The sequence below is a fragment of the Arachis hypogaea genome, chromosome 4 (genome assembly GCF_003086295.3).
Source record: "Arachis hypogaea cultivar Tifrunner chromosome 4, arahy.Tifrunner.gnm2.J5K5, whole genome shotgun sequence".
NCBI classification, from domain to species: Eukaryota; Viridiplantae; Streptophyta; class Magnoliopsida; order Fabales; family Fabaceae; genus Arachis; species Arachis hypogaea.
In genome coordinates, this window is record NC_092039.1 from 670775 (window position 1) to 742863 (window position 72089).

General features: G+C 34.1%; 3 protein-coding genes and 1 pseudogene across 7 annotated transcripts; all 4 read left to right on the top strand.

Moving 5' to 3' along the window:
- Positions 1 to 8519: 8519 nt before the first annotated feature.
- On the top strand, positions 8520 to 17876 carry LOC112795564 (uncharacterized). 4 transcript variants are annotated; one of them, XR_011880832.1, is made up of 11 exons: positions 8520 to 8774; positions 8850 to 8923; positions 8994 to 9232; positions 9319 to 9455; positions 9746 to 10097; positions 10209 to 10418; positions 10513 to 10743; positions 10850 to 11058; positions 11144 to 11269; positions 11543 to 11645; positions 17442 to 17876. XR_011880832.1 is itself a non-coding variant. In XM_025837559.2 (11 exons), the coding sequence occupies exons 1-11, from the start codon at positions 8762 to 8764 to the stop codon at positions 17551 to 17553; spliced, it is 1815 nt and encodes a 604-aa protein (XP_025693344.1). In that variant the 5' UTR covers positions 8520 to 8761; the 3' UTR covers positions 17554 to 17876. The 4 variants fall into 4 exon arrangements, 1 of the variants encoding a protein (XP_025693344.1); XR_003818034.2 differs by having other exon boundaries at positions 10850 to 11050; XR_003198919.2 differs by having other exon boundaries at positions 10850 to 11050; positions 11570 to 11645; positions 17442 to 17495.
- An 8540-nt stretch (positions 17877 to 26416) lies between these two features.
- LOC112795565 (L-ascorbate oxidase) lies at positions 26417 to 34941 on the top strand. The gene is made up of 5 exons (XM_025837560.3): positions 26417 to 26978; positions 27890 to 27982; positions 28051 to 28263; positions 30328 to 30522; positions 33863 to 34941. The coding sequence occupies exons 1-5, from the start codon at positions 26721 to 26723 to the stop codon at positions 34826 to 34828; spliced, it is 1725 nt and encodes a 574-aa protein (XP_025693345.1). The 5' UTR covers positions 26417 to 26720; the 3' UTR covers positions 34829 to 34941.
- Positions 34942 to 37654: 2713 nt separating this feature from the next.
- Positions 37655 to 38339, top strand: LOC112798312 (putative protein TIC 214 N-terminal part; annotated as a pseudogene).
- A 3033-nt stretch (positions 38340 to 41372) lies between these two features.
- On the top strand, positions 41373 to 59028 carry LOC112795566 (SH2 domain-containing protein A). Of its 2 annotated transcripts, none has more exons than XM_025837562.3 (14): positions 41373 to 41745; positions 43330 to 43402; positions 43850 to 44052; positions 44907 to 45098; positions 45514 to 45717; positions 45860 to 45949; positions 52485 to 52562; positions 52665 to 52829; positions 53559 to 53921; positions 55410 to 55690; positions 56529 to 56691; positions 57501 to 57850; positions 58366 to 58443; positions 58707 to 59028. In XM_025837562.3, the coding sequence occupies exons 3-14, from the start codon at positions 43906 to 43908 to the stop codon at positions 58723 to 58725; spliced, it is 2130 nt and encodes a 709-aa protein (XP_025693347.1). In that variant the 5' UTR covers positions 41373 to 41745; positions 43330 to 43402; positions 43850 to 43905; the 3' UTR covers positions 58726 to 59028. The 2 variants fall into 2 exon arrangements, with proteins under 2 accessions (XP_025693347.1, XP_025693346.1); XM_025837561.3 differs by having other exon boundaries at positions 41451 to 41745; positions 52662 to 52829.
- Positions 59029 to 72089: the final 13061 nt, after the last annotated feature.

Sequence of the window (72089 nt, forward strand, 5' to 3'; positions counted from 1 at the left end):
AAGAAGCAAAAGAGAGTGAAAATCACATTGCCAATGCCATTAGAAACCTCTCTTCCTAAATCACCATCCATTTCTTCATTTAAATGGATAAAACTCTTATCCTTAAGCTTTATTATCCCGCTTGAATATAGTTTGATTGAGACGGATAGTCAGTTTAGAGCTCTTTGTGGATTCAAGAGTAAAAAAGATACGGTTAGTGGTTGAAAATATCATTCTAGGTTCGTTAAGGTTAAATCTTTGAAGCTGGATTTTTGTGGTTGGTGTAATGCTCAGTTGAGTGGATTTCGAGGGATGTTTGAGTGCTTAAGTGAGAGCTCTGAGTGTTTGCCACCCGGATGGAATCATACGAGTCAACAAGAAGACTGGTGTAGAAACAAGGTTTGAGATCCTGGTATACATCATGCGATCAATTTTGGGGGCTCCGAATTTGTGTGAAACTTTATCAAAACTTGGTGCACTTAATTGAAAATTTTGAAGATCATTGGAAGTCCAACCATTGGTTGAGGTTCAAGGATAATGAGTTCAAGCACAAGCCTTCTTGACAAAGAATTCACAAAAATGCTAATTTAAGGACAATAACTAAAAGTGCTAAGTGGGAGACAGATTGTCTGACCGATCGACGAGAATCTTTTTAGGTGAAATGTTTTATTCCAAACACTTTTAGCTTTATCTTGTTATTTTGAGTATTTTTTTTAGTCTATGGCACTTTTATTAGTTTGATTTGTACATAACTAGTATCTTTATTGTTTGATGCACTTTTATTTTGGCTTGTAGATATGCTTTTAGTCTTTAATTGTTCATTATGATTAGACAAGGTGATAATTGCACCTAGTTCAATTTCCTATACACATGATGATTTAGTTTGATTGAAATTAGGAAATGAACTTAAGATTTTTAATTTTTCATCCAATAACATTATATATAGAGAGAGAATAAGTTTAGTAAAATTAATGAAATTTCCAAGAAAACCTCTTTTTATATAGCGCATTGACATTCTAATTGATTTGAATTGATATTTTTTATTGAATCTTGCTTTGAATTATGCATTGTAGAACATGATTTTTGAGCTAGAACACACAACCTTGTGAGTTTTAAGCCTTAATATGTGGTTACATCATATTAACCACTATCTTTTTTTGTGTTATTCTCTTTCTATAATTGTAATCTTTGATTTGTTTGATTCTTTATATCCATTATTCTGTGTATATATGTATTTATATGATTGAGGCTATTATTTCAATTAGCTCACTTACCCAAATAGTCTTACTGTTTCATCTATCTTTGTTAGCCAACTTTTAACCTATTGAATTTCCTTTAATTCTTAATTTCAGTACATTACTTGCCTTAAGTGATGGTTAATAAATGTCCCTGATTTGGAGATTTATTACCTTAGACTAGTGAGAGTGTACAATTTCTAAGTATATAAAAATTTGGAAACATTGGTTGATAAAGATGTGTTTTGTATTTTTATTGAAAATCTTAGAAATTAGGTACTTATTCATGTATTAACTGTGTAAACTATATGAATTAACACTTGTGTATATATTTCACTTTGAATAAGAAAAAGAAAAAAAAAGAGAGAAAAAGAAAAGAAAAAAAGCAATAAAAAGATGACAAAGACCCAATGAAAAGTAATAATAACAATATATATGGGACGTGAATTGGAAAGAATGCATGAGTGTGTGAAAAGTGAAATAATGGGTAGTGAGATTTTTATATTAGAATTGTATAGGTTGTTATATGTGTTTGGTGAGAGCTTAAGTTAATCAAAGATTCAAATTCTAGCTCACTTAGCCATATATATCATTACCTTTACCTTAACCCCATTACAACCTTGGAAAAGCCCTCGTGATAATTGTATGCATACATTGAATAATTGTTGAATGTTAGATGAATAACAAATCTTAGAAAGCATGATTAGAGGAGAATTGAGTGAATCAACCCTATACACTTGAGCTACTAGAGTGTATACATATTCGGTGAGAGGTTCGATTGCTCAATTTTATGTTTCTACCTGATATTATCTCTTATCTTGCAAGTTAAATTCTTTTCTATAACTCAATCAATTGTAGAATTGAATTGGTTATTATTACTTTTGGCCCTCTATGCATATATGTTCTCTTGGAAATGGAATTATATTGACAAAGTAAATAGGAGCAAATAAAGTATATAGATAATTAGATAGTATTAGGTAGAGTAGTTGCATACATTTAGATAGATTGCATTTAGATAGGTTGTATTAAATAAATGTTAATACCCATTTTTCTGTCTTTCTTGATATTTAGCATGAGGACATGCTATTATTTAAGTGTAAGGAGTTTAATAAACCACAACTTTATAGTTTATCTTATATTGAAATGAGTGGATTTTATCAACTTATCCTGATTTTATTCACTGAAATGGCATAGTTTTGTGAATTCCTCCTAATTGTGCTTAATGAGTAAAAACATGTTTTTTAGGCCCTTAAATTGCTAAATTCAATTCACTTTAATTCCATTTTCGATGATTTAATGTATTTGTTGAGTAATTTCAGGCTTATAAGGCAAGGATGGATTGAATAAATGAGGAAAAACATGCAAAAGTAGAGAATTTATGAAGAAATGAAGTTTGGAGCACCTCATGATACGCCTGCCTTATGCATACACATGAATTTCATATTGCACATACGCATGTCTTATGCGTATGCATGACTGCCAGCACGTGATTTCACTTAAGTGAACACATGGGTCGCGATTTCAGGCTTTTTCAAGCCCAATTCAGCTCATTTCTAAAGTATTTCATGCCAAACTCAAGGAGGATCAAGAAAGAAGCAATTAGGATAGTTTTAGGCCATATTTTAGGTTAGATTTTTAGAGAGAGAAACTCTTTCTTCTCTATAAAATTTAGGGTTTTAGGTTTAGTTATCTCCATAGATTTAGGTTTTGATCTTGTTTTAATTTAGTTTTCTTTATCTTTAATGATTCTTACATCTTAATTCTTTTAGTTTACTTGTTAATCTCCTCTATTTTATTGCTTTTATATTCATGAATTCTTGTTGATTTTTATTTTTTTAAATGCAATTTATATTTTCATGCTTATTGTTGCTCATTTTAATTATTGTTGCTGATTTATTGCATTTGATAGTTTAGATTTTATTATTCTTACTATTTTACCATGTTTTACTTTTATGCTTTTGAAGTGTTTGTGAAAATGTCTTTCTTAGTTTTAGCATAGATTTTTACACTTTTGGCTTGAAATTGAGTGATTGAGGTGACATTGAGTCACTAATATCCTAGTTGATTGACAATTTGGAGATTTTAATTAATCTCGTTTTCATTAACGAGTAAGACCTGTGGACATAAATTGATTAAACCCGGTTGGCTTGTTTCACCATTAGAGGTTGACTAATTGGGTTTGTTCTTGTAACTGTCATATCGTGGTTAGTGACACGAGAGTTGTTGATGTCCAATATTGATTGATGATTTATGGTTGTTAGTTGTTCTTGTTTCCATTGACGAGTAAAACCTATGGATTAAGACTAACTATGCCTATTTGACTTTCTCCCGATGTTGGTGATGACTAAATGAGATTAACTCTAAGTAATCGCCATGTTTGTGGTCAATGACTTGAACATAAATCTTTCATTCTCAATCCTTGCTAGGAGTGTCTTTTAGCCTTTACATTCTCTTTAGTTGTTAGTTTTACTTTCTTGTAATTTAATTTTTTGTTTGTTTACCTCCAACCCCCTTAATCTCCTAACCGAGAATACACATACGTCGCTGCAATTTAATATTATTGACGAAGCAATTCTTTTTGAAAAACTATAAACCGACGTTTGGCCCTTCATTAATGCACTAGTAGTTAACTATTATGAATAGTGTAAACATTATAAATATGGTTGGTTTTTTAATTTTTTGGTAGCTTTTATTTTATTTTTTCTTAAACACAAACTACTCTTATGATTTTGGAATTATATGGTTGTTGGGATGTTGTAGGAAATAGAAATTTCAATTATGATTCATACCATAGGAGATACAATCAAATGAGAGAGGTACGTGTTCATATGAACGATCTTCCTGGCATCAACCTCCTTCACCCTTTCATGAATACAATCACCTTATGATGCACGCCAATTCAACGGAAATAGTGATATTTATTGCTTGCTATGGTTATGAACCTTTTTTTAAATACCATATCTGTATGAATCTACCTTTAACATTCATACCAACCACAATACGCTCAACCACGTCCCAGCTCCAAACAACTCTATAGAAACTAAATCTGAGTATACCTTTCCAATACTATCACCCCCACCTCCATCTTATGACTGGCCCAATGGAAGACTAATAAATTTATATTATATTATAATTTTTGGGTTAAAAATAGTGAAATTTATTAACTTAACTTACACTTAATTCTTGGGAATATATGTCTTTGTAAATTTTTTCTAATTGAACTTAATTGATTAAACATATTTTTTATGCCTTTAAAATGGTCAAATTAATTCAACTTTTATTTTATTCGATGTCTTGATATGTTTGTTTATGTTATTTAAAGTTTATGAGACAATAATTACTTGGAGAGATGGAAGAAAATCATGTAAAAGTAGAGATTTCATACTTTATATCCTTCGTATCCCTTTTCTTCAAACGAGTTCCTAGGAGAAAAACTCATTCATAACAACGAAATAACAAAATTATATATCTAACAATATTTGTTACTTCTGTTAGAAACAAGAGACTAACTGGAGAAAGGATTTGTGTTATTGAGTGTATTCAAGTTGTCTATTCAAATTGTCTAGAATGATACAATATAAAAAGATATTTATAGGTACTAAGAGAATCGTAATAATAAAGATGTAATCTCCTATAATAAATATTCAGATATACTAAATAATATTAATTGATCCTAATTATTCAGACGGAACTACCACAAGAAAACACAAATAAAACGCAGACAGAACTGCCATGAGAAAACGCAGATGAAACTGTCACGAGAGAACACAAACGGAACTATCACGAGAGAACACGGACGGAACTGTCACGAGAGAATACAGACGGAACTGCCGAGAGAGACCGAAAACTATATGATTTATTCATGAGAATAGGTAAGCAGCGGATGATAATAGTGTTTGATCATTTGACTCGAAAAAACACAAAACAGAGAAAATAGGCTAGCCGGTGAGATGAAAAAGCATCAAAGGAGTGACAAAAGGAAAAGAATAATGGCATAAAAAAAGTGCAAAAGCTACGGTGAAAGGATTTGTATATTATTGAGTGTATTCAAGTTGTCTTTTCAAATTGTCTAGAATGATACAATATAAAAGGGTATTTATAGGTACTAAGAGAATCATAATAATAAAGACGTAATCTCCTATAATAAATATTCAGATATACTAAATAATATTAATTGATCCTAATTATATTCTAACAAATTCTATCATCAAGCATTCCTTGCTTATGCCCTTGCTTTTCTCTTGTTGTTAACGTTCTCCTTTGTTTCATGTCACTCTTATTAAACCCTGGGCCCAACATTACCCTTAGCAACAAAGAGTGAAGCACAATGATGATGCAATTTGGCAGTGACGTGATGGAGAGAACAAATTGAGCGAAGACAAGATAACCAAATTCGGTGAAAAATGTTGATTAACAAAGAGAAGTGACATCAAGATATAATCAACGAGGGATATAGCAATGGTGGCAACAAGGTCTTAGCGACGAAGAGCAAAGTAGTGGCAGAAACGAGAGCTAAATATATAGTAAGGATCACGACAATGGCGGTAGCAAGGAGAACAATGGTAATGGAAGTGATATTGATGACGAGCTCGGAGAGACACAAAAAGGGAAAAAAGGACGATCGTGTGACAAGATTAAGAAGAGCAACCAAACTTTTCTATTGGTTGAGATCTGAAGGAGAAGTATTGAAGTATGGATTGTTGTGTGTTTGTAAGTGTGTATGATTGTCTACTAATTTATTAATCCCGACTATTACTTACTTTCTCAATTCGGCCGAGTGATAAATTCATATTGTATTGTAATTTTGGATTGAAGAGAGTGAAATTTATATATTTAACTTGCACTTAATCCTTATAAATGCATGCTTTTGTGATTTTTTTTCTAATTGAGCTTGATTGAGTAAACATGCTTTTTAGGTTTTTAAAATTTTCAAATTAATTTCAATTCTCATCCCATTTTAATGCCTTGATGTGTTTGTTTGAACTATTTAAGGTTTAGGAAACAATAATGGGTAGAAAAGATGGAAGGAAAGCATGCGAAAGTAGAGATTTTGCGAAAAAAGCAAAGCTGGATGCTGCATACGTACACCCCTGTGCAAATACACATATATGAAATTTTCGTTAATGTGCGCACACACCCCTGTGCATACGCACAACTCTGATTTCGTGCCTCATTAAAAAAAGACACGTGACTTGTGATTTAGGGGTCATTTTTGGCCCATCTCAACCTATTCTTGAGGAGATATGAAGCAAACATGAAAAGGGAATGCACATACACAACATACATTTATTTTTTACAATGTATTAGAATTTTTAGCTTGAATTTTGAAGATTTTTCATCAATTTATCTTTATATTTAATTTCTAATCTTGTCCCAGTTTTGTTTATTTTGTATTTACTATTCTACAACTTTACTTTTATTAGAATTTTTTTTGTTAGTTTCTTTATTTTGACATTTTAGATTATGACTCCTTATTGATTCTTTGTTTACTTTTACTGGATTTGATATTTTATGTTTTATTTTTGCTTATCCGAGATGTTATTGTCACTTTCTTGAATTGAATAATTGTAGATTTTATCAATATTCTGAAAACTGGACTAGACCGATCGGTGGAACCGGTTCAACAAAAAACCAGTGTAAAAAACGGTATGGTCAACTACCAACTCGGTCCCTATCTATTTCGCAGAATGATAAAGCAACCCCTGACGAATATTGTAATCCGCTTCGGTCACTGTCCCGTACTTCCGTGACACAAGGCAGTTTCTGTGGGTGAATTTTTGGTAACTACAATCAGAAAATGCTGAGCTATCACGGTGAGCGTGTGTTAGCTTGCTGATGTGGATGAATGCTGCAGATGTGGACACCTCAAATGGTCAGGGGGTTAATTGTCTCCATCCACGTCAAATGGTGAGGGGGTTAATTATCCCCATCCACATCAAATGGTCAGGGGGTTAATTGTCAAAACGACCTTCCTCTTCCATCTTCGCTCAACTGCTACGCCGGAATGGAGGAACCTCCACCACCGTCCACCTCCGCCATCCCCAACCAAACTCCGCCATCCTCAGCTATAGTTGCCGCCATGTTGAAGCCTGTATAAGACCAATACACAACCGCAGCTGCATTGAACACTCCCTTCATCCCCATAGAGAAGAATGACGAGAATGGCATCAGGTTTGAGACTTTACTATGAACAAATCCAACTACGATGATGAACACAATAACAAGCGTAGTGGCAATGGAAGGAGCCAATTCAGGATTGAGGTATTCCTCGTGCTTCTCATTGTAACACCGTTGGCAATAAAAAACGACAACAACAATTGGATCCAGTATGTTGAACCCTTCTTGGAAGGAATTCTCCCGGATCTGGAAGAAATCCGGATCGTTCTTGAACATACTGGCAAAATAAGAGGACCACGAACAGCCGAGGTCGGCAGTGCCTACAACAGCCTAGAAGAGGATGTTTCCGGCGGCAAGGAAGGCAATGAAGTCACCAAGCTCGATGCAGAGGAAATAGAAAGAGCCGCCGTTGACGGGGACCTCGACTGCGAACTCAGTGTAGCAGAGAGCGGAGAAGCCAGAGATGGCGCAGGCGAGAACGATGACGGGACCGGCGTCGATGCGGGCCTCCTAGCCGGTGATTACGAAGATTCTGGAGCTAATGATGGAGCCGAAAGTGAACCAAGTGAGCCCAGGCGGTGAAGCAGCGGTGCATGGGATTCTCGCTAGCGTGAGGGAGGATGTTGAGCTCGTTGTTGTCAAAGAAGCGGCTAAGGAGGCGATCCCTTAGACGAGGGCTCTGAAAAGAAGTCTTGCTTACTCCACCGCCAGTTGCTCTGGGTGCGGGCGTTGGGGATGGCGGAGGTGGGTGGTGGTGGCCGTTCCTCTATTCCGGCGTAGCAGTTGAGCGAAGATGGAAGATGGAGGTCGTTTTGGTTGACGTGGATGTGGACAATTAACCCGCTGACCATTTGAGGTGTCCACGTCTACAGCATTCATCCACATCAGCAAGCTAACACACACTCATCGTGACAACTCAGCGTTTTCCGACTGTAGTTATTGGAAATTCACCAACAAAGATCGCCTTGTGTCACAGAAGTATAGGACAGGGACTGAAGCGGATTACAATATTCGTCAGGGTTTGCTTTGTCATTCTGCAAAATGGACAGAGACTGAGTTAGTAGTTCACTCTAATTTTTTTTGAAGACTAAAATATCTGCTTTTTAAATTCTTAGGAACTGATATAGATAATTACCCGAAATAAAAATTTTGGAAATTGATATGCGTATTAATTTTTGTTTGGCAATTACTCTTGAAAATTTGAAATAAAATCCGCTAAGGCGGGTGCGGGAGATATTTTGCATTTTCATACCGCTACTCCTCCTCTGTGAATGCGGCGTTCAATTTTCTCAATCACCTCAAACCCTCGCTTCACAAAAAATTCCATAGGCCCACAGTCGCAGTTGATCACCTTCGTCATCACCGTCAGCCTTTCCTGGCTCGAAGTCATTCTAAACACCCTCTTAGGGTTTTAGAAACGCGGAAAAGACATGGCTTTCTGGGGTAAGTATAAGTTAATTCACTCTTGATTGTTCTTTTCTGCGATTGCGACGCTGTTCAACTCTTTGGTGGATGTAGGAGTGGAGGTCAAATCTGGAAGGCCTTTTATCCATAACTATGATGATTCCAAAGGACGCCTCCATATTTCAATGGTAACTTAACACATCTTCCTTTATATTTTCAGTTGCTCCAATTCAAGCAACCTCATTCTCATTTTTTCAGGCTACATTAGGGTTCGGTAATGCGACCACAAGAAGCACGCTGCAGTGTAACGTAGGCAATAGTAGCCCCGTGTATCTCTGCTCTCTCTATCCTGGAACCACTGAGTCATTGCAGTTGAATTTGGAGCTTGAGGAAGTCGATCAAGTTGTCTTCACCGTCATCGGAGCTCGCAGCATTCATCTATGCGGTTACTATCTTGGCAGAACTTCTCGTACAGCCATCTTCCATGGAGACTCTTCGTATCCTTCACTCCCCAACTGCATTTGCCTTTCTTTTTTCCTTTTCTTTTAAAAATGCTTTTTGTTTCCAAAGCTACTATCGATAGAGAGTCATACGGGGAGGATATTGCTGATACAGAGAATGAGAGGTCGGATTTCAGCGATGAAGATGATTTGGACGATAGTTTTATTGATGATGATCCTAATCCGGAGGTTTTCCCGCCATCTCCTATTTCCAATGGAGGCACGTTCAATGTTCATCCTTCTTAATTTTTTGCTTGTGTTTGTTACTTTTTCATTCCACTTTTCTCCACTTGATATTAATTCTTGTAATAGAGTACCTTTTAATCTTTCATTATTTTTTCGATTATTCCAATGTCTTTTGATATTCACCAATGATTAAGTTTCATAACCACATGTGACATCACTTTTATTATTGTACATGTTAGAGATGATTCGCTGATTGATAGGTAGGTAGATTTTTAAAACTCGATTGGTTTGATATCTGTATGGCTGTTTCTGTTGTGACTGCAGAGGAAGCTTCTGATGATAACAAACCAGAAGGTAAGAAAAGCAAATTTGGACGGCTTAGGAAGAAGTATTATTCAGTAGAGTCAGATGACGATGGTGATGGGGGTTTTGAGGAAAAAATAATTGTAAATGATACTATGGATGACCAGATGAAAGAAAGTGATAACGAAGATAGCCTGCTGATTTCATCTCTTTACAAGGTTAAAGCTCGCCAAAGGATCTCAGATGACGAAATTAATGCCGGTGATAGTGGAGCATTTGATGCAAGGAACAAGAACTACGAAGATGATGGTGATGGTAATATTCAAACGGATTTGGAAACTGACAATGTCCTTCAAGATAGTCAGAGGGATAGGTGAGTGTCACCAATTATAAATTATAGTTTGTGTGCATGCTTGCTTTCCTTGGCTATAATCTTTTGCAATTTTTTTTTTTACCTTATTCATGAATTTGTCTCTTCAAACAGGGAAGCAGCTGTGTTGGACAAAGAGAAAGATGTTGGGGATGTTAAAAAATCAAAAAAGAAAAAGAAGGAAAAGCAAAAAGAAACCAAGAGTTCCCCTAATGGACAATCCATAAGACTAGATAAGAGTGAGAGAGATAAGCCAAAAATTGACAAGATGACCCAGGATATTCTTGCAGGACAAGAACAAAACAAGGACGGCGCTGATGATGAGTGAGTTGTTATGTCTTCCATGTACTTAACTATTCAATGTCACCTGCAATGGTTTCTGATTTGGTTGTTGCTCTTTTCTGTCTCAAATATCAAGCAAGCAAACTGAAACTGTGGATAAGATGCTGTCCCTTTCTGAAGATAGCCCGCTGATTTCACCTATTCACAAGATTAAATCACGTCGAAAGATCTTCGACGAAGAAAACCACATAACTGGTGATAATGAAGCATTTAATGCAAGTAACAAGAATGTTAAAGATGGTGGCGATAGTATTGTTCAAACAACTTTTGAAACTAACAATTTTATTCAAGATAGCCAGATGCAGAGGTGATATAAATAATTCTATATTATAATTTGTGTCCATGCTTGTTTTCTCTGCTTTAAGTTTTTGTTAGTTTTTATTTCCTTCATGAGTTTTGTTTCCATGAAACAGGGAAGCAGCTCTGTCAGACAAAAAGAAAGATGTTGGGGATGTTAAAAAATCAAAAAAGAAAAAGAAGGAAAAGGAAACCACGAGTTCCCCTAATGGACATTCTATAAATCTAGATAAAAGTGAGCAAGATAAGCCAAAAATTGAGGTGACCTTGGATATTCTTGCAGGACAAGAACAAATCAAGGATGGTGCTAATGATGAGTGAGTTTGTATGTCTTCCATGTACTTAAATTTGTTGTGTTAGCGGCAAAGGATTCTGATTTGGTTATTGATCTTTTTCTGTCACATTTCCAGCAAGCAAACTGAAACTGTGGATAAAAATCTGCCCTCCTCTGAGGCTGGTCATGTACAAGATGAAAAACCCAAGAAGAAAAGGAAAGAGCGGCAAAAGGAACACATGAAACAACCTACAGTTAATGAGTGAGTTTTCCTTTATCCATTGTTTTATAATTAATGCTAGTTAGTACCTTTTTTGTTAGTATAAACCCACAACGTATTGAATGCATTCATTCAGAAGTTGATAATAACCTTCATGCTTTGTACATTTGCAACATCAACTCACTTATCCTTCCGGTTATGCAAAAGAGAGACCTCAAATAGTGCTTATTTGATATTATTAGTAGTGCAAAATTATTTTTAAATAAAATTTGTCATCTAATGGACTGCAAATTAATAGAGATGTTGAGACTGTAGCTGCTGTTGCACTGCCTGCATTTGTAGAGGATGCTGGAAAAGCTAAAACAAAGAGGAGAAAGAAAGAACAAATAAACAAAGGTTTACATCTTGAAGGTGAAAGGTAAGTCCACTCGTTTTCCTTAGATTTTGATATAGCAGACGGCCAATACACTTTAACGAGCTTTAAAGCTAAATTGAACTTGTGGGAAAAATAAATTTGCAAAGTAATAATATGATTTTTGGTAACTTTTAACGGTGAACAAGACAAAGTTGGACAAATTCTATGAGTAATATGACCTGAATTATTCTATATTTTTGTGCTTTGGTAAAGTTGTCCAAGTTATTCTTATCACTTTAAGGCTTGGTTTGGTAAAGCTTTTCGAAGAGGTGCTTGTGCCTTTTAAAAACTCTCCTCATTTTATGTTTGCTAAATCAACAAGACCATGTGCTTGTGCTTGAAGCTTTTAAAAGATCGGGTACTTTTGAAAGCACCTAAGATAAAGCTTTTTAAAGTTGGCTTGTGCTTTTCAAAATTTAAAAGTCTAATATAACCTCATATGTTAACTAATTTAATGCTTACATTTATGTATATTATAGTATTTTTAAATTTTAAAAGCTATTTTACAAAATGCAATTGATGTTGCTTGTGTTTATTAAAAGCTATTTTTGATTTGATTTACCAAACATAAATTCTATTATTTTTAAAAAGCCATCTTTTAAAAGTTAACTTTTATAAGCTATTTTTGAAAAGTTAATTTTTATAAGCTACTTTTGAAAAGTAAAAGTTTTACCAAACTAAGCTCAAGTGGGAAGCAACAACTTCTCTTGTATTCTATATCTTGATGTAATGTGAATGGCCTTGATATGTGATAACTTCTAACCTTTTTCCGTGCAATCATCTTCGTAAAAATTCTAGCTATAAATACATATTATAGGTGTTTATAATCAAATTAAATAATAATCACTAACAACACCTAATTTACTAACCTTTCGCTATTTCAACTATATTTAACTAATCCTAACTTAATCCACTAATATTATACTTTAATATCTCTAATATCTCTCTTCAAACTCAAATGGAAGATAAAGAGACTATGTTGAGTTTGTACACTAAATTCCGAAAACGGGTAGGATGATGAACCTTGGTAAAGATATCAGCTGTCTGAACCATAGCCTCAACAACAATTAAACGAATAGCAACAATGAAAAGTCGTTGTACAAAATGACAGTCATTTTCAATGTGTTTAGTGCGCTCATGAAAGACATTATTATGGACAATTTGAATAGCACTTCTGTTATCACAATAGAGATCAGTGGGAGAAGACTTGAATAGCCTTTAAATCTTTAAGAAGCCAACAAATTGCAACGATTTCAGTAGAAGTGTCATCCAGAGCACAATATTTTTCTTTTGTGCTTAATCGAGCGTTAAAAGTTTGTTTCTTGGCACGCCACGAGATTAGTGTCATCAAGGAACAAACAATATCTAGTAGTAGAACGACGATCGGTGAGGTCACCAACCCAATCAGCATCTAAATATGCATGAAGGGTTAAAGAAGATTGAGCGGAAAAATGAAGATGTTGAAATATAGTACATTTGATATAGTGAAGAATCCGAAGAACGACGACATAATGAGTAGTGTGTGGTGCTGGTAAGAACTGGCTAACATGAACAACATAGGCAATATCTGGTCGAGTAATAGTTAGGTAGACAAGACCATGAACTGTCTGTAAAGGGTGGGATTATCCCATGCAGTTCCATCCATAGGAGTAAAGCAAACATTCGATTCAAAAGGAGTAGATTTTTTGCGACTATCACTTATTCTTTCCCTAGCAAAAAAATTAGATGCATATTTTGCTTGAGAAAGACAAATGCCATCATTGGAAGTGATAACTTCAAGATCAAGAAAATAACTAAGAGATCTAAATCTAAGGTCTTTCATCTCAAAGTGGTGGTGAAGGCTTGTTTTGAGATTAGGGATGCCATCATCATCATTTCAAATAATAATCATGTCATCAACATATAACACTAGGAGAACAACACCTTTGTCACTTGCGAATGAAAAGAGCATTCTCATGAGAACTACAAGTGTGAAACCCAGGTTGCAAACGGTATTGCTAAATTTTTCAAAGCATTTTCGAGGAGTTTGTTTAAGCCCATCGAGTGCCTTGTGAAGAGACAAATTTTGTTAGGAGAACAAGAGTATCTTGGAGTAGGTTTCAAGTAGATTTTCCTTTTCAAGTCCCCATTGAGAAAAACATTTTTTTATATCCAGCTGACTTAGATATCACTTGCTGGCAACAATAATTGCAAGAAGAGTTTGAACAGATGTGAGTCTAACACCAAGAGCAAAGTTTTTTCATAATTGATACCATATTATTGAGTGCATCCTTGAGCAACCAAATGAGCCTTATACTTATCAATAGAGTCATCAAAGCGATCTTGATTTTGTATATCCATTTTGTTGCCCACAATTTTCTGATAAAAAAAAGGATCAACTAAATCTTAAATGTGTGCTTTATCTAAGGCCTAAATTTCTTCCTCTTTTGCTTTTTGCCAATTTGGATCTTTGGAGGCTTTTTTGTATGACCTAGGTTCATGGATGTGAAGGATAGTAGCAAAATAGAGATAATCACGAAGATGGGGAAGTTGATTTCTTATCCTAGTACTATGATTGATGTAGGAGGAAGGACCATAGGAGTAAGATCATTGTTCAAGCTTGGACCATTAGGAACAGTAAAAGGTACATGAACAGGAGGCTCAAGAGGTGATCTGGTCACATTGCCTGTATTATCTTTACTCAGGAAAAGATTAACAAAAGGATTTGTAAAGAAACGTGAATGGGTATAAGGAATTGACTAAAGAAGAGAAACTAGAAAACATGTGATGATTCTAGAATACATGACGAGATATGTGAACTTGTTGAGATAGGATCCCAACAACGATAATCTTTATGATTAGGGTCACAACCAAGGAAACATCCTAGGCGAGTATGAGGTTCAAGTTTATTATATTCATGGAGTTGAAGGAGAACAAAATTGACACAACCGAAGTATCTTAGTCTGGTGAAGTATTATAGAGATGCTCAAAAGGAGTGATATTACCTAGAATAGAGGAAGGAATATGATTGATTACATGGACAGCAGTGAGAACAGCTTCTCCCTAAACACATTTAGGACAAGAAGAGAAAAGAAACATTGCATGAACAGAATAAAAAATGTGACAATGTTTGCATTCAGTTCTACCATTTTGTTGAGACGTTCTAGGACAAGAGAACTCAAACAAGGAGCCTTATTCAATAAAAATGTTCAGAACTTTGTAGTCACGGTATTCTATTGCATTGCCACATCAAAAAACTTTAATGCCTTTGGAAAATTGTATTTTAACCATAGTAGCAAAGTTGATGTAAATCTGAGGCAATTCATGTCTATTATTGACAAGAAATGTAATAAAAAAAGCTCATTATTGACCGATCCTAATACTCCCTTAGACACGAGAGGATGCAATTTTCCTAATGAATTGTAAGCAAGACAACGATGCCAAAGTGAAGTGTGGATGAGGAGAAACATCACAGAAGTTTGCGGTAGAGGGAACATGAAGATTTCTAAGTTCAAACAATCTTCTAACCTTACATCTAGTCCTGATGATTTGTCCCGTCCGAGGATCATGCACACGACAATCAGAAATAGAAAGGTTGACGTTGAAACCAAGTTCAGCTAATTAACCCACAGAAATAAGATTGAACTTCAATTTAGGAATGAAATAAGTATCGAGTAGGTGAAGATTAGATTGTGAGATAGATCCTTTATAATTTAAATGCATAAAGGATTCGTCAGCAATGTGAATAGACGGTGCGGTTATAGTGCTAGACAAAGAGGAGAAAACATAATGCATAGGTGACATGTGATTAAAACAACCAGAATTAAAATACTATTTAGAATTACTTGGAGGAGTGGATATAGGGGAAATGGATCCTCTCCAACTTTTTGGTTACTGAAGAGAATAAAGTATAATCTCCCACCTTTAATTCTACAAGTGGGACCAGAAATATATGAGAGAGAATGCAATGAAGGATGAGATCTCCACTGGATACCATCCAGTTTTTTTTTCCACTGGAGAGGATCCACTCCCGGATATATGAGCAAAAATATTACCAGAGAATGAGAGTTGTTTAAGAAAAAAACTTAATATCGGATGGAGAAATAGAAGATGGACTATCAGAAGTCAATGAGGTTGATACATTAGCAGTAGCAGCTGCAATAACAGGCACGGGCGCAGGAGCATTGGAGCGAGGTCATACCTGTTCTAAGCTGGACGAGGTGGACGAGTAGAACAAGTAGTTATTAAGTGGCCTAATTGTTTGTAGAAGTGACAATACAAGATGGAACAATTGGAGGCAATATGACATTTCTGCTTGCATTTACGACGTTTGATGGAGGGACAATCTGGGAGGTGACCAGAATGACTACAATTTCGATAAAATTTGCCATTTTTTGTCGGTAACTGCAAATAAGAGATGTTCTGACTGGCTCATAATTATCCGTGAGTGCCATGAGAAATTGAATTAGACGTGTCTGATTGCGAAAATCCTTGTAAGCTTTAGCATCGACAACATCTTAAAAAACATGTTCACAAGAGGTTAATTGATCCCAAATGCGTTTAATCCGTGTTAGAAAATCATAAACAACTTGACCACATTCTTGCTTGAGGTTGTGAAGTTCTTTAAGCATTTGATATTGATATGAAAGATCAGAAATGGTGTAGCATTTTGCCAAATGATCCCACACCTCTTTAGCAGTTTCAAAACGTCCAAATTAAGGTGGATGCTAGACATAGATATGTTGCGAAACCAAGTAATAATTTGATGATTTTTACTATCTCAATCATCCAATTTCTTGGCAAAGGCTTTATCAACATCAGTAGACAACAGTGAAGTTTTGTTCTTTGCACTTGCAACAGTGAGGCAAACACAATGGTGTGGTGAAGATTTCTCAAAAACATTGGGAAGATGACGAAAATGGAGTGCGAAAACGCTGCAGTGAGAATGGGAAAGGTAGTGCAACAACTTCCAACAGCCAAGAATAAGGAAGCGTGTGAGAGCGCGAGTGGCGGTTAATTCGGACAGTGTTTCATTCTTTCAACTCAGAACGATGTATAGTAGCTTCTGAGATGGTTGGTGAACTAATAAAACAAGGGTAAAAATTGTCGAAAAAGGAAGAAAAGTTGCTGCACTAACTGAAAAAATTGGCTCGGGATACCAAGTTATAAGCACATATATTAAAGGAAATGGAATGTATTGTATGAAAATCTTATGTTCTGATACCACAAATGAAACATATATATATATATATATATATATATATATATATATATATATATATATATATATATTGATAATCAAATTATATAATAATCACTAACAACTCTACTAAACACACATAATTTACTAACCTTTCACTATTCCAACTATATTTAACTTAGTGCATGTTTGGGCGCCATTATTTTGTTAAAAAAAGATCTTTTTTCAATGAAAAGATCTTTTTTTATTTTTTAATGTGTTTGGCAAATTTCTAGTAACAAAAGTAAAAGCACTAGTAAAATAAAAAAAAAAGATCTTTTTTTGAAAAGCTGTAATTTATATTTTTTTTAAAAGATGTTTTCCTTAAAAAAAGATGTTTTTCATGTAATAAATAAACCAAAAAGTATTTTTATATTGTTATACCCAAACATCATTGATAGATAAAAAGATCTTTTTACATGAGATATCCAAACATAAAATTACTTTTACTTCTCTATAAGATATTTTAAAAAAAGATAACTCAAAAAAGATCTTTTGTTAAAAGCTCATTCAAACAAGCCCTTAATCTTAACCTAATCCACTAATATTATACTTTAATATCTCTAATAATTTTAATGCAGGAGTGTGGAGGATGGTGCTCATGACTTTTCCAATGGAAATCAAAATGAGGAAAAGGTTAAGAAAGGAAAGAGTAAAAGTAAAAGTAAAAGTAAAGGGAACATTGAGGCATAGGAGAAAGTACTGCGGAATTTGTGGGTGGCTTATGACATTGAACTCGTTCAAATTCATTGACCAACTGATTATGGCTTGTAAGTTTTGCATCAAGTCGGAGAAAATTTTGATGAAATTAGGTTGTCAAATTTTGATACAGCAGTTCCCTTTTGATTGGGTAGTGATTTTTTGGCTCCAGGTTCTGAGATTCTTATCCAAGATATTAGGTTTACATCATTTACCATACTTTGCTTCTTTTGAAGCTCGTTTTATAGTTCAAATGTGAAACCATATAAAGGAATTGTTAGAAGAGAAGTTTAGGTCTTCATTTTAGTATGATCAAATACGCTTCTTGTTTTTTTTTTTTCTTTAAATTTTCCTTTTTGGGTCAAGGTCCTTCTTCACTACGTACGAAGTTAAAACTCAAGACTCATAACAATATATTGGTAATTGTTTAGGAGATTGTATTCTATAATGAAATGATCGAGAGTGAAAAATAAGTGAAAAAGACATTTTATGCATGATTTTCATAAAGAACAAAATTAGAATCAACAATTTCGTTTTCTCATCCAAAGGATAGTTCAAAGAATGTAGTTTTATTTTTTTCATTGGCTTATATAGTATGTGGGATCTATTATTCGATGAGTTGGGGACTTGGATTTTTAATGAAACAACTAAGTTTATCATATAGTAGTAGATTGGAAAAGAAGACTTAGTTTTAATGAAAAAGGTTCAATTGCAAATTTACTTTACCACGTTGAATTCACCGTCAAAGCTATTGTAACAAAAAAATAAAATAAAACAAAAGGAATGAGTAGAAAATGTACGTGAAGAGAATAAATGATTAAGACAAGTGAATTAAAATGCAGACATTCGAATTTATTGTGTAGGGGAAAAACAGGGGAATCCGTAGAGGAGAGAATGCGATAGTGATGAAAGAAAAAAAAAAGAGCAAGAGAGGAAGAGAGATTTAATTAGGTGAAAAAATTGATGGAGGTAGGGCAATGTTTAAACATAAAAAATTTGAGTTAAAAACATATTGCGACAGTTAGAAGAAAACCGTTGCTAATAGAGTATTTAGTACTGACCACCGCATTAACTGCCGCAAAATAACAAGCTTTTGGAAATCCTTCCTTAATCCGCTGCAACAATCGCCGCCAGATTATATGTAACTGCGGTTTTTGAAAACCGTCGCTAAAAACCTGCCGTTATCTGCTGTCCTTTTTGTAGTGGTAGTAGTTCGGTGATGGTTGAGTGAGTTGCATGTCGGTATTTGATATGTAAAAATACAGTAACTGATTTTGATAACTAATTTTAATATACACTTAACATTTTTGAAATTAGCTTAACTCGGGCGCTAATAAGCAAAGTTCATAAAACCATAATTCTTTTAATTACATATCTTCGATTCTCTGGGTGAAGATATAGACGATAATATAAAATAATAAAAAAGCTCTCCACAAATAATTCCTTAGAATAGTGCTAGAAAGCTGGCTTGTGAAAATGAAAGGATTCAAATACTTGCTCATCATCCAAAAGCTAGCACTTTACATGACCAATAAAATTTATTATTTTAAATCAATTTAATTAAGTTAATATTAATATAAGTGTTGGGTAATATTCACTCAACTACACTGAAAGTGTCAAAGTGGCATTATGCCATTATGTGATTGGAGTTATTTAATTATGAACGATTCCGAGTATGACATGGTTGGTAAGATATTTGAGGCAAAATGTCAAACACTAAAAAAGGAAGAGCAATTATTAAAGATGTGGCCAATTTCATGATTTGTATAATTGCATTCTTCACGTCTGAACTTTTATATACACATTCTTTCTTTCTTCCTTTCTTCCTGCTTCTAACTCACGCTTCCATTTTTGTGGTTCATGGCATGCATACAAATGAATTTTGACAAATCTGAATTTGAATTATAACCCATATGTAGCTCAATAATATAACCCATGCATGTTACTATGCTCAATAATATAATTTTTCTTGATTAAGAAGTATTCATTGATAATGAGATGTTATCTCCTAGCTATCAAAAAGTTTGATATATATAATGTTGTGTCATAAAATAAAGGGGACTAATGATAAAAGTGGAAATGCATCATATAAAAGAGATGGGATTTGCATTTTGCAATTTTAGAGACTAAATTTATCACTTCTTAATTTCTAGAATCAAATTCACTTATCCATACGGGTGTAAGTTATCGAATCGAACCGAATTTTACCGCAAAACTGAGCCAAAATTTATAACAACCGAGTAAAAAACTGAAAAAATCGATTTTTTGGTTTTTTTGAAATAAACCGATCGGTTCCTTTCAATTTTCAGTTGGCTCAACAGAAATCGAACCGAACCGAATCGAAGAAGTGGCTTAGTAATGCATTCAAATGAAAATTTTAGATTTAACAAATGTGTTTGTTTTATGTTTAGTTGTTGGAATGAGTTGAAATTGTGTTGAATTTGAATGTAATGTAATGTTATTTCAGTTTATTGATTGGTTTGAACATCATTTTACTAAGATTAATCTTTTATTAGTTAGAATTTAAAAATCGAAAAAATCGACCAAACCAAACCGCTTTTAGTTCGGTTTGATTTGGTTGCTACACAAATAACAAACCAATTAGTTGATATTCTGTGAAAACTGAACAGATAAATTCGATTAGTTTTTTATCTAAAACCGAACCAAACCGAACCGATAACACCCCTACGTTATTCATGTAACTTTAAAGAATAAAATGATCATTATTATATTCTAGTTTTTTTCAAATTAAATATGTTTAAATTAAATACTCTAATTTGTCTATATCTAGTTCCCAGCAACTATTGAGATTATTTTAACTATGTCTTCAACATATAAAATAATTTTTTACTAGCCTTCTCAACTCAAACAATTTAGATACTTAGATCTAACACCTTTAAATATTCTTTTATCAAACTTTTTCAGACCAAGAACTAACTTAAATTGCACTAATCTAAGATTTTTCAATATATTTTTCTCAAATTTTCTCGTGCTATGAAATTTTCAAATTATTATAATTAAATATGTTTATCATCATCCAAACTTTATTCGAGAGATTTTTGGAGCTAACACAGTAAACATACATATTTTTCCGTAATGGATGAACAAAGTTGACTCTATGAATCTCAAACAAACTATTTACATGTGGAGATATAACACATATAGTGGAAGTCCATAAAGTTGACTATGAAAATTACTTGACAAAATGAGTCATTAATGTTCTTATATCAAACGGCAATGGATCAACATACTTATATAAGGATTTGTTCCGATGAGTTTTTATATAAAAATATTTTTTATTTAATAATTATATTTAAATACAATAATACATAAATATTTTTAATTATTTATTATGTTAAAAATATTTTTTAAGTAAAACAAATTTTAAAAAAAATAAATTATAATTTTAAAAAAAATTTTTAGTATTTTTATTTTTATTACTAAAATTTATCAAGTATATTAAAAAATAAAAAATATTTTTTTAACAATTTAATAATTCTCAAACAAATATCATCGTATTAAAAAACAAATATTTTTACTATTGCACAAGATCGGAATTGAATGCGTGAATTCCAATATCTTAAATTATGTCGTTAAGAGGGAAAAAATGTGTACTTATTTTACTTGATCTATTATTTTAAAGTAAAAATTTTACAGTTTAAATATATAATAATCTATCCCCCGGGCAGCACATGCATATAGCGGCACGTTAAATATATTATGAGAAATTGAGAACTATGAAAAGGAAATCTATTTCCTTTTTTATTTGCTTATTTTCCAAGAGCGTATGCTTAATTGTTTATCTTTAATTTCCTTTTCTTTTTCTTGTCTTTAATGACGGCGCACATGGAATAATAAGATAATATTTTCTTCCCCATGAACAGGTCAATATTTGGAAAAACATTCACACCTATCAACTAATTTTAAGCATTACAATAATCGTCTGAGATTCTCTCTAATTACAAGATAAAGTTTGTATAACGGATAAAAAAAATGAGAGCAGAAATTAAAATGCATATATTTATTTGAATTTAAATCAATCTTTTTAAATTTTTATGTGATTTTTAAAAGTTTTTAATAATCTAAAAAAAAGTTAAATCTATGATTACTTTTAACTTTATAAATTTTATCATTAAATTAGATTTTGAAATTTTGTTATGGATGTGTCTGCGATAATGATTATACAAAAAGTAATATATTTTTGTCTCGTAATAAATGAAATAAAAATAGAATAGAAAAGAAAAGAAAAGTAAATTATCAATTATACTCCTAAATTTATAAAATGTTGATAATAATAACCCTAATATTTATTAACGATAATTATATTCTAAAAAATTTTAAAAACGCAATAAACCTGTCCAACTGTAGAAAGAGCCTTTTTCCGTTAAACGGAGTTTAGTGATGTGGCAGATGAAATTTCAACGTGGCATTCGTTAAGGGCTTCAATCCTGTTTCTTCTTTATCTCTAATTCATGAAATTCTAATTGTCCAATTTCAAGTAAATGACCAAATTAACCTTAAATGAAACACCATATTTAACTATGACCATTTAGGACGCACGAAACTGAAGAATTTCTTAGTGGTGGTCTCTGTTTTTCTTTATCTCTTGTGTCTTTGTATTCGCCTTTTGGAATTATTAACGTTATATGCAATCTCACGTTTGACATTGATACTCAGTGAAAAAATCTCCATTGAACAACGAAGGTTTCGGTAAGCATTTTATGTTTCCGTTCTTCTTGTTATCAGTTCGTTGGGGTTTACATATTGTTGGTGATGAAGTGAATTTTTTTTTTTTTTTGAAATGGTGGTTCAATGATGGGTGTCTTGATGTGTTGATTTATCTGATTGTGACTTATTTGATGATTTTTGTTAGATGGCAACTCATATTACGTTTTTGAATTATATGTTGATATTAATATTGATGGTTATTGGCCTTTGTTGCACAATTTAAGTATTTTGGTGTCTTATATTAAGACTAATTAGCGAGTATTCAGTATTTTAGTTGGAACAATTTGTCTTAATGCTAAATGTTATGCAAACCAAATATTTTGGTTTTATTCTTGTTCTTTTTTGGCAGTGTTTGATTTCTTAAGTGTATCTCAACTTAGTTAACATATATGAATTGCTCTTTTTACTTATTTGTATTCACTCTATTTATGCTTTTGTTAGTGATGCAATTGAATGTAAGACACAAATCCACTTCATTAACATGCAAGAAAATAGCTACAATAATGTCAACATAACTTCCACAAAACAATAACACATAACATCCATTAATAAACCTTGTCCTGCATGCATCCCTTCTCCTATCTAACCAAACAAATCACACTCATAATCAAACTTAGTACAATTTCACACAGAATGATGCATAGAAACAATTCAACTCTCTTCATGTATTTTATCATCATCTTTCGATCTCTGTGTATGGTCTCAGTCTCAACACTGGTAAATTTTTCTTTCAAGAATCTACATTCACTGCATACTAGTGTGCCATTCTTGGAGGATTCCTCCACCCCAACAGATTTCTCGTTAGTTTCATCCATTGACTGGAAATAACGATACCCAATATTTTTCGTTTGCCCAGCACAAAGGTCACTCATCAAGCTCAATTCTCAATAGGGAAGGGGGACAGATTTACCAGAAAATTCATACATACCTTTCACAGAGGACACCTGAAAAATTATCTCCCTGGGTTTCTCCTCGTCTTCGACTTCAACGCCACCACCTGAAGACGGCAGAAGCATGTCCCGTCATAGGGCTTGTTCCCATGTTCTTCGAGCCCTTCAGAGCTACTATTTTTTATTGACTATGTCTTTCGATTGTTATTAGACATGTCTCTACTTCCACCATGCATGACAGTGGTTAGGATTTATCTTTCTGGTGAATTAGGAAAACGTTCTCTCTCAATTCTATATAAAGAAAAAACGGGATTGAAACTTTTAACGGATGCTACGTTGAAATTCTGTCTGCCACATTACCAAGTTCCGTTTAACAAAAAATGGCTCTCTTCACGGTTGAGCATATTTGTGGCGTTTTAAAAATTTTCGAAGGTATAATTGTTGTTAACAAATATTAGGTTATTATTGTTATCGTTTTACGAATTTTGGGGGCATAATTGATAATTTACTCAGGGAAGAATATACAGCTATGTATCTTAATTCAATCACCTTGTACAAAGTGGCATATATTTAATTTTTACTATAACTATAGTAGATTTTTCAATATCTTTTTTAAAGATTTCAAATATCAATTCCTTAGGAGTCTTAATCCTATTCGAGACTATTTAAGCTTTTAACTAAGCTTGTTTTGACTAAGTTCACTTCTTAGACTTTTAACACTAAATACTTACCTAACTTAGTAAGAAAAACCTCTCAATCTTATGATACAAAACAGAAATACATCAAAAGAGTTTGATATAATGATATTTCTCTCTAAATTAACTCTCTTTATCTTTCTCATAAATGATTTTTCTTTTATATACCTCATAAAATATGATAGCTTGAAAGCTATGAGAAAAAACTATATTTAGACCTCTCTATTTATTTTCTATTTTAATGAAATACTTTTTTTAGTATAAATATATTACTTCTAAAACTTCAAATTTTGAGTGATAAAAATATTATGAAAACTCAAAATTTTAGTTTATTCTCGTTGTTTCAATTTTTGGCTTATTACTCTTTTTTATATAAAAATAATACCTCTAAAATTTAAATTAATGTGTAGAGTCAACTTTTAAAAATTTAAACAATTATTTTTTTATCCAAAAAATCAGAATAAAATATACATAGAAGTGCAGATAAGATGGACAATTTTAACTCTAGTTTAATTTTTAGTCTTTGAATTGAATTAGAAAAAAACCTCTATTATTTTCTTTCTTCTTTTTGAATAATGGTAACACAAATATTGTAGCTTCAATAAGCTATTAACTTGCGGCTAAAAAATTTATATATGATTAATTTTAATGTGAAATACAAAAATATTTTATTATTTTAGTGTTTTACATAGTTGTGGTGGTAGCACAAAACGTCATTGACGTTTTGTAGTAAAAAAAATTTTTTAATTATAAAAAAACAAAACGTTATTGACGTTTTGTAATAAAAACTATTATTTTAATTATTAAAACACAAAACGTCACTGACGTTTTGTTAAAAATATATTATTTTAATTGAAGAAACACAAAACGTCATTGACGTTTTGTAAATGGCCATAGTTGTGTTTAACACACAATTTGATTCATGATAAAGGATTTCACCTCTAATAATACAATATTAAAAAGAAAAAAACCTTAACTTGCATGAGAATAGTAAGTAAAAAAATACTAAAAAAAGCTTGTCAGCTATACTACGCCTACACGTTAGGTAAAACAAAAGTCTTATGAGTGAAAAAAATATTAATCACCTAAATTTATTGTGGATGTGTACGGAAAATAGATAGCCTAAAATGTCTTTCATTGTATTTAATCTTCAAATGACGGCAGTGTAATTTTTCTTAGTTAATAATTATTCTGTTAATTTTTATAATTTTATTAATTTATAATTAAATTATTATATATTTTTAAATTATTTTTTATATTATTTTTAATTTTATAATTATATTATTTTTATGTCAAAAATATTAAAATTATCATAATATTATTTTAAAAAATATATAATTAAAGATCTAATTAAATTTTTTATTGTGAATATTTTTAATTTATAAAAGAATAAAATATTATTTTTATTCATAATATTTGGAATAAGTCTTATTTGTGTCTCTAACGTTTAAATCGTTGTATTTATATCCGTAATGGCTAACATTTATAAAAGTAATTCAATATTATCCTACCGTCAATTACACATCATAAGCTTTAATTGGAGTTTTGAAAATCTCTTCTTGAAGTTAGAATACAAATGTCTAGGACTGATAATCCACTTCGGATGATAACTCATCAAAAGTTAAAGCTAATCCCCGCAATATTTATATAATTCACTTTTTTAGGAATATAATTCAACCTGAACACAAATAGTAGATGTAATATTAAAATTAAACACATCCAAATGAGACTGAATTGAGAATGAATACATACAAGTGAGAATAATTGAAAAATATAATCTGATCTGTTATTATAATTGATTTCGGGATAATATTAAATCACTTTTATAAACATTAGAAAAAAAATAAGACAATTTAAATGTTAAGAATACAAATATATAAAACTTATCCTAAATGTTAAGGACAAAAAAATACTTTATTCTTTACGAAAAAATATTTTAATATTTTTTATACTAAAAATAATTTAATTATAAAATTAAAAATAATATAAAAATTTAATTAAAAACTATAAAAATTTAATTACAAACTTAAAAAAATTATTGAAATTAATAAAATAATTAAACCTAAAAACTAGTAGTACTCTATTTTTAGCCGTTTTAATTTCACGTTAGACAAAAAGTTGAAACAAATTTACAAGAGGGGTAGGTCTGATCATGATCTCATATAAGTCAACGATTACCAACAGGCATCAACGGTTGTTTCCTTATTATTAATTAATTAAACAATAGAAAGGGAAAAACCCATAGTCTATAGATAAAGAAAAAGTATAGAGTATTAATATATTATCTGTTAATTTATTATTAATAATAATTAATTATTATATTTTAAATATATGTATAAAAAGACACATTTAAAAGATATATATATATATATATATATATAAAGATATTTTTATTAGACACAGTCATATAAAAAAAATATTTTTATTAGACACATTCACAAAGATATTTTTATTAAAAATAATTATAAATAAGAGTCGACAAAAGTACTGTTGGTAACGTAACGTAATTGATAAATAAATTAAACAAACATACTAGTGGACCATAAAAGAATCTTTTAATTTTCCCTTTTCTTTATAAAATTCCCTACCTAGCTGTTTAATTTTTAAAAAGAAGTCACGCAAAGATTTACTTAATATATAATAATGATAAAAAAAAAACATTGGACGCGTAATTCGCCAATTTGCAAGGAATCTATTCAATAAAAATTTATCAAAAAGGTGAAAAAAACACATAGAAGCCTCTGTCTTCTTGTCTATATATATGCTCATCACCTAGCCTATGGGCTATACCACAATTCAGAAGCAATAAATTGAAGTGTATGTGTTTGATTGAATTGATAAAGTGATAATGAAGATTGCTTGGTGGGTTGTATGGGTGGGTTTATTATTAGTAGTGAAGATTGAGGGAGGAAGAGTGAGGCATTACAAGTTTGATGTGGAGTATATGATCAAAAAACCAGATTGCTTGGAGCATGTTGTGATGGGAATCAATGGCAAGTTTCCAGGTCCAACCATTAGAGCTCAAGTTGGTGACACTCTTCACATTGCACTCACCAATAAGCTCTCCACTGAGGGTACTGTTATTCACTGGCATGGAATCAGACAGGTCTTTCATTTCCTCTTACCCTTTTTTTTCTTATTATTTACTTAATTATTTATTTAGCATATCTTGGTGCTGAGACTCGTATTAGTTGTTTACACGTCGAATCCTGAGACTTTGTTTAACGTTTATACTTATCTTAAATGCTCAGTACCCGTTTTCTAGCTTAACACGAATTATGGGTACACTCTGGATACGTTACTCATTGTTATATCATAGAACGGGATCTAAATATCCGAGATCTGCTTATTTTTTTATTTTTTTTTTCAATATTCGAGATGTAATACGTTGTGCATTTAGGTAATTATTTTATATTTTATACATTTACGTAATTTTTATATTTATTTAATTTAAATAAAAAAATACATGTTTAAAAGTTATCAAAATTTATTATTTTTTATTATTAATTAGTCATTAATATTTATAAATATGAAATAAAATATGTTGTTGAATTATTAAATTAAAAAAACTAAACTAAAAAAATTGAGTTGATGAATAATTAAATTCTGATAATTTTTTAATATTTTTTTGTTTATTTTATGAGAAAAGCTTAGAAGTCAACATTAGAGTGTCAGTACTATATAATCAATATTTATTGAAAAAAAAAACATCTGAAACCCAAACTCTTAAAAAGAAAAACATCTAAAACTGAATAAAATAAATTAAAATCCAAATTCAACGGACTTGTTTCATAATTTACTATAATGTTGGATTGAAATTAATTGTTACAATGTTGGTTCTCTACCACTACTCTTATTTTATTTGCGTTGGGTTCTTTTTTAAGTTGAAAAATTTGAGGAGTGATTTTCATAGATATAGATTAAGCTGAAGTTTTGATATAATTAAGAGTTTTATCATTCCAAGAACCTACTAAAATAAAATGATAATACTTTTAATTTGTTGTTTCATGTTCACAGGTTGGGACTCCTTGGGCAGATGGAACTGCTGCTATCTCACAATGTGCTATAAATCCAGGAGAAACTTTTCATTACAGATTCAAAGTTGATAAGGTAAATTACCTTTTTTGTCCTCCCTTTACTTGTATTATTTTTTATTGAGTTGTTACTATAATGTGCAGGCGGGTACATATTTCTACCATGGACACTATGGAATGCAGAGAGCAGCAGGGTTGTATGGTTCATTGATAGTGGACTTACCAAAGGGACAAAAGGAGCCATTCCATTATGATGATGAATTCAACCTTCTCCTCAGTGATTTATGGCACACAAGCTCTCATGAACAGGAGGTTGGCCTTTCTTCCAATCCCTTCAGATGGATTGGTGAACCTCAGGTGATTAATAATAATAATAATAATAATAATAATAATAATAATAATAATAATAATAATAATAATAATAACAAAAACGGTCATTAATTTTTTATTTCGAAGATAAATAAGAAAATACTCCATTTGATCTCTAAAGTTACACTTAAGTCTCAAAGTAGTCTTTGAAATTTTAATTGGCTCAATTTAGTCCTTAAACTTTTCAAACTTTAATCACGTGCATCAGTCTTTGCGGTAATTTCTATCATAGAGTCAATTAAAAAATTTAGGGACTAAATTGAGACAATTTAAACTTTAAGGATTAAATTGATACTCGAGTGAAATCTCAGAGATCAAACTAAATATTTTTTCGAAGATAAATAATTCCTTCATTAATTGAAAATAAAAAAAAACGTCTTTTACTTTTTAAAATGCAAGACATTTAAATTTTTTTAAATGATCTATTTATCCTTATATATTTTTTGGATGGATGAAACTAAATATCTCACATTTTAAAAAATAATAGATATTTTTATATTTTTAATTAGTTAAAAACTTACTTCGAATTAATTAACTCTTTCACATTCTTTTTTACTGAACAATACTTGACGATTTATATAAAACCAAATCTTAAGAAGTCAATATTTGTTAACTTTTTTAACTTTTTTAACCTTTATTTTTGAAAATTTTAAGATTTAATATTTAACGTTTAAAATTTAAAATTTATAATTAAATAAAAATTAATTCTCTAGTTAAACTCTTATTATTTATATATTTTTTACTATTATATTTATTAACTTGGGTGACTAAAGTGTCATATATCTAATGTATAACTTTGGTTTTCTAAAGGAACATGCATCTAGGCTTTCAGTGTTTTTTTTAAAGTGGCAATGAGTTTACATGATCTGGTTTTATGATTAAATTATTATAATGAGATCTTTCAAAAATAGCTTTCTATTTGGTATGCATCTTTCATAGACAAATAGTTGTTTTTTTGCCTTTTTGGGAGAAAATAAAAACTATCTCAAATTAAAGGTGCTTTAAACAAGTCATACATTATATTCTTTCTATGTTATTCTCTCCACATAATGAAAATAGAACAATAATGAGAAATTTGAAACTTTGATGAAATTAGGAAAAGATGCATAGGTGACCCACTTTCCCGACAATAATATTTTTAATCCAGATCATTGAACTTTTCCAGAGTGAATTTTTCTTTGCAAAAGTAATGCTTGAAGGATTAGTGTCCATTTGGATTCTTTTTTTTTTAGTTTTTCAAGAAAGAAGTATTTTTTTATTATTATTAAGAAATGTTCTATATAAATATAAAAATATAGTTGGATACAATTTATTTAAAAAGAATTATTTCTCTATAGGTATTTCTGATATTTTACTAATAGTTAACTTTATATAAAATATTAAAAATAGAAAAATTATAATCAATCTTAGTTTAAGCATTAAATATGTTCAGAAATATATATATAAATTATTTTACGTATATTATTTGCCTTACTGAGTTATTAAAATAATTTATTGATGAAAAATTACGTATTATGATACTATTTTTTAAAAAAATTTAAGTTAATAAAAAGAGATAATATAAATAATTATATATTTTTTTCAATTAAGAATTTTTTTATTTTTTATTTTTATCTTTTGAATTCACCAATAATTAAATTTTAAATTTTTTGAATATAAAATTTTAATATTATTTTATTAAATATCTTTTTAAAAAACTTAAAAATAATAAAAAATATAAATAATTATATTTCTGTGTGTAATTTATATTTTTTGTCTCTGACAAAAAAAATCCCATAAAAAGTATTTGTTAACTTTATAAATATTATTATAACAAACACTTATGAGACTTTTATTAAATATATTGGTATATTAATATTTTAATAATTTTTAACTGTTAATTTTAATTATAAAAAATATATAATTAAAATTTAATATAGCAGTATACTTTAAAATTTTCTTATACTACTATACAAGCCCTTTAGTCATCATAATGAGACTCTATCTTGTTTTTATTACTTTTATTTTTGTGTCAGTTTTTGACACACACGGTTTTGACTTTGTTGAATTCAGTCAGTGCTGATAAATGGAAGAGGACAGTTTAATTGTTCCCTGGCAGCAAAATTCATAAACACAAATCTGCCACAATGCAAACTTAAGGGTGGGGAAGAATGCGCACCTCAGATTCTTCATGTGGACCCAAACCATACCTACCGAATCAGGATTTCTAGTACTACTTCCTTAGCTTCCCTCAACTTCGCCATTTCAGTAAGTTAATTAATTCATTTTACACAGGTTAAGGCATATTTTTTTGTCTTTAAAATTTATTAAAAAAATTAAAAATATTTTTATATTTTATTTTATTTTAATTTTATTTTAAATTTTTTATTTTCATCAAATATATTTCTGACAATTAATTTTTTTAAAATTTAAAAAACAACCATCAATACAACTAAATTAAAGATAATTTTTATACATTATTATTGGATTAGTCTTAAATTTTTTAAAAATTTAACTGTTAAAGATATATTTGATGTAAATAAAAAATTTTGAAATAAAATTAAAATAAAATAAAATTTTAAAATTTTTAACAAATTTTAAAAACAAAAAATATATTTTAACTTTTCTGTATCTATTTCATTCTGTTATAAAAAACTAATTTCTCTCTTAATGAAATTATTTGTTAAAAGCGGTTAGGATGGATTGGAGAACCATAACTCAAGATATAAAAAATTTTCGAATTAAGTGAGAAACTAAAAAAAAATGGTTATACTCATTAAAGTATTGTTAGATCTAAAAACTTTTTAATATATAAGTTTAAGTTTGATCTACTATTATAAAATATATAGTCATTAATTATATTCATATGAAAATAAATTATTTAACTTTTGTTGATGTGATATTACATAATTATATATACGTATAAAATTATTTTACACTGTGAGTATATTAAAAATTAAATTCTTAAAATATATTATATAGGTTTAATTATGTATTGGTTTTAATATATTATCAAATTTTTAATTAAGTTTTTATATTTTTTCTTTTTAATTAAATCTCTATATTACTTTTAATTTTGTAATTAGGTTCTTTTCATATAAAAAACGTTAAAATTAACAGAATATTTCTCTAAAAAAACTTGTGGTTAAAGATCTAATTAGATTTTTAATTATAAATATCTTTAATTTATGAAAAAATATTTAGTTAATTCTAATATTTTTTATACTAGAAAAAACCTAATACAAAATTAAAAATAATATAAAAACTCACTTAAAAAAATATAAAAATATAATTATAAATTTAATAAAATTATAAAAACTAATAAAATAAATAAACTTATTATATATTCAATTGATTAAACTTAAATGATTGTGACTTACACCTCATATTTATTTGAAATACAGTATATATATCTCGCTGGGTTTATCATTTTGTTAAATTAAAGTTCGTGCGTGTCATTATAAATAAAAGTATAATGGGAAGGTTGTGATTAGCTTTTGAGCATTTATATATATGTGAGAAATAGCTGTCTGATGATAAAGTTTCTCTAAGAAGAAGATATTTGGTGAATGAAGATAAAAAGGGTCCAAAAGGATATGCAATAATGGAAGTGTGTCATGATTCCTTCACCCACTCAAATCCATTTGCATTATTATTATTATTATAGTCGCTAAACAATGGAATAATTTGTGTGCAATTAAGTAGGTATGATAAGGTAGTACAAATGAATCCACCCTTTAATACACGATTGACGATTCTAATAGGAAAAAAGGAAGAATTAAATAAGTCCTGTTTGATGGTGAAATCCATGACTCTTTCTGTAGGAAGCACAATTAGCGGTTAAGAATTAAGATGTCATCAATGCAAAAATCTAATAGTGGAAATTTCTATAAAATTACTTTCATATAAAATTAATGATTATAAATTATTTAGTAGTAATTTAGTTAAGAAAAATGTTATTTGTATATTAAAATTAATTATTAAAATTAGTTATTAATGTATTTGTGTATAAATATATATAATTTAATTTATTTTTAATTTGTATTTATATTATTTCAACATATATCTTATACTAATAATTGATTTTAATAGTTGATTGTAATATATACGTAACATAGTCGTTGAGTTAAATATTTAAATCATCTAATATTTTTAACTATTAATTTCACATCAACAAACAATAATTTTCTTACAGATAAATTGTAAAATTGATTAAATAACTCTATTTTTTAATATAAAAATGTCTGTTTTACTAAAATAAAGTATTTTTATTTGTAATGATATAATATGTTTTACACATAATATTTTAATATTAAGAAGATTATTAAACAATCTCTTTTTTATTTTTCTTTGATCACCACATGTAAAATATTTTGTTCCATAAAATTAAGATAAAAGTTTATTTGTAGTTAATTTATATAAAATTAATAATTAAAAATTATTAAATAATTTAATATATTTAATTAAATTATTATTTAATAATTTTTAATTATTAATTTTACGTAAAATTATTAGCACATGAGTTTGAAATATATGTTCTTAAATGGTGAAATTTAAATAACATTTCTCGAAAAACAATGACATAATTAAAAAGGTGTGGCTAGGTGATCCATCTTTAGAATAACAATTTATACGTGCTCGCATGACTTAATTTGGAATCGGTGAGTTGTCAATAAAGCACAATCAAATAATAACAATAACATTTTGAAGAGAGACAAAATAAGAAGTTAAAATATATAAGTAGAAAGCATAAAGAATGTGAAACAACAAAATTATTACTGGAATTCCGGGAGTTTGGTCGGAGTAGGCAGGTGAAAGATTAGACAAAAGGTTATTGCCTTTCACGATAAATTTAAAGTCTGATTTAATTTGATCTTTAAAATTTATAATAGTGATTTACATTAATTTTTGAACTAATTTTTATTAAAGTAAAAATTTAAGTAAAATTAATTTCACGTGAAGTTAATAACTAAAAATCGTTAGATAATTTGATTGATTTGACTAAATTTTTATCTAACGACTCAAGTATCAACTTCAGGTGAAGTCGACTGCACATAAGTTTCCACCTTTCATTAATCACATATTATTTCGGTACATTAATTAGTTACCATTTGAATTTTTTGTCTAACTTTCATATGTTTGAGATTTTTCAAAACTCTAAAAACTTGATTATTGTTTATAGAATTGCAAATTTTTAAATTAAACTTGTTATTGTCTTTTTCGCAAAGATTTTGGAAACCAAATAAATTTTTAAGAAGTCTAATAGATTTTAATTATATAGAATCTAGTCAAAAAATCTAAATCTTGATAAATTAATCTGTAAAATCAACACGTTATTTATAAAAGTTATCTCAAACTAAAACATGAGTTGCTATTATAAATTTTGGGATCCAATTGAGTCAATTTTAATTTTAAATATCAATTTGAATTCAACTTTAAAATTCAAGAACCAAATTAAATATTAATTATTTGTAAAACAATAAATTAAATTTACCTCCAGTATTATTCGTTCATATTTTCTTTCACTACTTTTAAATTGAATAAGTATTTGAGCTATACATACATGAAATTAAGTAATATTACCATTATTGCATTTATGTATGAGTAGAATCACAAACTGACGGTGGTGGAAGCCGATGGAAACTACGTGGAACCATTCACGGTGGATGACATAGACATCTACTCCGGTGAGAGCTACTCAGTCCTCCTCACCACAGACCAAGATCCCACCAAAAATTATTGGCTTTCAGTGGGAGTCCGAGCAAGAAAGCCACCCATCCCACAACAAGTCCTCACGGCTCTCACCCTTTTGAACTACAAAAACATCTCTGCCTCCGTCTTTCCAGCCTCTCCGCCCCCTGTCACCCCACAATGGGATGACTTCGAGCGGAGCAAGGCCTTCACAAAGAAAATCATAGCCAATAAGATGATGACACCTCAGCCTCCGCGCTACTCCCACCGCAGGATCGTGCTCTTGAACACGCAGAACAAGATCCAAGGGTTCATCAAATGGGCCATTAACAACGTCTCTTTATCTTTGCCCACTACTCCATACCTCGGATCCATGAAGTTCAAGCTCAACAACACCTTTGACAGAACCCCCCCGCCGGAGAACTTCCCCAGCGATTACGACATATTCAACCCTCCGGTGAACGCAAACGCGACCACCGGCAACGGCGTGTACGTGTTCCGGCTGAAGGAGGTTGTGGATGTGATTCTACAGAATGCGAACCAACTAACGGGGAAGGGAAGTGAGATTCACCCATGGCACCTGCATGGGCATGACTTCTGGGTTTTGGGGTACGGAGAAGGGAAGTTCAAAGCGGGGGAGGATGAAAAGAGATTTAACCTGACACACGCGCCGCTGAGGAACACGGCGGTTATATTCCCTTATGGTTGGACTGCGTTGAGGTTCAAGGCAGATAACCCTGGCGTTTGGGCCTTCCATTGCCACATTGAACCTCACTTGCACATGGGTATGGGTGTCATTTTCGCTGAGGCTCTGCACAAGGTCAGGAATATTCCCTCACAGGCTCTCGCTTGCGGCCTTACTGCTATCAATGCCCGCCATTAGAGAACCTTCACAATTTATTAGTTTTGGTCATCGATCAATTATTAATGTTTAAAAGTGTAAACTAAAATATATTGTTAAAGGTAAAAATTCAGATCTAGTCGATTTCACGTGAAGTTGATAGCTGAGAGTCATTCGATGAAAATTTAATCAAATTAGTCAAATTATCTAATAGCTCTCAGTTATTAACTTCACGTGAAATCGACTAGATCTGAATTTTCACCATTGTTAAATTATTAAACTAAAAAAATTGGTGAAAATTCAGGTGCAGTCGACTTCACGTGAAATTGATAACTGAGAGCTATTAGATGAAAATTTAGTTAAATTAGTTAAATCATCTAACGATTTCTAATTATCAACTTCACCTAAAATTGATTGCACTTGAGTTTCCACAAAAAAAAAATTGAGTTAACACGAAAAATAAGGGCCAAAACATCTTATTGCCCTCTAGCATTTTTGGTTGCCCCTAATTTTGGTCTTGATTTTTTTATATTTATTATTATGTGTGGGATTGTTGGGCCGATTGTCCATGGTACCCCATCTATGGGTACTCAGTTACAGGCTCTTCATTTGTTGTCTTGTAATTTTGTTTCTCATTAATTTATGAGAACAATGTATTAGCCAAAAAAAAACAAGTTATGACAACAATGTGGCCAGATTGGAGCGGATGGGAGGACCAGATAAACTTGATAATTATATATCCGACCCAAAAAAAAGGAACTTGATAATTATATAAAATTATTTTGTATAACAAACGTTTATATTTTATATTCACACTTAACTTGTCAATTTTTGAAATTAATATGGTTCTATTTCAACATTATTTTAGAAAAATGTTTGGTAATAACTAAAAAAATTTAGTCGAAAACGGCCAAAATCTTCCTTTTTTGGAATTATTAATTTAATTTGAATAAAAAAATTGAATAATGTTAGTCTAAAATATTAGCTAACAAAATTTAATATTTTGGCTAACATTTGGTTAATTCTAATCATTATAAATTAGACTTTAAATTGTAAAATTTAAATCCTAAATAATATGTTAGTCTAAAATATTAGCTAATATTAATAAAATGTATTGATTCTCTAATTTTCTCAAAAACATTTAAACTTGAATAGCCCGAATCAAGTAAAACAATATTGAATATCAATTGCTCCCCACACATTTTAATTAAATGCAATTTTTTAAGAATTATTATATTATTTTATAACAAGTAGTATCTTAACTCAAAATTATTGACGTGACATGTTCTGATGTCAATATGTATACTTCTTTTTTATTCAAATTATTTTAAAAAATATTTTTTTTATAATTATATAAAAATTAACATGTGATAAATAATTATACTAATTATTAATTATTTTAATTGTCAAATCATTATAATATAATTGTTAATCAAACATAATTAACCATAAATATAATATTTTTTATAGCTTTGTTATGCACGTGTATATTAATTAATATGAAATTGATATTTATATCAATTCTATAATTTATTTTGTGTTGTTAAAAGTTATATATAATATTTCTTTTATGGTTATATATAGTACTTTGAACACTTTTCACTTACCATGCAAGGACAATTCATATTGTTTAATCTACAAGGACCATATACCATAAATTTCTCAATCAAACTATACAGTTTAGGATGGGTGAGAGAATCAAGAATTTTAGCCGAGATATAACTATCCAAATTTTTTGTTGATTTAGATTTTTTTTACTGGTATTAAAAAACAAATCAAAGGATTAGAACATGTGGCTACGAACTAAAGTGTTAGGGTTCGAATCCTTCTTCATCCACAATCGGTCAAAAAGGTAAAGACCTTTATTTATGGGGTATAAAAATTATAAATGGATTGCGGACCAAAAGTTATGGAGTTTGGATGTGGATATTTTATTGAAATAGAATGGCCTTATCTTAATTTTTAAAAAAAATATAAATAATGGAGATTTCTAAATAAAAAAGTATGTCATAAACTTTAACGTTTAATTTGCATATTTTCACCCTTCATAAATTCTTCTTCAGTTAGGTTTGTATAGAATAGCAAAATAATTAAAATATTTGTAGCATAACAAAAATGTCTTCCTCGTCATTAATATGTTTGCTCGCAGTAATTGTAATCTCTCGAGAGAATTGATGACTGCATCAAAGATACACGTGTTATTGCTAATATTAGCGTATCAGAGAATTTTAAATTGGTTAGTTTAAATAGTCTCAGACTATGGAACAAGGGAGTATTCCGAGCCTACACTGAGATATTGACGGCGATTCTCAAATATCGCAGAACCGATTAGAATACGATGAGATAGAAGGCAATTGAGACAAATAAAAGATAGAACAAAACGGGTTATCTACTTTTAACAGTTAAAACGAACCTAAACTTTTCCTTCCAAATTCAAGAATTCGGAATGAACTAAACCTCCCCAAGTAGGATTCAAACCTACAACTAGTTAGTTAACAGCCGACTATCCTATCACTGAGCTACTAAGGAAATGAAAAAATTGATCTTATAGAGTTCAACTCCTATTGTTAACCCGATGACTAATATGAGCTCGAAGTTTTTTTTTTTGTAACTCGTGGAATTTCTTCTTAATGGCTCCATTCTATGCCTCATTTCATAGGAAACTCCAAAGTGGTTCTATTTCATTATATTCCACTCATTTTAGATCCTCTATTTTAGTGTCAGTGATAAGAGAGTCGTTTTCAGTTTATCTCTTTCTATTTTTTTATAGAAATATGGAAGGTTGAAAAATTATTATACAAATATATGGATTGAAAATTATATAATAAACTGGAGATTGCAATAGATAATAAAAAACAACGATTTGTGATGATTTTTTAATCTTTTACACTGGATAATCTAATATACTTATGCATGAAAATAATAAATTCGGTCATTGTGATTGGACTCTACTATGGATTTTGGAGTGCATTCTCCATAGGGCTCTCTTATCTCTTCATTCTTCAAGCTTGGATTATGCAAGAAGAAACTGAGAAAAAACTATCAGCAACAATTACGCATCATGTTCATATTGATCTATTATACGCCTTTGCATTTAGTATTGGGTAGACCTCATATAATAATTGTTATAGCTCTACCCCATCTTTTATTTTATTTCTTCGACAATAATAAAAAAATTTTTTGAATTATGGGAACAAGAAAAAAAATTCAACACGTAAATTTAGTATTCAAAGAATATTTTTTACTAACCTTATTTTTCAGTTATTTAATCCCATTGTCTTACCAAGTTTCATATTAGTCAGATTAGTAAGCATCTATATGTTTAGATGCAACAATAAATTGTTATTTTTAACAAGTGATATTGGAGGTTAGTTAAATAGTCACACTTTTTTCATAAAATAGATTGATATTTGTATTTGTTTGGATACAACAAAATAATGTTATTAAATATAATGAATGCATTTGCTCTAGGAAGTCTATTTTATCATAATTTCGTACTTCTATTGCTCAACTCTTTAGTATTTTTTATTTCTTACGTGTTTGTGCTATTTAGGCTGAACATCCTTGTCCTTTGTTATTAAAAAGAAATGTTCAAAAAATAAAGAAAGTGGTGAAATTGAAAAACACAAATTTAATGTTGAAAGAATTTTAGAAATAACAAGAACTAACAAAAAAAAAAGATATCTGATGAGTGAAAATTAATGCTCACGGATGTCGGCAAGTGCACCAGATCGCACAAGTAATACCACGGTGAGTGGATATTGTTCCCACAAGAATTAAAGGATTGAGTAAGCAAATTTCGATTAAAAAGCCTAATTAGATTAATAAAACCTAATTGATGATCGAAGAGGGTAGGAGAGTATCTTGATGGGAGCCTTGAGAATTTTGAGTGCTGAATGCTTGGATGTCACGAATAATGAACTTGAATGATGAATTGAGAGAAGACAGTGATGATGAGATTCAAGGGTTTTGAAGATGCTTATGCTCTTAGGAAAACCAATATTATTTATTTATTTTGAAGTTTGCAAATATCTTTCACGATAAAATCTTTAGTAACTGATTTTCGATTCCTTGACTCCTCAGTTACTCAAGCATTAATTAGGTGACAATTAATTAATCAATAGATTAAGCACAAAAACTGGTTTTAGATTCAATTAAGATGTAAAAGTAGTCCTTAAGTCGAATTATATGTCACGTATTCAAACTAGTCCTGTCCAGTTAAATCTTAAAAGAAAACATAATTTTCAAAAGTTGTTCTAATCCGAATTATATATCACTTATTCAAAATTAGAGTGAATGAAAATCATGTATGTGTTGAACACTAATTGAACCACTATTCCTAACCGAATTCAAATAGTCATGAAGAGTTTTGAATCTTTGATTCAAGTATCAAATTTTTCAATTATAATAAAAGAATCCAAGAAGAATTAGCTTACCTTTCGATCCACTAATTCAAATGAAGAACGAATAACTCAATTATGAAATAGATCAATGCAAGATTTTAAAATAAAATAAACGTAAATTAATTATTCATAGAAAATATAAACAGAATTCATAACCCTTTGAAAAAGAATTAATTACTCACAAAGAAATAAAAAAACCAAAAAAAAAAAGAAAGTAGTTCAAGAACTTGATGTTTTTCTATGAGCTATGCTCACTTATTTATAGCCTAAATTATAGATTTCAAATTTAAAACTAAACTAATCTTATTTGTCAAAAAGGGAGATAAGATAGCTATTCTAATATTATCTTTTGGAAAGAAAGATAAGCTACAAACTTTAATTTTAAATTCAAAACGAAAATTTAAATCTAAACGATCAAATCTCTTATGCTTCTAGAAAATCAATAACTAATTTTCTAGAGTGTTTAATCTCCTGGATGTGATTAAAGTTTCTGAAGATGTGGATAGTTAAGTTTTGGGTTTTAATTGTTGAATCCATGAGTTATAATTGTACTTAAACTGGCTTAGATTAAAAGAAATTTAGGCAAAAAGTCCAATATCACACTTGGAGGAGGATGTATACACCGGGCGTGGTGTGTGGGCCGCTGGGTGTGAAATTGGGTCGTCGGGCATGGAGTTGGGCCACCGGGCGCAGGGAGTTTCCGCCAGGCATGCTTGAGCGTGATTGGAATCCTTCAGACATGTGTTGCTTTACTCCTTTGGGCTACGCTTTCTGGGCCACGTTTTTTGGACCACGTTTTTATTTTCTTTATGCTTTTCTTATAAAAAAGTTTTGTTTTTTGCTATTTTTTTAGCACAAAATTTCTGAAAAGATAAACACTGTCCAAACTCCAAATATTTGAAGTCACAAAAAAAAAAGCTCCAAATATTTAATTATTTATTAAATTTTATTAGAAAATATAAAAAATTTAATTAAAATCTAAAAAAATAAATAAGAACAAAAATTTAAAAATTATTTAAGATAATGTGTCATTAATATTTTTGGAAAACAATACTTCTTCTTATCTTTTTACAATGAAGGTTAAGAATTTAAAAAAAATCAACAAAAGTCGAACATAAAAAGACATTAATATCGAAAAAATCCCTTGTAACAATATTTTATTTTATTTTAGAAAATGAAAGCGACCGTTAGGATATATAAAAAATATTCGATTTGAAAATATCATTAGAAATGATATGTTACAATTTTTTTTTGTACATGTTAAAATAATGGAAAAAAAATATCTTTTACCTATTCACCCGATTTGTTGATTTTTTGAAAAATGATAAAATAATAGACCCTTTAACAAGAGGAAAACAATTTTTTATAATAAATTCAATAATTATTGAAATCCTCATCATGAAGGAAAAAAAAAGTAATAATAGACTAAATTATACAACAAAAAGACTCAAACAAAAAACTTGATTAAAAAAATATTTAGCAGGTATTACAAAATTTTTTTTCTATTAAATGATAATTGGAAGTATTTTTTAAAAAATATTGTCGTAAATGAGTTAATATTCAATTTGGTCCCTAAACTTATATGCGAGTCTCAATTTAGTTCTTAAAGTTTTAATTGCCTCTATTTAGTCCCCAAAATTTATAAATGTGTCTCATATTAGTCCTTGAGACGATTTTTAGTATAAAAACGTTAATGAAGCACTGTTATAGACTAGTTAAAACTTGTAAAATGATGCAATTTTGGTTTTGGCATTTAAATAGTTCAAAAAGGGCATCGTATCACTTATTTTATTAGGTAAAATTTTAGTAAACACTATTTATGATGTTATTTTTGGGTTATTTGAGTGCAAAAACTAATCATTTTACAAAGTTTAGTGTGGCATCCGACTGTTCATGACAGTGTTCCGTTAACGTTTATAAGTTGAAAATTATTTCAAGAACTAATATGAGTTATGTTCACAAAGTTTGTTGACTAAATAAAAGCAATTAAAACTTTAAAGATTAAATTAAAACTTGCATGAAAATTCAGAGACCAAATTGAGTATTATCTATTCGTAAGGAGGATATAGTTAGATAATAAAAACTTGCATATAATATGAAAAATCATATTAGATAATTTAATAAATTTAATTAAATTATTATATAATAATTATCAATGCTCAACTTCACGTAATAACCCACTTAATATCATTTTGATTACCAGTAATAACCCACTGATTCCGGTTCGGTTTAAAAGTAAAAACCGTCCAATGTTTCGTTTTAAAATCCTTGCTTTAAGTCCATTGTTATTCCTCTCCGTTGCAATTTGGTAACTCGTCTTCTCAATCAGTCTCTGCCTTCTTCTCCGTCTTCATCCTCTCACTCACTCACTCACTCACTCACTCGGACGCTCTCCTCTCACCCGCTCTCCCTGTGACTCTGCCAAGACGCCGTCAACACAGCGCCCCTGTCTCGTACGTCCTGCAGTCGCCGCCACGTCGTCCTCACTTCCGCTGCCTCCAGCCCTCCACGCTGTCCTCATTCCTCGCTCTCCACTGCAACCATGCCTTCGTTAGGGTTTGTCCTTCTCTCTTCACCTCATTTTAGTTTAGTTAATTTTATTCTCTTAAGAAGCTAATTTTGCGCTGAATCAATTGTTTGAGAACTGAAATTAGTTTTGCTGCTAATGTATGAGGATAGTTTTGTTCTTTTGTTCCTTTTTTAATTTTCATATAATTGTTGAGTTGTTATGTTCTGTGTTCTGATTTTTTTTATTGTGTTAAAAACCAATAAGTAAGATATGCAAGTTAACCGTTTGTCAAATTAGACGTAAGAGTATCATTGGATTATAAATATGATAAACTTAGAATATCATTGTGATATGTATGTGAAGTGTAATTACTCAAGGTTATTCTCAATTGGATAGCGTCACACCTCTCTGTAACTCGGGAGCTGAAAATGCCCGTTAGTATTGGACTATTGTCTATTGGTGGACACGTGGAGAAAGAAGTTGAAATCAAGGAGATCCGCCACAGTGCTAGGATTTGAGGATCCCACCCAGGACATGATGATTTTGTAATAGGTTGATGGTATTAATAGGAGAATAAGGTATCAGGAAGGGTGTGTTTAGTTGATGTGAATGGTCGCCCTATCCCTCTTATTTTTCTTCAATACTTCGGTTTCTTTTCTCCCTACTTACTTGAGCAATTGAGACCCAATTGGCTCTATTTATTTTCCCTTGTAAGAAACACATCACTGATAATACTAGTACAAAGAATTACATCTTCCTTATTGCTTCCTTTTCTATTTACTTTTCTGTGTTCCTTACTTGGAGAGTGAGTATTTAATGCGTATCTAGTGAAAGAGAAAGCTGTTTGTGTACCTAGATAATTCGAATATTTATGATCAAGGTTTGATCAAGAAATTGAAAGTGTTTGATGGGCTTGCAATGTCAATTGGAAATGGCCACATTGATACTGCAGAGCTTAGAACTGAAAGTGAGCTATCATAGGTTTGGTAATCTGTTTCCTTTCTATATAAATTTTGGCAACAACAAAAAAATTTTAATTTATTTTTTAACTTGTTTATGTTTTGGGGTGATGGAGGGGAAATCAGACACTCTTTAGTGGGATTGAACTCTAATTTTATCCCTTATCTAGAAGACTAGTCAATAAGTTGGTCATTCTATGAGTTTCCCATGGATAACTAAGTTTATGATGATAATATGAACAGTTTGGATACAGAGAGTTCCATTGATGGCAACGCTGCATGGGTGAGAACTTGCTTGCCAATGGTGTACTTTTCTTTTCACAATGACTTGACAAAATTGAAAGATTAAATTATGATATTTTCCGTTGAACAAAAGAGTTGTCCTGGGATACAAATGTTCTTGACCAGTTAATTTAGTAGGGTCTTTATTAGTCTAAAGCTGTTTGATTATTTTCATCATAAGCCAAGTAAAGTAATAATTTAACCAAAATTTTGTTAGTTATTGAAGTGGTACACTTTAAGATTGGATTTTGCCTTCATAGTATACATGCTGTGTCATATGGCTGCAATTGTTGTATAATATCTACAATCATATGAAGCAACTCAATTTAGATGGTAGGGTATCAACATAATATGTGCCAACAGTCATGCTTTTTTCAATTGTACAAACAGATGGAGAAGGAAAAATTCAGATACAAGCTAGTCCAGTTACTCCAACTTCGAAAGAACTGCAACTTCTAAAAAGGTATAAGGTCACATAGTGTAGATACTTTCTTTTCTTTATATATATATATATATATATATAATTAATGCAAGTTTGTAGCCACGGTCGGATTCACAACATGCATGATAAAGTCAAAACTAAGCTTGAGATAAGCTTCCAATTCAGTTGTTTTTTTTTTCCCTCTATGAATTAAGATGATCATAGAACATCAAATACATTTTGTCTCTTTAATTCTGTACCAAACCATGAAGAATATGAGGTGAGACCAACATAAATGATTCAGAATAAATTCAGTATGTTTCTTACTTGGTATGGAGCTTCAAATACTCAATTACAGAATACAATGCTAAATTTCTCTGTGACTACGAAAGAATGCTTCTACCTTGGGTTTCTTTTGTACAATCAATTAAATTTGATTAATGCATCTTCATTGACTTCAGTTTCATTCACAATTTGTCAATCAATTAGGCTACGCTTGAGAGACCAAAGTTTTATAGAGAGCAAAAACAAAAAAAGAAGAAATTATGTTCACGGATGCAATAGGGAATGCAGGGTACTCTCTGCTGAAGGATTTAAGAGCTGAAATTGAAGTGAAGGATGGAACTTTTTCTCTCTGCTTTTGGGTTTATTTGGCCAACTCAACTACATTTCCTGCTACCATTATTCAGCAGGTATGTGCTTCTTTTTTTTTTTTTGGCCTTTTTTCTCTCGTAAGAATGGCAAAAATTTCATCGCTTCTGGTTATGGCATTGTTCTTTTAGAATTGTTGTTTGTGTCATTGGTTGGTTTTTTCCTGATATGAAGGAGGGTTAAGTTAGCTCTTAAACATTATTGATTAGTTACTTTAATTTAATGATATTTAGCTTGAAATTGTATCATTACCGTGGTGACCTTGTTTTCCTTGGCCAGTAGTTGCGAATGTAATATGATATATTCTGTTACAATTTTCTTGTATGAATCACACAAGCATAAGAAAGTTGCAAAATTTTTAACTTGCATGTTTCACTGTCACTGCACATTTAAATTGTTTTGACAATTAATGTGCTAGATTAATGTGTGGTTTCTCTATATTTTATGTATTTACATCATTGGTGTTTTCTTGATGTATTCCCCTGCTATATTTGTGTGGATTGCGAATTGATCTCCGATTCCCATTCTGAGTTCAATTTTCTGCTCCCAGTTCTACTTCAAACTCTGACCACAAACCTCTTGCCCTGTGTGTATTTTTTCGGAATTTAGAATAGACCTTTGCAATTTGATATTGTTATATATGATGTACATATAAGGGTTTGAATATTTTTTACTGTGCTACGTTAATATTGTGTCTTGGAGAGGTAAGAGTAAATCACTATTGGTGCTGTTACCTGAACACTTAACTCTGAGGTTGAAAACTTTCAAGTCCAGTGCTTTTGTCTAACAGTAGTGATTCTTTTCTTTTTGGTTACCATTGTGGTGTATGTTCTAAGTTTTCAGTTAGATAATTCAAGGCTTCAAGCTGAAGTTCAATGAACTAATTGGTATGCAGGTTTGCTCTGATGTTTCTGAAAGTGCTCCTTTCCTTGTTATAAATGATCACAAGAGAATTAATCTTCTACCGCTTCTTCTCTTACATGAAGAAGCTCCTGATACTGGCAATATCAATTCCTTGACGGAAGTTGCATATGCAACTGTAGATTTTGAGTTTCCATTGCAAAATTGGGTTCACATTGGATGTGAGGTATCTTCTATGATTACTTGAGGATTGTGTTGTGTCCAATATATTGCATGTTTCTTCGGTGTATAGCCTTTTCATCAGTGAGCTATAACTATGACCTGCCTTTACTTATATTTTATTATTGTTAAGACATTGACCAATTTGCATTTGATGTTGTGTGTTTACTTTATTTAATTAAAACAAGAAGTAAACAAAGTTGAACAAAAAGAAAAGACTTGCAATTTCCTCAACGATAAACCTTCCCTTAAAGCACATAATAGTTAGCAAATAACAAGGCATTTTTCTTGCTTTTACTTTTGAGACACTAATCCTTTTCCACTGTCTCTCTTTTTCTCTTTAACTCCACAACCCCCCCCCCCCCGGCCCGCCCCGGGGCCGCTATTCCACATATATGATGTAGCTATCTGTGTCATTACAGGTTTGCCCTAATCACATGAAACTACAGATTAATGGAGAGATTGTTGGAGAAAAACCGCTGTCATCAAATAAGGAACCCAGTTCAAATGATTTGAGGAAAATAGTTTTGGCAAATATTGGTGGAGATGGAAATATTTCACACGGTTATGTGTACAATTTTCAAGTTTTCCCTTCTGTTTCATCTATTAAAGATCACCATATGAAGGTGATTGGGTAATTATAATTTTGTTCCTTGAAATGGCACTATAATTTCATTTCAGTTTTGTAATTTCCATATCTCTGAGTATTTGAATTAGGCATAAAACATAAGTTGTTCCTTTCCTGACAACTCTAATGTTTGATGCCAGGATCCTCCTCTAAAGTTATCTATTGATGAGTCATCTGCCTCTGAGATTGAAGAAGAAAGTGATGGTGTTTGGAGCATTGTTGGTGGCAAGGTATGGAATATGTTTTGTTCAAGGCACTTTGTTAATCTATCTGCTGAATGTTTTGAATCATAAGAAGAATGCTCCTGTGGGAGCATGATATTTTCAGTTTGAATATCACTTGCATTATTTATGTGTCTTTTGAAAGGTGCTTACAATTGTCTTAATATGGGATCTCAAATTACAATATTGATCCTAGTTTCTAGGTTGTCAATTCTATTTCCAACAATATCCTTAGAACTATCATGGGTGGCCTAACCATAAATGTTCATGTCATAAAATTCATAAAATAGTCATATGAATATTTCACACACCTTAGAGCAGTAGAGGAACCAAGTGAGGGAGGAAATAATAGCTGACAAGAGAAGATTAATCCACTGCCTTTTCATTACACAAGAAGAAGTAGGCTTAGGGGTAAGAAGGGAAAGAGTGAAAGAAGAGAGACTGTTGTAACTAACTTGCCACCTGGCACAAGGAGGGCAGTGCGAAAGGAGGTGAGAAAGCATGATACCGTCAGGATCAAGAGAGAGAGAGTAGGAGGAGAGTATTTGAGGAGCTAGGAATTGGAGAGGGTAGGAATTCAGTTAGAAGGAAACAAAATAGACTTGCGAGAGAGGCTGGCTTCCAAATCTCAGCCCATTGTTCCTTGTTTTCCTTTTCATTTTCTGCACTAGTTTATTCAATAATATACAGTTTAGGGTGTAATCATATTAATTCATCCCATTCAATTCTGTGTGTGTTTGTTTTTCCCTAGGTGCAGGTACTGGTTTTAGCATTGTTCCTTGTTTGTTTTTTATTTGGCTCCAAAAGAAAAAGAAGAAGAGAGGGGAGGGGGGGGGGGGGCAGGAGGGAGAAACTTTAAAATTGAACATAATGATGAGTATCAAACACTACGTGGGCAAGTTTGCTGAGTTGTGACAAATTTATGTTACCAAAAACATGCATAAATGTGGGATCATTCATGGGGAGAAAAATGTCAAATGACATGAGTTGAAGTGTTTGAATATGTTATATTATCAAATGTACAAGGAATAAGCCTCTTTATAGAGGAATTATAGAAATAAAAATAACTAGAAAATAGGAAAAAAGGGAAAAATACTAACCTAAAATAAAAGAAAGATTTCTAATCATAAAATCCCTAAAGTTAAGCTAAACTAAAAAAGGAAAAGATTTATAATTAATTCTATTTACATAAAAGATTCATGAAAGGAATTAGGAATTTGATTTTGATTTGATCTAGTCAACACTCTCCCTCAAGCTAGCTTGAAGATATCATTCATTGACAGCTTGCTTATTATGCTATCAAAAGTCTTCTTGGGTAATCCTTTAGTTAGAACATCTGCTAATTGTTCCGCGGTTGGAATATATGAGATGCATATCTGTCTTCTTTCAATCTTTTCCCTGATAAAATGCTTGTCAACTTCAACATGTTTAGTTCTATCATGCAACACTGGATTATGAGAAATGGAAATTGCAGATTTGTTGTCACAATACAACCTCATTGGTAGAGAAATGGAAACTTTTAGTTCTTGTAGGATTTTCTCTACCCATAGTGCTTCACATATTCCATGAGCCACTGCTCTAAACTCAGCTTCTGCACTACTTCGTGCCACAACACTCTGTTTTTTACTCCTCCAACTAACCAAGTTTCCACCAACAAAAGTACAATACCCAGATGTTGACCTTCTATCCATGACATTCCCAGCCCAATCCACATTTGTATAAGCTTCTACTTGAAGATGTCCATGCTTTTAGTAGAGTAACCCTTTCCCAGACGACCTTTTCAAGTACCTTAAGATTTTAAAGACAGCATCCATGTGTTCTTGACCAGGTGAATGCATAAATTGGCTTACCATGCTCACAGCAAAGGCTATATCCGGGCGTGTATGGGATAAATAGATTAGCCTCCCTACCAACCGTTGATATCTCCTTTTGTCCATTACATTTCCTGGTTCAGCTGGCTTCGATTTCAGGTTAGGCTCTATAGGTGTTTCAGCAGGTTTACAACCAAGTAATCCCGTCTCTTTTAAAAGATCTAGGATGTACTTTCGTTGGTTCATAAAAATGCCTTCCTTAGACCTTGCAAATTCAATTCCAAGGAAGTATTTTAATGAGCCAAGTTCTTTGATTTCAAATGCTTTGGCAAGTTTTTCCTTCAAGTTTTTTAGCTCCAAAAAATCATCACCTGTCAGAATAATGTCATCCACATATACAATTAAGATGACAGTTTTATTAGCTGCTGAATGTTTATAGAAAAGTGTATGGTCAGCTTGGCTGAGTATAACTAAGTTCTTTCACCACCATTCCAAGTCGTTCAAACCAGGCTCTTGGGGATTGTTTCAATCCATAGAAAGATTTCTTTAGTTTGCACACTTTATTCCTCCCTAGTTCAGTCTCAAATCAGGTGGAAGTTTCATGAACACCTCTTCCTCTAGCTCCCCATTCAGGAAAGCATTCTTTATATCCAATTGATGTAAAGGCCAATTGTAATTTGCAGCAAGAGATAAGAGAATCCGCATAGAGCTGAATTTGGCAACTGGAGCAAAAGTCTCTCGATAGTCTACGCCATAGGTTTGTGTATATCCCCTAGCTACTAACCTAGCCTTATACCCCTCTATGCTTCCATCAGCATTGCACTTGATGGTAAAAACCCACCTGCAGCCAACCAATTTTGTATTCTGTGGCAGATCTACAATCTCCCAAGTTTCATTCTTCTTGAGTGCATGCCACTCTTCCATCACTGCTAATTTCCAGTTGGGATCATCTAGTACTTCCTCTATGTTCTTAGATTCAAACAGATTTGTAATTTTAGAAGTAAAAGTTCGATGTTTTTGAGAGAGATTTTGGTAAGAGACATAATTGGAAATAGGATGGTTGGTGCTGGTTTTGAGTACCTTTTTGGTGCAGGTTCTGGTTTCTTCCCTAAGGGCTATTGGCAAGTTATTATTAGAAGTGACAATTTCAGATTTACCTGGAAGTTCCTGAAGTACTACAGTTGGGCTGTCTTCCGGGTTTTCAGATTGGGTTGGTGTAGAGATGATAGGTTGGTCTCTAGTCTTGGGATATTTCCGAACATAACACCGAAGTTCCTTTTCTGATTGTGGTATTTTTTTTCCTGTTTGGATTCCAACTAATTCTGGCACAATTTCAGAATTGGTTTCCAAATCTTGTTTTGCAATTGTTTTAGAATTTACTTGATTAGTGAAAGTTGCATCTTCAATATGTAAGATAGGAGTGGGTAAACGTTCATGCAAAAAATTTTCTTCTCTTAGACTCTCTCCCTGAAGAGAATTTTTCTGAAAAAATATTTCATGTTCCAAAAAACATCCATGCTCACATGAAATTTCTTGGTGTGTGGATTGAAACATTTATAACCCTTTTGACTTGGAGAATAGCCAATAAAAATGCATTTTTTGGCCCTTGGATCAAGTTTACTTCGATATGAAGGTGTATGTAAAAACATAGTGCAACAAAAAACTTTTAAAGGTAAGTCAGAGTGCAACCTACATGCTGAAAAATTCTTTTTGAAAGTATCCAATGATGTGCAGTAATTTAACAACGTGTGGTTATTCGATTTATGAGATAGGCTGTTGTTAGGACAGCATCTCCCCATAAATACTTTGGAACATTACCCTCAAACATAATGGCACGTGCTACTTCAAGATGTTTATTCTTCCTTTCAGCAATGCCATTTTGTTGGGGTGTATTGGGACATGTAGATTGATGTTGAATACCTTTTTTTTGAAGAAATTCACCAAGATTTTTATTAAAGTATTCAGTGCCATTATCAGTTCTTACTATTAAAATTTTTGTGTCAAATTGTGTTTCTACCAATGTTGAAAAATACTGAATTGAGTTGTTATTTTCGATGGACCCTATACATCACTATGAATCAAGTGGAAATGTTTAGATGTATGATAAGTTTGAGAGTAATAAGGAGCTCTATGACTCTTTGAACGAATACAACTTTCACATTTAAGTAAGGAAGAATCAATATTCTTAAACAAACTTGGAAACAAATGTTTGAGATATGGAAAACTAGGGTGTCCTAGTCTATTGTGCCAGAGCATTATTTGACATAGAACTTATACCACTAAATCCTTGAGCTATTGTATCCTCCGAGATATCCCCAAAATGATAAAGCCCATCCATCATCTTAGCACTGCCAATCATCTTCCCCGAGGTCAGGTCCTGAAAAATACCATGAGTGTCAAAGAATGTCACAGCACAATTGGAATCATTGTAGATTTTACTAATAGAGAGAAGATTACAAGAAAGCTTTGGTACATGTAGAACATTTCTTAGGTCAATATTTTTGGACAGTTTAATTGTATTTTTTCCGGCAATAGATGAAAAACTACCATCAGCAACTCTAATTTTCTCATTTTCAAAGCAAGGAGAATAAGTTTTAAATAAAGGGGAGAGGCTGGTCATATGGTCAGATGCACCTGAATCGACAATCCATGGTGCATTTAAGTTTGAAGTGCAGTTAAGGGACATAGGAATACTAAAATTACCTGTTTGAGCCAAAGAACCACTAGGAGTACTAGACACAACTGGAATTTAACAGCCTTATGAGCTGCTCAACCTGTTCCTTACTCAATGATGATTTTTCAGCCTCATGAGCAGTTGGGGTAGAGCGTATTTTGGGACTAGGTTTGCTGTCTTTAAGATGTGTTGGTTTTTCATGAATCTTCTAATAGGTTTCTCGGGTGTGACGAGGTTTATTGCAGTGGTCACACCAAAGATTGGAGGGATGCTTCTGATTTGATGAACTTTTAAGTGTAGCAAGTGCCACTAAGAGTGCATTAGACTCCAAAGAAGTATGTTCAGTCTTGCCTTTCCCCATCATCACAGCTCTACGAGTTTCCTCTCTTCTAACTTCAGCAAATACTTCTCTAATGGAGGATAGGATTGCTCTTCCAATAATTCTGTCACGAACTTCATCTAGCTCCACGTTAAGGCCTGCAAGAAACTGGAATATCCTCCCTTCTTCCACTGTTTGTTGGTGGTGTTTGGCATCAGCGGCTGAATTCCACTTGTAGTTATTGAAGTGGTCAAGATCCTGCCACACCCGCTTCAATGTGTGGAAATATTTGGTGACATTGTCACTTCCTTGTTGAATTTCTCTAGCTTTTAGAGTAAGTTCATAAATCTGGGATTTATTCCCAAGATCAGAGTACATCTCCTTGACACTATCCTACAATTCTTTGGCAGTGGTATAGTACATGTAGTTACTGCTGATATCCTCCTCCATTGAGTTCACCAACCATGTCATCACCATAGACTTTTCGGTATCCCACACATTATATTGCGGGTCAGTGATGTTAGGTTGGCTTTGCTCACCGGTGAGATATCCAATCTTCCCTCTTCCACGGATATACATCTGAACTTATTGAGACCACCTAAGATAGTTTAACCCATTGAGTCGAAATGTGGTGATCTGAACTGAATGAGAGTCACCACTAACTAGTACCCGTTGCTCAGATTTGAAATCTGATGGAGTAGGAATAGTGTTCTCCTTCTGTTCAGGATTAATGACTGAGGAACTGTCAGCCATAGCTATAAATCAGAGGCACAGTGCAGAGATCTTGCTCTAATACCAAGTTGAAGTGTTTGAATATGTTATATTATCAAATATACAGGGAATCAGCTTCTTTATAGAGGAATTACAGAAATAGAAATAACTAGAAAATAGGAAAGAAGGGAAAAATACTAGCCTAAAATAAAAGAAAGATTTCTAATCATAAAATCCCTAAAATTAAGCTAAACTAAAAAAGGAAAAGATTTATAATTAATTCTATTTACATAAAAGATTCATGAAAGGAATTAGGAATTTGATTTTGATTTGATCTAGTCAACAACATGTGATCTTATTCATACCTAGCAAAGTTTAGTGACATGTGATCTTTATTGATACCTAGCAAAAGTTTAGAGTGGTATGAAAATGTTTGAAGAAAACCTGTTGAGGCTCCTATTAGGAATGTGGATGAGATAAAAGAGTTTGGTAGCTGGACGCAGAGAGTGACCCAAGAAAACCTTGGAAGAAATTATTATCAGAGGTTACATATATATGATTTATGACAAAGTAATACGGCATCATTTGATCCATGTGGCTAACCTTAGTTATTATGAAAAGGTTAGTAGTTGTTGTTGTATCTAGCATAAGCTTGAGTTCATGAGTGTTAACTTGATTAGTCAAAAGTGAACATTTGTCTCATAGTTATTCTAGGTTACTAAGAGACGATTAATATTTACTAGTTTTGGTTTTGGTGAAAATCTCGTGCATATGTATAATAGCACAACATTTTTCCAATGAGATAAAACAAATGCTTGCCATTTTTGTACAGCTATCTGGTCATGTAGATTGACTGCATTATTTATTGCAAGCCACTAGCATGCATAATGTTAATCCTGAAACTTCAACTGTTAATATTTACATTTTTTCTTTCCTGATAATGAACCTGTCTAGTATGGAACAAATTAATTGCTATTTTTTTTCGTTGAAACTTTGGAAACAATTTTGCCTTTCTTTATTTTGGTACAGGCATCTTGTCGTAGGAACTTCTCTTTGGACGTTGTACTATTAGATGTTTTTGGCCAACCTGTTGATAAGGAGAATGAGGTTTGTGTGCTGGTGTTAATGCTGAACAAGTTAGTGCTCTTCACTTAGAAGAGAGGGACGCTTTTTGGTATTAACATTATCCTTTGTTGATGATGTTAGCAGGTTTATGCTTCACTTTTGTATGCTGACACGCGGGCACCAGTGGAGAATACAATTGATGAAGAAGCACCCATTTTGGCTAGCTATGATGGAATTGAATTTCCTTCTTATGAAAGACCGAGTAAACTTTTACTGGGCCGTGCATCTTTTAAGCTGAAGATATCTCAGGTAAAGATATCACCACATACAATCTTGGCTTATGCTATCCCTTCTGTACATTTTCCAGCTCTTGCCCAATATTCCATTTGATAATTACATGAGAAGCAAATTTTATTTCGAGAGGAAAATACCCAATATTTTCATCAATGGGACTATCTTCATACTTATGCTAGTTGCTATCACCTAAAATGATGCCTTTATTTTTCCTGTTGCAACTGACATACACGGGCACCTGACTCATACAACAAAGTAACATGGACAAATTCCTGTAAAACATTAATGAGAAATCCCATTGCTGAACACACTACTGTCTACTATTAAAAGATACTTCTGTACATTGTATTTGAGCTGCCACATTGTTTTATCGGAAAATGGCGTTGTGCTACACTGTGAGGCAGTCTTCAAGGTGTCATGCCATGTGATTTCATAATTCGCATATGTTGTCATTCCTTTGGTTAACAGTTTGATCCCCCCCCCCCTCCTTCTCTCCTCTAAACTGTTGTGCATTTGAAACAGTTCTGAATTAAAATGTTTAATTTGATCATATCCTGAACTAAAAAGATGGTATATGTTAGAGAGATTAATGTGATTGTACTTGCCTTGTTGACATCAATTACAATGCCATGAAATATAAGAATATGTTGACTCAAATTCAAGGTGTCATACATGACTCTCCAATTAAGTTCTGATATTCTTTGGCAGTTTGGCACCATCACTAACTATGTTTCCATTTGCCAGCTTTCATCCAAGTGTGATAACAGGTTGTTCCTCATCAAATTCTGTGTTCCAAAATTAGGGAATTATCCTTTTTTTGAGGCACTCTCCCGTCCAATTCGATGCATCTCCAGGAGTCGTAATACCCGATTGTCTACCCTGGTGTGGAAAAGGTCACCTGGTCTTGCTAAGCATAATTTAATCCAATCTTCAGGAATGGATGATGCATCCTTTGAACATCAGCATCCTGTTTGTGAGGCAAAATCTAATCCATTAACGAAGCGATTCAGATTTGGACATGACAAGATATCTGTATCAGTGAAGGCTGACACCAACGTAGAGCAACCTGACGAGGAATGTAATTCTCATGCCCGGACTACTAATCAGGTGGCTTGTCTGTTTCCTTTGTCAATCCAAGCCTATTTAGCGACCTCTAAAAACCAAACATCTGTGTGCAATGGGCCTAGATTTTGGATAAATGTTGCTTGATAATCAAGAAAATTGTTTTGGACCAATTTTTAATTAGGACAATTTTAAGTTAAAATTAATTCATAACCAACAATCTACCAAATTATTTTGTCGCTGACAAAAATGCCTCCAATTTTGTTATCGACAAAAATATCCTTAAATTATTTAAAAATGTGACAAAAATACACACTCGTGAATTAAAACATCGTTAAAGGAAAACAGTGATGTGGCAAACGGAGTTTCATATATGACATGTGAAACTCTGACATTAACAAATGAGTCACGTCACGATTTTCTGTTAACGGAGTAGGTTTCTAATTGCGGTTGAGCATTTTTGGCACGTTTTCAAATTATTTGACGATATTTTTATCGATAACAAAATTCGGTAACATTTTTGTCAGCATCAAGATATTTCGGGTGCAATTTTGCTGGTTTACCCCAACCAATTTTAAGTTATTTCTAGTGTAAACTACAAAATTCATACCCAATTTTCGAAGATGCTTATAAAAAAATCTCACTTTTGTTAAGGACAAAAATGTCCTCAAAAGATTTTGAAACGCAACAAAATATCCAACGTTAAATATATATTCTCAAAAAGTGCTTTAGAAATTGGATTTTGATGCGGCTTTTTGCAAGTATGATTAGAAAAGCGAGACCATTTTATCCTTTAAATTTGATAATTTTATTCTAAGTAGATTTTTTTGCGATTCTTTTTTATAAATGACCAATAACACTTTTAAAAAATATTTTTTTTTCTAGAAATCGAATTATTATCCGATTTTTTGTGTGTATACTTTCTCAATAGTTATTCAAATATTCCTACAAATTTGGATCAAATGCATAAGCGGTTTGTCAAATACAAAAGTCGTTTGCTACTTATAAAAAAATGATATTATTTTTGGTTATTTTTGTTGCGTTTTATAATATTTTAAGGACATTTTTGTCGTTTTAAAAAATGAGGGTTATTTTTGTTAGCGTTTCCAAAAATCTGGTGCGATTTTGGTTGTTTATCCTTATCTCTATCTAATAATTTTTTATTTATTATTATTATAATATTTTTTTCCATTGACAACAAGCTATATATTCTCTTATCCTCCAAAACATTTTTGAAACAATCTATATATTCTCTTATTCTCCAAAACATTTTGAAAAATGACCTAAATGTACTTCTAAATTTGGTTTATACTGATACAACTTCATTGAAAAAAAAAAGTTATTGAAAAATAGACACTAGGAAGTTTAGGTGATTTTTCTTTTAATTATCTCTTTAGGATATTTGTCTTAAATTGTCTCTTTTGGATAGTTGTCTTAAAATCGTGTGTGAGATTTATCTTAAATAGCTCTTTTCTTAATGTGATTTTCCTTTTACTAATTATTGAATATCACGGCAAATTTACTGTGAATTAGGTTGAGAATGGGCTTACAACTGGCTTGTATGGCACACCTGCTAACTACGAGGCATATGAGACTCTGTCTGATTCAGAGAGTATAGGGGAGAGAAATTCACCTTCAAATAATGTAGCAAGTAGAAGATATCCAATATCTGACATGACTGTTTTTAAGTACTGCTTGGCTGGCTTAGCTGAGAGATCGCTGATGCTTAAGGAGATTGCATCCTTGGCCTCAAAGAAAGAAATTTCAGAGTTGGCCCATCATGTGTCACTTTATTCAGGATGTTCACACCATAGGTAAGGTTATTATTGATGTAGTGTTATATAATTGCATTAGCACCCCTTACCTTAACTCAGCTTTGAGTTGCTGGACGTGCGCTCTTGTTTCTGACGCAAAGTAGGAGCTTCTCCCACGCTTGCCATGAAAATTTGCAATTAACCACTAGTGTGAAATTCGTATGCACTTGAGATTTCATTGTGGAGAGCATCTTAAGAGGCTGAATAGCAAACCGATCGATGAGGCTGAAGAGACGATTGCTCTTGATCGCAGAGAGAATTTGGCTGCGCCAGAGAAAGTTTTGATCACCAAGTCGGAGAGAACGATTGGGAAGAGGACACAGAGGCAGATGAGGAGGATCAGTCGGTGTTGGCGGATTCATTAGCAGAGGCGATGGAGGAGAATCGATGCTTTTGCAATCAGAAGCTCTTGATACCATAATAGAGTTTGAGAATTCAAAGAAGAGAAAGGTGAAAGAGGGAGGGAGAGGGAGAGAGAGTACTGAACCAGTACTTATATACACAAGTGAGAAAAGAGTGTTCAGCACACTAGTTGAAGAGGGTAGAGAAGTCCTTACATACTTTAGTTAGGGGCTGTTAGGGAATCTATCCTACCTGGCAATTGTATAATTGCCTTAACAGCTTCTAGACTCTTGTAGATTCTTTACTCAGCTCACTCTATTAAAATTGATCTTTCTTTCCTAACAGATTGTATTCCGGCATTCTTCTATCCATGTATTTTGACTTTCTAAACAAAGTGTACCAATTTTCTTCTAGTATTATTCAACATAATCGCTTGTCTTTATTGTAATTTATCATGCCTATTCCTTTTTAACTACTTGCTTGATCTGTAAATCAGAAATCAAATATTAATTGCCAAAAAATTGGTGGAAGATGGAACTAATCTTTGGAAGGTGATGTCTCCAAACAACAACCACGTTCCTTGGGAGAGTGCAGTATATGAGATTGAAGAGCAATTCATGAAGATTGCTTCTTGCAGTTCGCGATCTCTCTCACATCAGGTCGTTTCTTTTGTTACTGCCCATGAAATCACTAACAGTTGTGATAACATGTTGCTGCTGTTTACTTTCAACTATTTTAGATGATATTTCTGTTTCAAGGAATTCATGAAGCAAACTATGAATACGAATGGTAAATGAAGGGAATGGATCCTCTCAATTTTTTTTCTCAATTGTTTGGTTAAGTGTGATCTTTCATCTTACATTCTTTAAGTGGGACCAAGAGAAAACATATAAGAGAAGATATTGGATGGTAAAAGATCATACTTTACCAAACAATCGAGGATAAAAAATTGAAAGGATCCACTCCAGTAAATGAAAACCTAAATCTATTTTCGAAATTCTAAAACCAAAATAAGCATATGCATGATATTTGAGCTCTTGCAGAAGCAATAAGAATTTTCATAAAATATGTATAGATTATTATACTTAAATTACTATGAAGGAATGTTGCTGTCATTGTTTTGTCATACTTCTTGCTGCTTTAAACCATATTAACTTCCTCTCCAATTGTTGCTTTCGTTTGTAAATCTTTTGTGCAGCAAAGATATGTAATTGGCATTATGGGGGCATGTCATCAGTTTTTCACATTTTGGTTCCAAAACCGTGAAATCCTATAAATAATATATGTCCAAGTATTCTAGGTTTTTGCATTATCCTCTTTATTGAAAATTATTGCCATATTGGGCTAATATCTTATGGTAGAGCTAGGCCTTTCCAGTTCTGTGCACTGAAAAATTAGAAAGAGATATGAGTTATTAGCGGTCATTTTTTGTTTTTAATTTTTCTAAGAAATTTTATAATTGTTGCAGGACCTAGAGCTTCTAAGAGTTATTGCTGGATGTCAAGAGTATTTAGCCCAAGAAAACTTTGAGAAGTTATGGTGCTGGTTGTACCCTGTGGCTTACATAATTTCAAAGGAGCGGATAAACCCTATCTGGAATTCTACATCACCTAAGTGGATAGAAGGATTCATAACTAAGGAGGAAGCAGAAGCTTCGCTTCAAGGTCCCACAGGACTTCAAGAACCAGGTACATTTGTATTGAGATTCCCCACCTCAAGAAGCTGGCCCCACCCAGATGCAGGTAGCCTAATTGTCACATATGTTGGCAATGATTACAAACTTCACCACAGGCTACTCTCGGTGGATCGTGTTTTTGGGTAAGCTTTAGTTCTTGATTCTATGCTATTTAACTGAACTTTTGTTGGCATGTTTCTAAAGCTTGCGAAAATTCGTTAGATTAATACTCAGTAGGGAAGTTTGGGGTAGATTTGATGGATTCCCATTTAAGAGGGAAACTTATGGACCTGACCATAACAATTATGTGTGGTTGGTTTTCATTTCCATGCATTTTCATTCTGTTGCTCATTTATGCCGAGTATTCGAAATCAGTGGCTGAATTTACTTGGTACAAGGGTGCCTTGAAATTTACAATGCATTTTCAACATTTCCATGATAAATATGAACTATACTTAAGCCTCAATTTGGTCCTAATACCCTATTTATTACTGGAATTAGAAATCACCAAGAATTAATGTTTGTGCAAAAATGACTAGATAGCGAGGATATTCAACGGATCACTTAACTTTCCCAAAACTCGCATGTTTGCACATACAACTTATAACTGCTACTATTTCATTAATGACAGAAATTACATACCTTGTGATTATTGCAGCTCTGGTGATAAAGGAATCGACATGAAGCCACTCCAAGCTATGCTACTGGAAGAACCTGAGTTGACTCGATTGGGAAGGCAAGTTATAAAGCATTCTTCATAAGTTGAGGGTACTGGAAATATTTTTTTCGACAAAATAGTCCTTGAATAAAAGAAAGGCATTCGTGATCTTTGGGACGACACATGTGCCTTTTCTTATTGAGGGGTTATTCTGTCAAAATTATAATTTTTCCGGGGCCAGAGAGCCAAGATAGTGGTTTGTCCCCTTATTCATTATTATATAATTATGCTTTAAACTTTCGTCAAGATTATCATTATTCAAATCACTTGCAACTGTTCAGGATAATAAGAGGCCATTAGGATCGGTAGAACTGTGCAGAATTCCCTTCACCACCCAGTTGAGTTCCTTTGAAGGTTGTCTTTGAGTGATAGACTCAGAGAAGATGCGGCTTCTTGTGGTTGATTTACGATAGAATGTTTTCCATCCAGCATATATGTATATAATTTAAGATTTTAGGTATGATATTTTCAACTTTAGCAGCTGTTGATCGTTGAACTGAATTTATTCATATGTAACCACCACCACAATTCATAGCATTGTTTTTCATGTGCAGTTGGCTTCAATAGCCATCTTGCTAATTGATAACGCAATGATTCTATTGATTTTTCTAGTGAAAAAAAAACTAACCCGTTAACTAGGTTTTTACTTGAACTTCAAAGGAAGATGCAAGTCGTAATTCATAGAACCGTAACAGATCATAAATGCCATTCACCATTTGTAAATAGAGGAGTGATAGGGGATCAACAACTTTTATATTTTATAACCATTAATTAGTCATTAATAGTATTTTTAATGGTGTGATATTAGGCTGCGTTTGTTTACAGAGACAGGACACTGAGACATGGACACAGAGACACAAAATCATGTTTGGCAGAGGAGACATGGACAAAGACAGTGTGTCTAGAGACACTGAATTAGTGTATTTTGTGTCCATCCTGACAGGAAGGACACAGAGACACTAACAAAGGACACAACTTATTTTTCATTATTTTTTGTTAATTTTTCATAATTGTTTTTTTTTATTACTATATTTTTCATCTCAAATTTTTTGAATGAAAAAGATGAGAATAAATTAGATTCTCATAATTTGTTCTAGTTTATCACCAAATAGAATACAAGAACACAATTTTGTGTCTCTGTCCATCAGTGTCTTGTTCTGTCCTATTCTTAATGTCTTGTCCTGTCCTGTTCTCAGAAACAAACGCAGCCTTACATCCAATGGTGGGAGATCACTCACTTTTCTTTTAATGGTTAAGTGCTAGTCACAAAATACAAAAATTGTTGATTTCTTAGACTTTTTCTTGTAAATATATATTACATCACAATTTAGAATGAATTAAAACTAAATCATACGTAACTTAAAAATAGATTTCATAATTCAAATCTAACGTAAGCAAATTTTACAAATTCATAAATTTTAAATTCTTAAATAAAAAATGTTACATATTTACTAAATCAATTTTTCTGTATTTGTGTATTTTTTTTTCATAGAATTTTCAATTAAATAATCAATTATAAGAATAATCAAATCTAGTAGAATAATCATCTGGTTATAATAGTGTTCATACCCTGGCCCAATGATAAAGGCCCAGGTCCAAATAGAAAGGCCTAATCCGAAGAATTAAGCCTAGTTAAGCACCGACCTTCATATGAGAAGTCGGTGTTGACTACGACTCACTGCGAAGAAGTCGGACATGAGGTTAGCTGGCGGATAAACACTCATTTAAATGAGTAACCGCCCCTAAAATCTCTCTAACCGCTTCATCAAGCCATATCTTAACCTTCCTAAGATAGAGGGACGGTTAACCCCCAAAATATATGGCACTACTCCAACGGTGGTTATTGGCTCACCACTATAAATACACTGACACCCCTCAGGTATCTCTAAGCCCAATACTCTCTAGACCTGCTAACACCCTTGCTAACTTAGGTATCGGAGTGTCTTTGCAGGTACCACCCCCCATTCACTCACGCACACAAGTCGGAAGGAGGCTCCAGCGTGCGAACCAGCTCGGAGACTACCATCCGCGGGCGATTGGGCCAACCAACGTCATCTAATCTATTAATCTCCGGTTACCCACCGTAATATTGGCGCCGTTGCCGGGGACTCGAGAGATCATCCATCGATGGCGGACAGATCCCACGAAGAAGGCCATGTGGAGACAGATTCTGAGCATGAGAATCTGGACACAGGCAATAACGATGTGGACCTCGCCCTCCACCAGGAAGTGGATAATCAGCATAGAGAAGGCACCTCCGGGGTAAAAAACCCGAAGGTAAACTCCTCAGAAGGGCGCGAGTCAGAAAAAAGGAAGACCATCCCACGTAACTGAACTCATGGGGTTAGTCCACAGCCGCCTGGAACAGTTAGAACAAGAGTGGGAGCGGCAAAAGGAAACCGAAAGGAGCCTAAAGAGGAGATGGAACGACGAAAAGAGTTGGAAAGAAAACTCTTAAAGTTAGAATCCTCCCTCAAAGGTCGTAACTCCCGTGATGAACAAGAAGAACTGCCTTTAGGTGGGGAGGATCCTTTTAGCGAGGACATAATGAGAGCAAAGGTTCCGAGAAACTTCAAAAGCCCTGACATGGACCTCTACGATGGAACCACGGATCCAAAGCATCACCTAAGTAACTTCAAAAGTCGGATGTATCTAGCTGATGCTTCCGATGCTACGCGATGCAAAGCTTTTCCGACCACTCTATCAAAAGCAGCGATGAAGTGGTTTGACAGCCTCCCCCCGAGGTCAGTTACTAGCTTTGAAGACCTCTCAAGGAAGTTTTTGATGAGGTTCTCAATCCAGAAAGACAAAGTGAAACATGCACCGAGCCTCCTGGGAATAAAACAGGAGGTCGGAGAACCTTTACGAGCATATATGGAAAGGTTCAACAAAGCATGTTTGGAGATTCAAGACCTGCCCACAGAGGCAGTCATAATGGGGTTAGTCAATGGACTCAGAGAAGGTCCCTTCTCACAGTCCATATCTAAAAGACACCCCGTTTCTCTAAGTGATGTACAAGAAAGAGCTGAAAAGTACATCAATATGGAGGAAAATGCCAAATTGAGAGACCTGAGCTGGCGACCTGGGGCCCCTCCCTCAACAAAAGAGAGGGAAAGGGAAACCAAGAAAAAGGAAGAGCTCGGTCTCGAGAGGCCAAGGAAATATCACTCTTATACTCCCCTGAAAGTTTCTATAGTGGATGTATACAGATAGATTTGCAACACTGAAAGACTGCCACCCCCTAGACCCATTAAAAATAAAAAAGGGGGGAGCCGCAGCGATTACTGTGAGTACCATAAAATATATGGTCACTCCACAAACGACTGCTACGACCTTAAAAATGTGATAGAAAAGCTGGCCAGAGAAGGTTGGCTTGATAGATATCTCATAGAAAGGTCGGACAGTCATGGGAAGAGAAAGCGAGATGATATGGACCCACCACCGCAGACTCCAGAAAGACATATCCATATGATCTCAGGAGGGTTTGCGGGAGGGGGACTCACCAAATCCTCTCGCAAAAGACATCTTAAAAGAGTCTACCAGGTCGGGGAGGAGTCACCCGACCTTCCTACCATTTCATTCACAAAAGAAGATGGGCAATGAATAATCCCTGGACACGACGATCCAGTGGTAATAACTATGATCTTGGCAAATGCCCATCTCCACAGAACCCTAGTAGATCAAGGAAGCTCGACAGACATTCTCTTCAAGCCTGCTTTCGACAAGCTAGGGTTAGATGAGAAAGAGTTGAGAGCCTATCTCGACACCCTATACGGATTAGGGGACACGCCAATAAAAACACTAGGATTTTTGCCCCTTCACACCACTTTTGGAAAAGGGGAAAAATCAAAGACTCTGAGCATAGACTTCATAGTCGTCGACGTGGGGTCAGCATACAATGCTTTAATCGGCAGAGCTACCCTTAATCGGCTCGGAGCTGTGGTGTCCACTCCCCACCTCTGCATGAAATTCCCGACCTCAGCGGGGATAGCAACGGTAAGGGGAGACCAAAAATTGGCAAGGAAATGCTACAATGAAAGCCTAAATCTGAGAGGAAAGAACAGAGAAGTTCACACAATAGAGCTCGGCGGCGCAAGGGCCAGAGAAGAGTTGCGACCACAACCGGGAGGAAAAACCATGGAAATACAGGTCGGTAAAGAGGAAGGGAAAAACACTTATATAGGAGCCAACCTAGAGGAAACTCTAAAACAAGGGTTGGCAAAAATCCTAAGAGATAATTCCGACCTCTTCGCCTGGAAGGCCTCTGACATGCCTGGGATTGACCCCGAGCTCATGTCCCACAAGCTCTCGGTTTATCCAGGGTCCCGACCCGTACAACAAAGAAGACGCAAGCTCGGCCCAGAACGAGCCCTAATAGTAGAAGAGCAAGTACAGGCGCTCCTGGAAGCCGGCTTTATCAGAGAGGTCAAGTACCCAACATGGCTAGCCAATGTAGTGCTAGTCAAAAAACAGAATGGCAAATGGAGAATGTGTGTCGACTATACCGATTTAAATAAAGCATGTCCCAAGGACCCTTATAACTCCGCCTATGTTACACTTGCGGTACATAGCCGGTCCCAAGCCCGGATAAAGGAGGAGGGTTGTGTTAGGTCTTCGGCAACCAACATAAAAATATAGCCGAACCCCCATGACATGAATCAAAGACATTATTGCGCTAAAGCTAGGTCGTTGCCCGGAAGCAACGCGCCGTATGGCTCGAGTACGGTGTCAAAGCAAGAGCCGCTGCATCGGTGCCCGGATGTAGTGTTAAATGAGCAAGGGTTCCCGCGTCTCCGTGAACGGACGAGGGTAAATAAGCTAGTTCACAAAGTAAAAGGTAAAGATCGAAGCGACAGAAGGTTGAGATTTGGGACATGAAACATAGGCACTCTAACAGGAAAGTCCATGGAGATGGTGGACACCATGACAAGGAGGAAGATTAACATTATGTGCTTACAAGAAACGAAATGGGTTGGTGGAAAGGCTAGGGAGTTGGATACTTCTGGTTTCAAACTTTGGTATACAGGAAAGGTGAAGAATAGGAATGAGGTTGGAATAATTGTGGATAAGCAGTGGAAGAAGGACGTAGTAGATGTCAAGAGGGTAGGAGATCGGATCATCTCTATCAAACTTGTGGTGGAGGGAGGTGCTTTCCATGTGATTAGTGCCTATGCACCGCAAGTGGGTTCGGACGAACAACACAAGATAAGGTTTTGGGAGGATCTAGAGAGTTTGGTTCAAGGCATACCTTTGGGAGATAAGATCTTCTTAGGAGGAGATTTAAATGGCCATGTTGGGAGAGAAGTGACTGGATATGGGAGTATTCACGGAGGCCATGGTTTCGGGGTGATCAATGCCGAGGGTAAAACTATTTTGGACTTTTCCTCAACCTTTGATCTTCTCATCGTAAATACATGTTTTAAAAAGAGAGACGAACATCTTATAACCTATAAGAGTGGCATGACAAGCTCTCAAATCGACTTCTTCTTGTTGAGGAGAGTCGACCGGAAATTTTGCATTAACTGTAAAATTATCCCGGGAGAGAGTTTGACAACACAACATAGGGTGCTCGTCATGGATTTTCGCGTTGAGCAAAAGTTGAGGAAAAGACATCATACGAAGAACCCAACGACGAGGTGGTGGCGGATGAAAGGTGAGGAACAAAGAAGCTTCCTAAGACGGGTAGGAGAAGAGGCAAAGTGGGATGGGAAGGGAAGCGCGGAAGAGATGTGGAGGGAGATGGCAGAAGTTATTAGAAGGACAGCAAAAGAAAGTTTTGGTGAATCTAAAGGAATAGGACCAAGAGACAAGGAGTCCTGGTGGTGGAATGCGAGTATACAAGAAAAGATAAAAATAAAAAGGGAATGCTTTAAAGAGTGGTCTTTATGCCGCAATGCAGATAACTGGGAAAAATATAAGGCGGCTAAGAAAGAGACAAAAGTGGCTGTAAGTGAGGCAAAAACAAGAGCATATGAGGGTCTCTACCAGTCTTTGGGTACGAAAGAAGGAGAAAAAGGTATATATAGAATCGCAAAGAGCCGGGAAAGAAGAACGAGAGATTTGGATCAAGTTAAGTGCATAAAGGATAAGGATGGAGAGGTGTTGGCTCAAGAGGAGAAGATTAATGAAAGGTGGAAGAGCTACTTCTACGAGTTATTTAATGAGGGACAGAAGACTCTTCCGAGCCTTGGTCGATTATGTACAAGGGAAGAAGATCAAAACTTTGACTACTATCGAAGGATTCGAGACTTCGAGGTAAAAGAGGCTCTAAAGCAGATGAAAAATGGCAGGGCAGTAGGACCTGATAATATCCCGATTGAGGTTTGGAAGGGTCTTGGAGAAAAAGGCATCAACTGGTTAACCAAGCTTTTTAATGAGATTTTAAGGTCAAAGAAGATGCCTGATGAGTGGAGAAAGAGTACCTTGGTACCTATCTACAAGAATAAGGGGGATATACAAAGTTGCGGAAACTATAGAGGGATTAAGCTTATGAGTCATACTATGAAGTTATGGGAAAGGGTGATAGAACGGAGGTTGAGAAAAGAGACACAAGTAACAGAGAACCAATTTGGATTTATGCCAGGAAGATCTACCACTGAAGCGATATACCTATTAAGAAGGATGATGGAGAGATATCGTAGTAATAAAAGGGATCTACATATGGTGTTTATTGATTTGGAAAAAGCGTATGATAGGGTACCAAGGGAGGTCTTATGGAAGATTTTAGAAAAGAGGAGAGTAAGGATCGCATATATTCGGGCAATTAAAGACATGTATGATGGGGCCACAACTAGTGTGAAGACTCAAGGTGGTGTGACGGAGGAATTCCCTATTAGTATAGGATTACACCAGGGATCATCCTTAAGTCCATACCTTTTCACATTAGTCTTGGAATTACTCACAGAGCACATCCAAGAGCCTGTACCATGGTGCATGCTGTTTGCCGATGATATCGTCCTTATGGGAGAGTCAAGGGAAGACCTAAATAAGAAGTTGGAGTTATGGAGAGAAGCTTTAGAAGTGTATGGTCTGCGCATAAGCCGTAGCAAGACGGAATATATGGAATGTGAGTTCAGTCTGAGAAGGGAAAATCCCAATATAGAGGTGAAGATTGGAGAAAACATCCTAAGAAAAGTTAAAAGTTTTAAGTATCTTGGGTGTATCATACAGGATAATGGAGAGATTGAACAGGATGTAAATCATAGGATCCAAGCAGGTTGGTCAAAATGGCAGAGTGCATCTGGTTTTATATGCGACAAAAAAGTGCCTTTAAAACTTAAAGGTAAATTCTATCGCACAGCCATAAGACCGGCTATGCTGTATGGTACGGAGTGTTGGGCGGCTAAAGGGGAGCACGAACATAAGCTGAGTGTGGCAGAGATGAAGATGTTGAGATGGATGAGTGGTCATACGCGATTGGATAAAATAAGGAATGAAGATATAAGGGAGAGAGTTGGAGTAGCACCCATTGTGGAAAAGATGGTTGAATCACGTCTCAGGTGGTTTGGACATGTGAGAAGAAGACCGATAGAACATCCAGTCAGGAGGGTAGATGAGATGGAAGATGGACAAAGGGCGAAAGGCAGAGGAAGACCTAAGAAGACCATCCATGAGGTGGTCAAACGAGATCTATATGTAAACGGTCTCTCTGTAGACATGATACATGACAGAGCACAATGGCGTCGTTTGATTCATATAGCCGACCCCACTTAGTGGGACAAGGCTTTGTTGTTGTTGTATGTCCCAAGGACCCTTATCCCCTACCAAGTATTGATACCCTAGTGGATTCCAACTCGGGGTACCAATACTTATCGTTCATGGACGCCTACTCGGGATATAATCAAATCCCGATGTATGAGCCAGACCAGGAAAAAACTTCATTCATCACACCCAGAGCTAACTTTTGCTACGTGGTCATGCCATTTGGATTGAAGAATGCAGGAGTCACATATCAAAGGTTGATGAATAAAGTGTTTTCCCCCCACCTGGGGAGCCTAATGGAAGTATACGTCGACGACATGCTAGTAAAAACCAAGAAGGAAGTCGACCTCTTGTCCGACCTCTCACAGGTCTTTGACACCAAAAGGCTGCATGGGATGAGACTAAATCCTGCAAAGTGCGCCTTCGCGGTGGAGGCAGGAAAATTTCTAGGGTTTATGCTAACACAAAGAGGGATTGAAGCCAATCTCGATAAGTGTAGAGCCATCCTAGAAATGAAAAGCCCGACTTGTCTGAGAGAAGTCCAGCAGCTCAATGGCCGACTTGCAGCCCTCTCTAGATTTCTGGCGGGATCGGCGCTAAAATCCCTTCCACTATTTTCCTTATTAAGAAAGGGATGCCAGTTCAAATGGACTCCTGAATGCGAGGAGGCGTTCCAGGAGTTCAAAAAGTTTTTAAGCCAACCTCCTATTCTAACCCGACCAGTACCAGGGAAAGACCTCGTTCTGTACTTATCCGTAGCAACCAGGGCTGTCTCGTCAGCCCTGATAAAAGAAGACGAGGTCGGACAACATCCAGTCCACTTTATCAGTAAAGTACTACAAGGCCCTGAACTAAGGTACCACAAACTAGAAAAGTTTGCCTACTCCTTAGTAATAGCCTCACGAAGGTTACGACCTTACTTTCAAGCTCACACAATACGAATCCGTACGAACCAACCCATGAAGCAGATCCTCCAAAAGACGAATGTTGCATGGAGAATGGTTCAATGGGCAATAGAGCTCTCCGAGTTCGATTTGAGATATGAAACTCGGACCGCAATTAAAGCCCAATGCCTCGCCGACTTCGTGGCGGAATACGCAGGGGATCAAGAGAAAAAACCGACTACATGGGAACTCTATGTAGACGGATCCTCCAACAAAACGGGAAGCGGCGCAGGCATAATATTGGTAGATGAGAGAGGAACCCAGATAGAGGTTTCCTTAAAATTTGAATTTCCGGTTTCAAATAATCAGGCAGAATATGAAGCCTTGATCGCCGGACTAAAGTTAGCAGAAGAAGTCGGTGCTACAAAGGTGAGGATATATAGCGACTCACAGGTGGTGACCTCCCAGATAAGTGGAGAATATCAGGCAAAGGACCCAAACATGAAGAGGTACTTGGACAAAACTATGGAACACCTCGAGCATTTTGCAGAAACTGAGGTTAAACACATAACTCGGGACTTAAATAGCAGAGCAGACGCCCTGTCCAAGTTAGCAAGTACCAAACCAGGAGGAAACAACAGAAGCCTGATTCAAGAAACCCTCCAAGAACCCTCCGTAGCAAAAACAGAAGACAAACAAGAAGTACTTGAGGTAACAGGTTTAAACCTCGGATGGATGAACCCTCTAGTCGAATACATAAAATTCGACATCCTCCCTAAGGAGGAGAAAGAAGCTAAAAAGATCCGAAGGGAAGCACAACACTACACCTTGGTGAGAAATGTCCTCTATAGAAGGGGGATATCAACACCATTGTTAAAGTGCGTACCGACTTCAAAAACTCCCGAGGTATTGGAGGAAGTACATTGTGGGATCTGCGGAAATCATCTCGGAGCAAGGTCACTAGCCAGAAAAATAATCCGAGCTGGATTCTACTGGCCGACCTTACAGAAAGATGCCACAGAATTTGTGAAAAAGTGTCAACCATGTCAGATACATGCGAATTTCCACGTGGCTCCACCAGAAGAGCTCATCAGTATCACTTCTCCATGGCCTTTTGCAAAATGGGGAATGGATTTGTTAGGTCCTTTTCCCCAAGCGCCAGGACAAGTCAAATACCTGATCGTGGGAATAGATTACTTTACAAAGTGGATAGAAGCAGAACCATTGGCCACCATCACCGCTCAAAGAAGTCGCAGGTTCCTCTACAAAAACATCATCACAAGATATGGGATACCTTATTCCATTACTACAGATAACGGAACCCAATTCACCGACGCTACCTTCAGAAGCTTAGTAGCCAGTATGAAAATCAAACATCAGTTCACCTCGGTAGAACACCCACAAGCCAATGGGCAAGCCGAGGTAGCCAACAAAGTCATACTGACAGGGCTAAAGAAGAGACTACAGGAAGCAAAAGGAGCTTGGGCTGAAGAGCTCCCTCAGGTGCTATGGGCTTATAGGACAACTCCCCAATCCGCCACGGGAGAAACACCTTTCCGACTAGTCTATGGCGTAGAAGCCGTGATACCAATAGAAATCAATGAGCAAAGTCCAAGGGTAGTTCTCCATGACGAAGTCGGAAATGTACGGGGACACAAAGAGGAGCTCGACTTACTCCCCGAAGTCCGAGAAGATGCCCAGATAAGAGAAGCAGCATTGAAACAAAGGATGACTACAAGGTACAACAAAAAAGTCATTCGAAGAACATTCGCCCCTGATGACTTGGTCTTAATCAGAAACGGCATTGGAGTCAACAAATCAGGAGAAGGAAAGCTCACCGCAAATTGGAAGGGACCATACAAAGTCAATGAAGTTTTAGGAAAAGGTTATTATAAAGTAACCGACCTGAACGACACTGAATTACCAAGGTCGTGGCATGCTTGTAATATGAAAAGGTACTACAGTTAAAAGCGAACTCTACTCCCTGACGTACTCTTTTCCCAGCTTCATGATTTTTTCCCAAAAGGATTTTTTCTGAAGAAGGGTTTTTAACGAGGCATCATAGTAGAGGCTAAGGGAAAATAGGCTATAAAAACCCTTAGTAGCAAGAAGGTACCTCCCCAATAAATAAAGATCTTTTTCATCTACAATATCTCTTATAAAATCCCTTTTATTTTTCTAAGTCTTTCTACGAAACGCGCCGACTTAAGCTCGACAAAACGTGAAATCCCATGAACCGACCTAGATGGTCGTCAGGATAAAATGACGAGGTACAAGTCGGTGTAAAGAGGTTATATGAGTTGAACGTGAAAACTCGGGGACAATCCGATTTATAAGGCAAAATGAAAACCCGAGTAGAAAAGCTCGGAAATACCCCAACCCGTAAATCGGAGCGAAAAACCGAGTATAAGAGAAGCGTATCGCAAAAATAACCTAAGTCACAAGAACTCGCTAAAACAAAGTCGAGTATAGGGGATAACGAAAAAAGATCGGAAAACCTAGGAAAAGTTTAAAGGCTGTCCCAAAAGTCCTTAAACAAGAAGCTCAGAAAAACAAACAAGCCAAAAGGAAAGGTTTTCAAGAAAGGATCAAGGGGACTTCAAAAAACCAAAAAGTATACACGCATAAGGTAATCTAAACCCTTATCCCAAAAGGGTATCCATTTTGTTAACTTAAAAACCCTTATCAAAAAAGGGTATTTTTTAAATATTTTGTTTACGGCCTGGGAAGGCCAGAAGAAATTGTTCAAACCACACAACCAAGAATAAATAAATAAAAAGTTTTAAAACGGGGGGCCCACAGGCCGGACCCCCAAATAGCCACAGATCATTTTTTAAGAGCAGACGGATCACCACCACCAGAGTCAGGAGGAGCGCCACCAGAAGCATCCATGGGAGATGAAGAGATCGGAGGAACTGCTGAAGAACTCGGAGCGTCTTTAGAACGAGGAGGAAACTCAATAATCCTCTGCCCCCGAGTCTTCAACTCTGATTCGGAAACAATTACAGGGGCAGGAGGATCTACGATGACACCGTCAATAAAAACTTTATCAGGATGTAAAGGAGAAAGATCCAAGTCGGGAGCAATAACTCTGACCTGCTCCAAGAAGATCCTCCAAGACTCCTCGGCACCATCGGCAATAGAGTCCTCCAACTCCTCATACGCTTTCCGAGAATTCAACAGGTCAGTCTTCACAGACACAAGATCTTTGAATAAGCTTTGATAGCTGGCCCGCGCTGTTTTCCTCAGATCCATCTCCATGTTGCATTGGGCCTGCAAAACCTTCCCTTTCTCCCGGAGGGTATCTCTCTCCTCCCTCAGCTTGGCAATTTCCTTCCTCAACTCTCCCTCATGCTCTTGATATGCACGAAGCCTTCCTTCCAGCTCCTCGACTCTCGAGGTCGTCCCTAAAGAGCTGAGAGGAGCCCTTTCAAAAATATCCAAGAGCTTGCCGCAGACCCCCGCCGCTTTGAGACTCTCCTCGATCATAGTAGTAAGGTGGCTCCGAACAGACATATCATCCATGCCTATATGAGCATGAGGATAGATATTCTTTCAGACGAACGCAAGAGCATCCGCCTTAACCTCACCAGAAGAACCAGACTCTAAGGTCTTGCGCTTCTTGGGATCAGGGGAAGGTCGGACGACGGGGGGCGGCTGAAAGGGAGCTGAAGAAAAAATCACCATGGGATTGGAAAGAGTCCCAACGTTCCGAGGAGGAGGAGGAGGAGAAATAACCCTGGCACCACCAGCCCGAGCACGGGACTTAGCTTTAGCCTCCTGGACCCGCTGGAAAGATCCTTGAGCATTTGTCTTTGCCATTTCTGAAAAAGAAAACAATAGCTAAAGAATCAAACAAGTCGGACTTTTCAGTTAACAAGTCGGAAATCTAACAGACAAGAGAAAACTACCTAGCTGCGATTGGATAAAGGCCGGAGACCCTTGGAGAAACCTTTTTGTATCCAAATATGGGGCCCTCCCCCATACTTCTCGGAGGAACCCCACAACGGCAGCCTCTACTTCATCCAGGTCATCCAGACCATATTTCTCACAAGGGGAGGCCTCCAGCCAGTATAAAGGAAAGCGAGGAGAAGAATTATCATCCAGAAAAAAGGGGTGATGTCCCTCTACAGCTTGCACTTTGAAAAAGAAATTTTTAAAGTCATGAAAAGATTCATCAAAAAGGGTAAAAATCCTCCGACCTTGTATGGCTCGGAAGGAAACCCATTGTTGTTTATTGTTCAGCCCACTAAAAGGCTTGGTCATATGAAAAAGATGGAAAAATGAAAGAGATGGAAAGTATTTATAAACATGCTAAGGGGCATAATGGTAAAAACGGAGCAGTCATTAATGAGAGTGCACCGTTACCAAAGCCATCAATCCCTAAATGCATCCCTAACGGACACGACGCTTGAATAGACGTAACTGTCAGAAACAAAAGGTCGCGAAAATCACGTCGGTTTAAAAACCCGTGTTTCCTCCAAGAAAGTCGGCTACGAACCCGAGTTAAATACTTGAACCCAAGCCCTAAAGAGATCTTGGGCTCAAGTAGGGGCACTGTTCATACCCTGACCCAATGATAAAGGCCCAGGTCCAAATAGAAAGGCCTAATCCGAAGAATTAAGCCTAGCTAAGCACCGACCTTCATATAAGAAGTCGGTGTTGACTACGACTCACTGCGAAGAAGTCGGACATGAGGTTAGCTGGCGGATAAACACCCATTTAAATGAGTAACCGCCCCTAAAATCTCTCTAACCGCTTCATCAAGCCATATCTTAACCTCCCTAAGATAGAGGGACGGTTAACCCCCAAAAGATACGGCACTACTCCAACGGTGGTTATTGGCTCACCACTATAAATACACTGACACCCCTCAGGTATCTCTAAGCCCAATACTCTCTAGACCTGCTAACACCCTTGCTAACTTAGGCATCGGAGTGTCTTTGCAGGTACCGCCCCCCATTCACTCACGCACACAAGTCGGAAGGAGGCTCCAGCGTGCGAACCAGCTCGGAGACTACCATCCGCGGGCGATTGGGCCAACCAACGTCATCTAATCTATTAATCTCCAGTTACCCA

Bases quoted from the DNA above. Each gene is read 5' to 3' on its own strand.
- LOC112795564 (XM_025837559.2), top strand. The intron at 8,924-8,993 runs GTAACTTAACAC...TCATTTTTTCAG, and splicing joins GACGCCTCCATATTTCAATG to GCTACATTAGGGTTCGGTAA. The intron at 11,270-11,525 runs GTGAGTTTTCCT...GCAAATTAATAG, and splicing joins AAACAACCTACAGTTAATGA to AGATGTTGAGACTGTAGCTG.
- LOC112795565 (XM_025837560.3), top strand. From the start codon at position 26,721: ATGAAGATTGCTTGGTGGGTTGTATGGGTGGGTTTATTATTAGTAGTG. The intron at 28,264-30,327 runs GTGATTAATAAT...TGTTGAATTCAG, and splicing joins GATGGATTGGTGAACCTCAG to TCAGTGCTGATAAATGGAAG. The intron at 30,523-33,862 runs GTAAGTTAATTA...ATGTATGAGTAG, and splicing joins CCCTCAACTTCGCCATTTCA to AATCACAAACTGACGGTGGT.
- LOC112795566 (XM_025837561.3), top strand. From the start codon at position 43,906: ATGTTCACGGATGCAATAGGGAATGCAGGGTACTCTCTGCTGAAGGAT. The intron at 44,053-44,906 runs GTATGTGCTTCT...ATTGGTATGCAG, and splicing joins CTGCTACCATTATTCAGCAG to GTTTGCTCTGATGTTTCTGA. The intron at 52,830-53,558 runs GTAAAGATATCA...TCCATTTGCCAG, and splicing joins TTAAGCTGAAGATATCTCAG to CTTTCATCCAAGTGTGATAA.